At 39.6% G+C, this 53,598-nt stretch overlaps 1 protein-coding gene across 1 annotated transcript; it reads left to right on the forward strand.

Moving 5' to 3' along the window:
• Window positions 1-7,207: 7,207 nt before the first annotated feature.
• LOC121503912 (voltage-dependent calcium channel gamma-1 subunit-like) lies at window positions 7,208-38,068 on the forward strand. The gene is made up of 4 exons (XM_041778519.1): window positions 7,208-7,448; window positions 30,679-30,753; window positions 35,863-36,000; window positions 37,836-38,068. Exons 1-4 carry the CDS (start codon window positions 7,208-7,210, stop codon window positions 38,066-38,068), a joined length of 687 nt encoding a protein of 228 aa, XP_041634453.1.
• Window positions 38,069-53,598: the final 15,530 nt, after the last annotated feature.

The raw sequence follows: 53,598 nt of genomic DNA on the forward strand, positions 1-53,598 counted from the left end.
TATGAAGTGATAAAGAGTGTGCAGTTTTAGGTTTGTTGGATTGCAGAGAGCTGTGTTATTAATCTAAGTCAAATTTCAATCATGAAAACATCTCTGAATATCTGAAATTAAGCTTCACTATCACGAAAAATGAGGGGGAAAAAGGACAACTATAGGATCATGTGATCCACAATGACTGCCGAGGACAGGAAGTGGGGAACAGCCAATAGGAATGAATTGAAATAATAGCTCTATGCTGCAATTATCATTAGAAAATAAGAATATACATTGAATACGACCCCACTTTACAAAAACAGTTATATTTACCACAGTTTAAATGTTTTACCTGGCGTGGAGGTGATCAATAAATCACTTAGTCATGCAGACCTCCTCGTGTCTAGGAGTCTTGTACTGGGCTAAGAGGCTAGCTGAGCCCCATTAACATATAAGAAATCCTCATTTTGTCACACAAAAAAAATGTCACGTCCTCAGACCTTGCGCACTGAGGACGATGTGTTTTTATTTGCCTTTACAAATTGTTTCGTAATGGGAACCTGTAGCACCGTCGCTCCTTTAAAATCCTGGGGGATCCATCCTGACAGAGAGCTTCATACAGCACCCGCTCATGCATCACAGTGCTGCTCCAAGTTAGAGAGATGGAGAGCAACAGGTGCTCATCTGAATCCTCCATCACCCATCTATCTGATATATTTCCAGAGCTGATATCCACATAATAAATGACCAAATTTTGGTGTTTAAAGTGAGGTTTCAGTGTGAGAGAGAGAAAGAGAGGAGGGGTTGGGCTGGGCTGAGCAAGCGAGGAGAAAGCAGCAGGCACTGTTTTTGAATCATTAGTCCCCCACTTAAATGACTTGGACTTAAGCGAAATTTCACGTAAAATTAAACCTGTTTCGGAAAAAATACGACAGACAAATATTTCGGCACCAGTGTGAAAACATGGTTAGAACAACATGAGCTGGATTTTTGATTTCAATTTTTGTTTGGAGATTTTGGATTTGGATCCCTTTTTCTGGCTTTTCATTACAGGAGGTTGGTGAGACACAAGCTGAGGAAATACAGGTAAGATCAGAGTTTAATGTGATAACCAATGACAAAACTAACCTTGCAAAGCTCTCGTCAGAACCGTTTGGGCCCGGTTAGAAGGTGACAGGACCAATCAGTGACAAGGGGCAGTACTTTCGGGCGCGGCGGAGTCATGATGTAAGCAAGCAGCATCAAGAGGCCGATGCAATTATGGTGGAAGACATTAGCGTGGATGCTGCTAAAGCGCCAGTTTTATCAGAACTTGATGACCTTTCTTCATTAAAAGAAGAACAAAGAACAGCAGTGAGTTGTTTTCTTTTCAGAAACGACTAAAGTCATGTACTGACATGTCTACAGTCGCCATGGTTTGCGTTATTCCTCGGTAGCTGCGCATGCACACCTCGGTCACCGCTATGTCATGTTTTGTTGCTCTGATTTGCTCGTAAAGATGTGACGTTCATCCGTTCACACTCCGAGTTTTTTTAAAATCCTCTGCCCTTTCTCAAACACTTAGTATTGAAGGTTTTTTCAGATGGATATGTGAAACACATCCATTTTGGCGTGTCAGGTTATGACAAAACTGGACTGAACCAAACCAGACCTCTTTGTGAAAAGAGACAGTACAAGAGCTACACCCATCCAGTGTTTTTTTTTTTTCCTGAATAATTCACTACTTTCAGGACAAAAATGTAGCTTAAGGATAAAGGATGTTTCTATCTTTACACTTTAAATGGTAATCATAGTCATAAATTGCTCAAACATGTTTTTTTTTTTTTTTTTTTTAGTTGCATTTTTCTATGCAGAAATCACTTCTTGTCCCCCAAGACGAATTCTCCACTGCCGTATGACGTAATCTGCAAAGAACCTACTCTAAAATTCAGTCACACATCACTCTTGGTCTTTTCACGTTTCCAACAACTATTTTCAGACATATCCAGAATGTTTAGAGACAAATTTCAATTTTCGCCTGTAACCCATGTACATCCTTTAAATAAGTGCAACACCTGTGTCCCTAAGGGTAAAAAACCTCCCTTTAAAGAATGCCAGGGAAGAAATTGTTTCAATGTATCATTTTAATTTTATTTACGAATAATATAAGTAACTTCATATCTCACCATACATAGCAAATATTAATTCTGTTTGAAATTTTAACCCCCTAAATTCCCTTTTTTGTGGTTAGAGCTTTATTTGTATTTTTTGGATTATCCTATTAAATGTTCTGGTATGTCTTGAAGTTCTCTGGCTTTGTTAGCTGTAAAAGATGCTTCAAAATATTTGCCTTCTCGCTCTGATTGCTTTTAGCTAAATGAGGAAGAGCTTCATATTGCTTTTTGCCTCCAAATGACTAAAACAGTGTCTCTCTAAGGCTCTAGAAAGCATCAGAGTAGAAGCAAAAGGCTTTATAAAGCCAATGGACTGACTCAGTGATACAACTTTGGCTGTGTTGATGATTATTCTTCATAAATTCAGCAGAAGTGGTTCATTCTGTGCTTGCTGTCCTGCACTGAGGTCCTGTCAGAGATGTGTCAGGTATTTCTGAAGACCGTCCAGTGAGCAGCCCTCACAGGTGAGTCACAGATGCCTTCTTGTCACATGTCACTTCACTCTTCCTCCCTCTCGTCTCCTCCTGTTATGACACGCTCACATCTTAGATGACATGTTTCCACAGTCGTCCTCCTCGCCGCCTGTTGCTTGGAGACTCTGCGAGATGTTTCGGTCTCCGTGCAGTCACCGGGGGAGTGGAAGGAAATGAAGCAGGTCAGAGGGTCACTCAGCGAGACGGGCTGTGCAAAAAAAGACACTGTTATTACACACTCAGAGCCAAGCTCTCCCTCTCCACGCTGCTCCTTGGGGAGAACAGGCAGTTTTTCCGTGGATGCGTCCAGGTGGAACGTGATAATGAACACGGCTGTCTCTCGTCTCCAAACCCCCACTGTGGGGGCTGGAGTTTTTTAAAGCTAGTGAGTGGGATGGTTTATCTTTAATGATCAATTTCCTGGTTGGGTTAGCGACTGATGGTGTTTACAGAAAGCACTCTAAGGTCCTCACATTTCATGTCAGGTATCAGACTGGACGTGGCATTCTAGTCCGTTCTTCTCGTCCTGTACACAAACATTTAGATGGCTGGAGTACACACACAGTCTAGACCCCCTCTTCCTGTTTAAGTTGCATTTAGCGTGTTAAAAGCTCAGCGCCATGTGAGCGTTGTCTGAAAATGGGCCAGAGTGCCGTTTAAAGTGGGGCACAGAGGTTTATAAAAAGCATGCCCATTTACTGAAGGATTTCATTGGGAAAAGGTTGATTGTGCCTTTGAGATGTTTCAGCTTTTTACAGTTTTTTTCCATCCTCAGACTGAGTGCTGTCATTTTTGTGTAAAGCCATCAGAAGCTTTTGTGTTGAAAGGAAAAATTCAAGGTGTGCAATTACAGTTTGGCACAGCCCTGGAGAAGATTTCAGGGTTGTTCTGTTAAAAAAAAGAGGCCTTGGTTGCGTTTTTACTGCACATTTAGAAACAACAGTAGGGATTAGAATAAAAAAGGATGATTCTCACATTTTACTACAAAAGGGCCATGATACAAACTAAAGCTAATGTGTTAGCAACCCTTTGGCTGGGCTACGTCTTTTCAGTGTGTGGTGCTGAAACATTGACCTTAATTTCATCACTATAACAAGGTTTAAAGACGTGTTTTGGATATCTGCAAAGGCATCTGAAGATCCAAATTGTAATCCAAGAGTTTCTCTATTCAGTTTTCTTTACTGAAGTTGAATTACGAAAAAATCTGTCCTTTGATTCGACTCTTTAGACCAGTGGTTCTCACCGTGGGGGAGACACTGACAGGGGGTCGCTGGATGCCTTAAAAAAAACAACATATTTTTTAATATCATAACAAACTGTTCATCTTTCCCAAGCAGACAATTTTCATCATTTTTTGCACAATTTGGACCAATCTGTACATCTTTTTTTCACCCACTTTTGCCACTTTACAACAATGTTGCAACATTTCTTTCCTTTTTCAGCACATTTTTACATATTTTTGCCATTTGTCAATTTTCACACCTTTCCATCACCTTTTTTCTGCCTGTTTTTTCCATTTCTAGGCCAATTCTTGCCGCTTGTTGCCATGTTGACCCGTTATTGCCATGACTAACCCCTTTATATGCCCATTTTTACCACATTTTACTATTTATTATGCCCATTTTTCCCACTTTTACCTATTTTTTGGCTACTATTTGTTTATTTTTATCTAATTTTTGCCTCTTCAAACCCATTTCTTCTCATTTTTAAATCCCATATCACCATTTTCACCTTTTTTACCCACTGTGTTTTCAGGACAGGAGATTTACATTTTAAAGAAGGCTAGATGCAGAAATGAAAAGAAAATATATTTGTTGCTTTCATAAGAAGGGTTATTACTCAGGGCAAAAAATAAAATAAAATCTGGTTATCACAGCTTAACTTTACAATGGATTGTAATTTTCCTGACTGCATGGGCCCCTGTTTGGCTACGCCCCAGAAAGCGCTCTCCTTTATCCCCTCTGATGGGCGGCTTTGTCTGCACATGACTACCGAACATGCATGGGTGTTCAACCACCCTCAGGTAACAGCTGGGGTCCTCGATCTCTGGCACCTTCATTTTTGGGGGGCTGGAAAGATTGAGAATTCCTGCTTTAGACAACCAGACTGGCAATTCAACCCATTGACAATCACAAAGCACACCTACATCTGCTCAAAGGTCAGAGAAATCACTTAGACACCAACAATATGCCATGTTCTAGCGATGTTAAGGAGCTGTAACATCGCTCAGACTTACTAGCATAATTAGCCATTGCTAGTAATGTTAGCTTACAATAAAGCCTGTTTCAGACTGCCTGCAGCATGGTTTGATTTTCCTTTCATTTGCATGTAAACAAGTCAGAACTTTCAGACTGCCTGCGTGAGTGTCCCGCCTCACACATCTTCATATGCACGTCTCAATCACAGAGAATCCAGAGCATAGAGGGCTCGCCTATTTTTGAGTGCCATGTGAGGTTTTTAAATAGACAGGAATATGATAAATAGGGGAGCCATATTTACTTTGTAGTAGATATATTCATCCGCATTGTTAGAATATGTTTGCAGTCTGTTTCTTGACGACCCTGAAGAGGCTGAAATGTGCCTGTTTGAGTTAATCATGCAGACACTTCTATTGCCAAGGCTTTCTGTTTCCACATCAGTAGTATATGTCAAAGGAAAGATATTCACAGGACGAGTACACTTCCAGTTGGTGCTTTTCAAAGTAAAAGCTTAGTTTGGCATTTAAATGTGCTTAATAAAGTTTACTATAATTTGTTTGAAAAGTTCAGCTTAGATAAACTTCTTATCTCTCTGACCTGTTGACCCCGGGCTTTGTACAACCAATTATGATGCTTAGTCAACGTAGTAAAGTGAAACATGATCTGGCATTTGTCTGGCATCAACACGGAGTATCTTCTTTTTTTAAAAGATATATTTTTGGGGCTTTTTATGAAACTATCCGTAGAGGAGGACAGTGGAAACAGGGCTGAGAGAGTAGGGGAGAGACATGCGGGAAAGCAGTCACAGACTGGATGTGAACCCAGAGCGCCCACGCACATTGGGCGCAACTCAACCACCAGGCCATCTGCATCCCAACACGCAGTATTTTATTCTGGAATTTAATCGAATGTTGTGTTTTGTTTCTGGCGAAACTTCCTGCATTGCGCAATCCCCGTGCAAAACTGGTGCAAAGTGGTCCTGCAAAAAATGAAGTCCTGTGGAGGGCTGTGGACACACTTTCATTGACTAAAGTTGAAACCTGTCTGCTATGATGTAGTGGCGTCGGACTAGACACACATCTGGTGAAATTTAGAGGTTAGAGTTTGAAAGTCAAAGGTCAAGGTCAGTAGGCCTCACGTTCATCCCTTAGTTTTCAGGCGCTTTTGCAAAAACATCTTAAGAACATTTTGGCTAGAGGGGCTTCTTAAACCTTTGTAAATGTTCACCAAATTCAAGGATGAACTGCTGAAATTTTTGGACATCATAGATCAACAGTCATGGAGCTCGTCCGGCTCCTTTACTTGCTAACTTTTATCTTATTTTTTTTAAGGATTGTCTCCAAACTTGTCCTGGACGTTCACTCAAACTCAAGGATGAAACGTTTTATTTTGGAGGTAAAAGGACAAGGCAATAGGCCTCATAGTCTTCCCTTTCTTCAATCACACTACCATAGAAAACGCTCCAGCCCTTCTTCTTGATCCACTATCTTTCACTATCCAGTATTTGGAAACCTTGCAGACACTTAGACTGTTGGGCAGTGGTTCTGGTTTGTGGCTGGATTTGAAAGCAAATCATGAAATTTGTGAAGCATTTGCCTCTGATATTGAGGATACTCTGCCATTCTGATTCAAACTTCATAAACTGACATTCTAGAGGCCCTTAGTCGAAGCCCTTTCCCAGTCTTTCTAAATCTGGATCAGCTGCCAGTATCAGGTGGGACCCTAGTCTCTGAGCTGAACTGCTGATTGGCTGAATAAGTGGATCAGACGACAACTAATAAAGGAAATCTCCCCCCCCAGGAGTCCCCTGGCACGCAACGCCTGAGAGACAATCGAGCTGGAAACGGATCAAACCGAATAAAGAAATGAAAAAGAAGTGTCAGATAAATGAAAGAGTGAAAGCGCCAATATTTGGCATTCTGATTAAATTTTTAGAAGATCTGTCAAAAGTTGGAGGTTTTATTACATGGGTTTTGATGTTCTAGTCAGAAGTCAGCCAGTAGAAAGTGATGAAACTTTAAATAAAAGTCTGAATACAAATCAGATAGGCTAGTTTATCGGCGTAAAAGTTGAACATTTCCCCAGAATATCTGCAGCTTAAATGGCCTCAGCTCACCAAAGGCAACCAGGGAGGGAGAGGAGGAGAAGAGCAAGGAAGAAACTAGGGCACTGTTATCTGGCCCCTTTTTACCAACCACCAGGCACCAGGCAGAGAAAGAGAAAGAAAGAGCTGAGGACAGGAGAGACGAGAGGACATCTGAGGTGTAGTGAAGCTGCAGACGAGACAGGGGGAACCTCTGGAGTCAAAACTCCACGTCGAGGATCTGCAGAAAAAACAAGACAGAGACGACCTTGACTGTCTGACTCCGTAAAACAGCCCAAACACAGAGACCAACAACTTTGGAGCAACATGTTCGAGGAGCAGGCGACCAAGGTGAAGATCACCTCCGTGGTGATCGTGGTGGGGATGTCGGCGATGCTGGCGGCAGTGGTGACTGACCATTGGGCCGTGCTCAGCCCCAGGGTGGAGAAGCTTAATGCCACCTGTGAGGCGGCCCACTTTGGCCTCTGGAGGCTCTGCAAGAAGAGCATCTTCATCGTGGAGGAGGACCCTCAGGGCAAAGGCTGCGGCCCCATCAGCTTACCAGGAGGTACGGAGACGTTTAATCCTCCTGCTGTTGGATGATTTTTGTACTTTTAAGCTCAGTTAGGATGACTTTGGATTGAGAATAATTAAATCTAGGATTAAGACATAAGGTTTGAAATTTTAACCCTTTATTTGGACTTAAACCGTACCTCCTGGAGGCATTTCTTTTACCAGATTTAGGAAAAGTTTAAAAAATGTTATAGAAAAAGCCACAATTTAGTTCTGCTTTCTATATTAGAGTATCATAGGGGTCCCAGTAGACCAACACAGCAGAAAAATAGACAGAAGAGCTGCCAAATAGCATGCTTTTATATCATAATCACTATCAGAGCGAGATGAAGCCTTAACTTTGGCATATCTTGTTTTAAACTTTTGCTTTGCCAGTTCATCTTGGATGTGCATGACAAAAATCTAACTTTAGCACATGAAAAACACCAAAATATTGTTATTGGAGTATACAAAAAATACAGATTTTGACATATTTCATTCTAAAGCTTTGCTGTACAAGTTTATCTCGGATGTGCATGGAAAAAAGATCCTGTTCAGGCACATGAAAGACGTCAGTATTGTTTCTTTTAAGTCATTAAAGATACGGATTTTGACATATTGCATTTTTAAAAGTTTGCAGTCATTTTGGTAATTGCATGGAAAAAAACCCACTTAGGCTAAAACAAATTACAAAATTGTTGCTTTTCATATACAAAAATCAGCACAAAGACAGATGTTAATGTATTTTGGTTTTAAAGCTTTGAAGTACCAGTTAATCTTTGTGCATGAGAAAAATCCTGCTTTTGCACATATAAACACTTAAATTTTGATGTTTCACATCCAGAATTCATTATAAATGCAGGTGAAGTATACCAGAACAAAAGCAGGAAACAACTGTTTTAAGTCAGCTATAATTTCAAGATCTTCCTCTTTTGTTTTTCCTATTTGCACATTTTGCATGTTTAATCTTGCGCATTTTTGTCTTTTTTGAGGAATTTTGTCAGGCTGATTTTTCAGAGGTGCAACTTTATGCATGATGTAGATAGTAAAAGTAAATGAACTCTGATTTAAGGTTGTTTTTTTTTTTTTTTTAAATTAAACAACCTTTCCTGGAGATGCATGTTTGGCTGGATTTAGAAACACTTAAAAAAATGTTAAAGAAAATCCATAAATTATTTCCTCTTCATGTATCAGAGTATCATAGGTGTCACCGCAGACTAAAGCATCAGAAAAAATCGACATAAGAGCCATAAATAGCCATAGATAGCATGTTTTTGTATCCGTACTCATGTATCAAAGCAAAATGAAGACTTTTAAAGCTTTGCAGTGTCTTAGCTTGTTGTTAATCTTGTATTTGCATGAGAAAAATCTAATTTGGGCGCATTAAAAGACTTAAATAGTTTTGCTTTTACATCCAGCAATCATTGCAGTTACTCTGGTGTGTCTTGTTAAAACTGCAATACTGTAAACTGCTATTAATCTTGCATGTGCATGAGAAATTTGCACCTTTAGTACTAAAACCCCTTCAATATTGTTGCTTTAACATTCAAAAACATTGCAAATACAGATTTTAACATAATTTGTTTGCAAAACTTACAGTAACAGTTGCATGCATGAGAAAAATCCCAGTTTAGCAGGAATCATTACAAACACATGCAGGTGAAGTGTGTACCAGTACAAAAGCTTGTTTGCTATGTTTTAATTCAGCCATCATTTTAGGATACTCCTCTTTGTTTTTCATTTTTCCTGTTCAGTTTGCTCATTTTGCATGTTCAATCTTGTGAATTTTTTTTTTTTTTTTTTGAAGCAGTATGTCATGCTGATTTTAAAAAATGTGCTACTTTAAGCATGCTGTTTTTACAAAAATAAAAGAAAAAGAATCGGGTACATTTTTGGAAGAATTTCCTCCACATCCACTCTTTGCTTTGATCTGAATCTGCAGTTTAATTGAGCACAAACAAGTGCAAACACACGCACACATAATGCATACAGGGATGTATCTTTGGAGTGGTTGCGTAACACTTCTGAGGCCATTTTCTCACTGAACTATCATTATCTTCCTCGCAGAGTGACAATTATACCAATTAAGCACAGCAGAACAGCTGAAGTTAAGAGCTTAATGGATGAGAATCGCTGCTATACTTCACTGCTAACGTGACGGGAACAAAAATCTGTTCTCTCTGAGCCGATGGGCTGTCAGAGGAAGATGATTCAAATCTGTTTGACCTCACAGCCAAGACCACATTCATCTCAATTTCCTACAACATTTACAGAAAACACTCGCCTCTATTACACTAGAATATACAACTCTGATTCCAAATATGTTGGATCACTGTGTAAAATGTAAATAGAAAGAGAATGCAATCATTTACAAATCCCTTAAACCCATATTTTATTCACAATAGCATCCTATCTTTTCTGGGAAGTGAGGAGTGGAATGTTGTCCCATTCTTGTCTGATATGAGATTCTGGCAGCTTAACAGTCCTGGGTCTTTGCAGGATTTTTATGATGCTCAAAATGTTTTCTGTTGGTGAAAGGGTGGACTGCAGGCAGGCCAGTTCAGCACCTGGACTCTTTGATTGTGAAGCCATGCTGTTGTGATAGATGTGGTATGTGGTTTAGCACTGTCTCTGAAAGACCACGATGAAGATGTGTTGCTTCAAAACCTCTATCTACTTTCCAGATGTGCGAGCTGCCTACACTTTAATCACTAATGCAGCCCCACACTGTCCGAGATGAAGCTTTAGAACTGTGTCAGGGAACAAGCTGGATGGTCCCACTGCTTCTTAGTCTATACTTCACTGCATTTGTGGTTTCCAAAAGGAATTTCTAATTTTGATTCGTCTGACCACAGAACAGTTTTCCATTTTAAATGAGCTTTGGTCCAGAGAGGACAGTGGCATTTCTGGATCATGTTCACATAGGGTTTCATTTTTGCATGAAACAGCTTTAACCTGCATCTAAGCCAATTTTTACCACTTTCTGCTTATTCTTTAACTCTCAACCCATTTTTACCATCTTAAACTAATTTCTGATACTTTCAAAATCCCATTCCTCCACCCTTTCTGCCCATCTTTGCCACTTGTTACCCCTTTCCCACCATTTTTCTGCCAGGTTTTGCTAATTCAAACCCATTTTTACCTCCACCAAGAAGGTTATGTGGGCTGCAGGGTCTGTTAGTTTGTTAGTTGGTTTGTTAGTATCATAACTCAAAAACTTGTGGACGGATTTTAATGAAATTTTCAGGAAATGTCAGAAATGGCATAAGGAAGAACTGATTAGGTTTTGGGAGTGATCCAGATCACCATCTGGATCCAAGAATTTTTTGAAGGATTCTGTACTGTTGGGAGATAGGGCTAATGGCGGAGGTCTGCGCTCTCCGAGTGCTTTTCTAGCTTCCACTTGCTGCCTGTTTTTTTGCCTCCATTAACTCATTTTGGCCACTTTCAACACATTTTTGCTATTTTTTGACCAAATGCTACCATCTTTCTGTCTATTTCTGTCCATTTTTCTGCCAGTTCTTGCCACTTTAAACCCTTTTCACCACTTTATATGCCCATTTTTTTCCCTTTTTTTTTTTACAGTGATTCCCTGTTGCTACACCCATTTCTGCACATTTTAAACCCATTTTTGCTACCCGTGACCCTTCGTCCACAGTTTTTCTGCCAGTGTTTTCTACTTCAAACCCATTTTTTGCCACTTTCTGCATATTTTTGCCAATTCATTAACCAATTTTAGCCTCCTCAAACCCAAATTTGCTTCTTTTTATTCCAATTCAACCACCTTTTCCACCATTTCTGCACCTTTTCCACCACTTTTCTGCCAGTTCTTGCCACTTTTAACAGTAGTTCACTATTTGCTAAATCAATTTTTGCCATTTAAACCCATTTTTCCAATTATTACTCCTTTTCCATCAATTTCATGCCAGTTTTTGCCATATTAAACCCTGTCTTTGCAAAATTACGCCTATTTTTTGCCTCTGTTAATTTCCTTTTGCCTCTTTTAACTCATTTCTACTACTTTAAAAATCCCATGTAACCTCCCTTTCCACCCATTTATGCCACTTTTAAACCCATTTAATTGTTTTAAGTAAAGGGGTTTCCATATACTGGCATGAATACATAAAATGTGTTGCTTGGATAAGAGTGGGTATTATCCAAATAAAATATGTTTATCACAGCTTAACTTTACATTGGACCATGATTTTCCTGATGTCCATGGGCCCCAGTTAGGCTGGGTCCCAGAAAGCTCTTCCTTTTATCTGATTGGCTCGCTGACATTTATCTAACTTTTCGCTCCATGTTTACGATCATTGTTGTGGCTGTGTTTGTTGTGCGTCCTCCTTCAGTTAGCTTGCTCCTGAGTGGTTGTCCCTCCTGCTCACACTTGCTCAGCTGTCTTTGGTGTTCCCACCACACACCAGGCTTTCTGATTGTAAATATCAGGCATGTTCAATAAAGATTTCAAGTCTGAGTGGGTTCTGTCTTCTGAGCAGAACAGAGAGGGTAAAATTACCCTCACACCACAGAAAAATCTGTCACAATTATCCTCAGAGCCATCTGATAATTGGGCCTCTGCTGGGTTTAGTTGGAGGGAGGAATCAGGCTGGAAATCTGCATGCTTATATCCCAGTGTGTGCTAGGCTTTTGGGGGGTCAGCTGTAAAAATGTCACCAGAAAAATCTGTCAGTGGATACAGTGTATCTGGAAAATGCAGGGACAGTTTCAGGAGTTGATGTGTGAAAGGTTGACTCCTCAAAATAAGTAAAAAGCCTTTGGTTTGGTATTTAAAGTCAACTTCTTGAACATATCCCTGTAGCTTTAATTATGAGCCCCGTGTGAACAGAACCAGCGGTGGGATGAAGACGGTCTCTCTGGCCTCTGGCTGTGTGTGCGTGCCTTGCAGCCTAACAGACAGATTTCACTGTGACTCCATCATTGACTTAGCCTCCAGCTCCTACACCTCAGGATCAGTACCAGCCTTAATGAAGTGTGGCTCCCCGCTCCAGCGCGTGAGTTAGAGTACACCTGACGGAGACTCAGGGGGATGAAGGGAGATTGGGGAAGAAAAAGGGAGTGTGCTTGGATTGATGGTGGCAGGGATACCTCCGTTGGCGGGGGAGGGGGTTTCACAGAGACGGAAAGAGTTGTGACAGCTGCCTGTCATAAAAATGTGACAACATCGAGAACTTCCAGAGCACCTGTGTGGTGTGAATGGAGACAGGAATCCGTTAAGACCAGTAGTTTGAGATTTTATTCCCCTATGATGGGTAAGTCACCTGTGGAGTGAGTGAAAGCCATATTTTTGATGACAGACTCCAACAATTCAGTTAAAGCCACCACAGTCTGTCAGAAACAGCAAAGTGACGTCTTATCAGTGAGGAGTCCCAACAGCTTCAGGGATCTGAAACACTACCTGGAATTGAAGGATGGTCTGTTTTCACTCATCAGCCATCAAATACGGCTGCTTCATTGACTGTAGATAACCCCTACATCAAAACACTGACAGCTGTGGTACTTCTGGGCAGGTGAGGATGGTTGTTTACTCTGAAGGATTTTTGATAAGCAGAGGGCTGCAGCTGCACATTTACTGTCAAATCTGGAGTAGAAGACACGTTTTGATACCTTTTCTCTCATTTAGAGTAGGAGCCACCTAAAGTTGGCTGCATCCTATGTAGCGGTGCGGCCAACATGCTACATTAAACTGCTGAGACTGGAACTGCTACCACTGCAAATGTACCTGCAGCCACACGATGCAAAACTCAGGATGCTATTGAAAATGTCTCCCCATTCATTGTGTTTTATAAGTGGCTGGTTTTCAGTTAACAACAAACTGGGATACAAAGTGGCACAGTTTAGGCCAGCAGGCTTCAGTGCCATTATTTGAGAAGATTTCTCTGTCTTTATGGATGGATTGGTCTTATTCCATGTCTGCCATCAGGCAGATCCATCTTGCAAAGCTTCAAGCTGGTGCATTTGTTCCCAGCCAGAGAATTACTGGACCAATCAGTGTTCTTTGGGAAGAAAGTAGTGGAAGCTACGTCTGTGGGCTGGAGCATGTTGACCATGTCACACCTGACCTGCAAAACCGGATTACAGATCGTTTAATAAGCAATCTGCTTACAGGAAAGAAGCTCGTCCTGCATGAAAACATTCTAATGTAGCTCCGTTAGCTGCGTAAGCTACATAAATGATATAGCTACTTAAGCTACAAAGCCACTTTGTGAGCTTAGCTTTAGCTACATTAGCTGTGTTGCTACAACAGCTACATCAGCTATGTAGTTACATTAGCTATGTAGCTACATTTTCTGAAAGCTCAAGTACTTAAGCTAACTTAGCTACATTGGCTTATGTAGTAAAGCAACTTATGTTGCCAGCTTAGCTATGTTAATTTAACTAGAGCTACCCAGGCTAAATGGAGCCACCTTTCATGTAACTACTTCTAAAATGGGTCTATATACTGTATATTCTAATCAAGGATTAGACCTCTGGCCTTATTCTTGGTTTTATTAATTAAATGTTGATTTTCCCTCCATCATCCTTGTATTGCTCTCTGTCCCTGCTTTCTCCTCCTCTAACATCCTCATCTTGCTCTTTGTACCTGCTCTCTTTTCCTTCATCATCCTCCTCTTGCTTTCTGTCTCTGCTTTCTCCTCCTCTGTCATCCTCATCTTGCTATCTGTACCTGCTTCCTTCTCCTTCATCATTCTCATCTTGGTTGCTACCCCTCCTTTCTTCCTCTCTGTCATACTCAACTTGATGAAGTTGAGTTACCTTTCTCCTCTCCTCAGGCTCTGCCCCAACACCCAATAGTTATGTTTTAGTCTATTTGATACTGATTTCAGCATGTTGATCAATTCTTTTACTGGCTTTGATTCGATAAAGACAACAATTACTAAAAAAAACAGATAACAAAAATACAGTTTCTATTCCAGGCTCCTCAAGGGCCCTCACCTGCTGTGGGTAATCAGTCCCTTTTTCCCCCCTGTGTTAAGCCCATGGTAACCACCTCTTTCTCCTTAAATGACTGATTTGTCTGACCATTCTCTGGCTGTGTACAAACATTGATGCATTGCAAGTTGATCCACCTGATGATAGCTGTGGAATCTGACCAATCCATTGGCTTTGCAAGGTACACGTAAACTCTCCAAGGTGAAAGCATGCAGTATTAAAAGAGCTACACAGCTGCACAGAAACTGCATGTCGGGGATTTTGCTGAACATCATTTAACATCCTAAACTTGAACAATAGCTGCATCCAGATCTGTATATTATGAAGCTTAGGGACATGACTAAAGCTGCATCATCCCCTAAGCTGGACCTAGTAACAGGCTTTGGAGAGAATCCATCTGACAGACTCACATCATCGCTGACACACCTCTCTCTCCTCCAGCCGCTGAGGGAGTTCAGCTCAGTGATCCCTCTCTTTGTGTGCACCTGCTCTGTCAGGAACCCCATTGTTTCTATTTCAAACCCAGCATTGTTTCTTCTCTTGGATTAAAAGAGAAAATGAGTCATTCTCTCATATTACCTGAAAAGATCCAGGTGATTTGGCATATGAGGACACAGTTCTGCCATTTGCTCCCACGCCAAGCTCAATAGATACGAGCCTGTCTCTCTCTCTCTCTCATTTGTGGCCTTGGCGCTCGCCGGGGATGGGTCTGTGAGTTTGTTGGCACGTCTTTGTCCCCGTAATCCTCATTTGCTGGACTTGGGTTGGTTAGTTTCTTGTTCGACTTCACTTTGTGGTGCCAGTGATCATCATCCAGATCAGATTAAACTGCTCCCATGGCCAGGAAAAGCATGTATGAAGTCCTCGTTAGCGGGGATCCTCGTTAGCTGGGATCCAGCCGGTTGGACTGAGAGAGTGGTTCAGTTGGACAGCAGAGAGAACACAGCCACTTTTCTTTTCTTTCAGCTGAAGGACTGGCTGGATAAAACACCCGAAAGAAAAGTTACAATAGGACTGCAAGCCTTTAAGGCTTTTTAACCTGGTCACATGACATGAAACTAAATTGTGATTATTAAAGCAAATGCAATGGCCTAAACGGACCCAAACTATACCTCATAGCAATTTCCATCTTGGCTCGCTGTTGATGTTTGAACATATTTGAATTGCTAATTTACATGCATTTCAGGCAAATTGGCCTATTTCTATTCAAATAAGCCATGCTGCACAAAAACATCCAATTCACAAACATCTACATGCAGCAGCAGTCAAATATTTGGTGATAAAATGTTAAAGTGTGTATTTTACAAGGCTTTCCACTGACATGTTGAGTCATCAGTAGGAAAAAGCAGTTAGCTAGGAGGGCTAGGTATTTTTTAACCAACGCAAGTAATAAATCATTAAAGCATGATAATAAAAGAGAGATTAAACTGAATCGGTTCACTCAGACCAGGCCTATGTTACATTAACTTAAAGCTTTGCAAGTCGACAACATAACAAAGTTCTGAGAAACAAGCACGGTTTAAACATCAATATGAAAGCCAGAAACAAGTCACACGAGTTAAAGTGCAGTTTGCAGAATCATTAAAAACAAATCTGAGGTTTTACCACTCCATGTTTCTGGACCAAACAGCACCAAACTGGACCGTTTCATCCCCAGTGTAAAAGCTTTATTCTGAAAGGTTCGGATCTTTGTATCAATGACCGGAAATTCTGGCATCAAAACCAGAAAAAAGGAAATCCAACACCAAAAAGAAAATAAACCATTAGCCATTTACTGGAAGAGATGAATTAGTTTAAATATTGAACAACATTTAAATTTACCCAATTTAACAGTAAGGCCGGCCACAGACTAGATGATTTTTTAATCTGAAATGATTTTAAAACCTTGAGAGACCACAGACTTCAGGACAATTTCCCAAGATTTTTCATCTTTAATCCTCTGAACGCACACACTAGAGCAGTGGTTTTCAAAGTGTGAGGCGGGCCTCCCCTGGGGGGCGCCACAGAGCTTCAGGGGAGGCGCGGAACCATAAACCAGACAAAAGGTGATTTGCTTTGCTAAACTCTGCTGTGCATGGAGCAAAATGGATAAACTTATAGTTACTATAAGGACTACGCTATAGAGCAGTGTTACTCAACCAAAGAGCCAAATTATTGAAAATACCTTTGCAAGAGCCACAATCTAAGAGGTGAAAAGAGGCAAAAACAGCTTGAAGTAGCAATAAAGATAGGTTAAAGGTGACAAAAATGGTCAAAAAGCAGCAAAAAATGGGTGAAAATGGGGAGAAAAAGTTGAAAAAAATGGACAGAAGGTAGCAAAAATCTGTGAGAAGTGACAAAAAATGAGTGGAAAGTGACTTAAATGGGCAAAAAGCAGTCAAGAGTGGAAAAAAGTGGCAAAAAAAAAGAGGGAACAGGTGGTATGTAATGGCAAAGGGTAGTTTAAATGGGCAAAAAGTGGCAAAAAATTGTGAAAAAGGGCAAAAAATGGGATAAAAGTGGCATAAAGATGCCACAAAAATGAGCAAAAAAAATTTGAATAAAAGGGATAATAATGATGAAAGATAGCTTAAATAGGCAAAACAGTGAAAAAGGTCAAAATGGGATAAAAGTGGAAAAAATGGGGAAAAAGAAGCAAAAAGAAGTTGTAAATGGCCCAAAAAATATGAAAAAGGGGTATTTAATGGCATTATACCTGAATAAGAGGGAAAGGCAGATGTTTAAGGATATTTGCAAACTGAAATAACCAAAATATATTAATGTTAAAAATGTTTAAAGATTAGACATAAATGTTTGAAATGTTGTTGTTTATTCATTTTTTAATTTGAATCCTTTTTGTGGGTGGGGTCCACTGAATGGATCAGTTCTTCTTAGGGGAGCCTCACTCTCACACACTTTGAAATCCCCTGCACTAGACGACCCAGCCAGACTGTCAGATCACTGGAGGCCACACACCTGCCGACCTGCCTACGACCTCGCGTGATCACGTGACTTCAGAAAAACAAAACAAAACACGGATGTCTGTCGATATCGTCTAGCTGTCTCTCCACAACAGGCTGCCCTGGCGTGAGTTACAGGTGCAGCAAAAAATCATAAAACAAGGGAAAGACTCAGGATGAAATCATGAAATTAAGGTACAGTTGTGTTTATGGTTGTGAGCGGTGACATTAGTATGATCTGGCTGTGACGCTACCCCGTCTGCTCGCTCTCATTGGTTGTTGTGGGTACTCCGCCAGAGGCGCCACAACGCAATTTGGAGCAGTAAAACAATCGTGTTGACACCACACACGAGGATTTTTCAGACAAATAGTCATTAGCAACAAGGCTCCTCTTGGGATACGCCTCCATGATCGTTGGGGGAGGCAAATCTTGCCTCGAATCGGGCTTAGAACCCTGTAGTGTGTGGCCGGCCTAAAACAAGGTTAAATAAAAGGTATCGATGCATGTCCATAAAGGACTTCAGGACTTTTGCCACCATTTTTTTTCAGACACCTAGTCACGACCCACTGAAAACAGCTCCTTGAATAACATATTTGTTATTCAAGTGTTCAAATTACAGCAATTCCATTGACAATTTAAGAACAAACACGTGAAAATGTTTTGCAGCAAACCTGCAGGGTGAAATAAGCTCATCATGTCCTGTGGTATGTTGCAGGTTGCAGGATTCAGGAGTCTGTTTTCTGCAGCTTTGCCTGGTCTGCAGAAATAACCACTGAGTTTACAGCCTAATGGAGTGTTTAACAAAACCAGCGTTACTTCACGTGTTTCTCGGTTTAATGTGTGTCGCAGGTCGAGTGTTAGACAAAGCACGGTGGTGTAAAAACCCCCGAGTTGATGGAGAGTGCACTATAATAGATTACATCCTTGATGAACAGAATACCCAAGCAAGCAGCGGTGATTGGACTTAATAACACACATTTGCATTTTCCCAAACAGAGGAGTAGTTATTCGTCAGGAGGCCGTACACAAACTCGGTTTCATATACGGCACAATTACACTGCCTTTGTAAAGAGCTTGTATAACAACGGAAGCAGCGCGGTGAACCCTAATGACTTTTGAAATTAGCTTCCCACAAAATGACGCATGACAACTTGAGTGCTGTGAAAATCAAGCGAACCCTTAGTGGATCACACGGCACTGCTCGGCTGGGAAATAAAGCGCATGAATGATGCTTTAGAGTGCTCCAACATGTGATGGAGAGGATTCAATTATGAGACGTTTTGCAGGAAAAGAACCAAGTGGTCAAGCTTTTCTCATTCTAGAGAGGAAAGATATTTCCACCAGAGCAGCTGCACTTTCAAAACAAACCACCCTCCTCCTCGTCATCTCTCCATGACACCGGGCCTGGTTCATGCTCCCAAATTCATTCGCTCTAAAGCACCTCGAGCCACCATTTTCTGTTTCTAAATGCCCAAAATGTTTGTATCTCGTCTGCCAGGTTCCAGCTTCCTGAGCAGAGTCAAACTGTGGAGGAGTGTCGCTGATTTAGTATTCAGAAAACAAGTTCAAAATTTGAATGAATCACTCCACATTATGTAAATTTAGGAGGAATCACATATTTAGAGATAGCTAATGCCACCGCTGACAGATTAAGATGGAGAGTTTTAGTTTTATAGTTGCAGTCAGACTCATTATTGATTCAAAGGTGACATATCACACCACTTTCTCACCTTTAACACACCTTGGGTCTAAGTGAAACATCTATGCCAAGCTTTGGTTAAGATTTAACATAAATCCTGCACCAGGGGAAGTTTTAACATTTATTTATGGGGTTTGAGGGCAAAAAGAGTTTAGGACAGTGGCATTGACCACTGACAGCCTGGAGCTGCAGCACCAGACAGTTTGGATCCTTATACAGCATCTGAGACAGTATTTAAATCCCCAACCACTGAAACTAAGATTCAGTGATGTTTACATGGCAGTTTATGTGCCATAGAGGAGAACTGTTCTCCTTACAGAGTGAAGTCTAAAAAAATGTGGACAGTTTTAATAATTAACAATGTTTTTAGGTCAGTAATGCTGCTGTAATGAAGGTTAAGGGAAAGATCTTAAAGCATAGGTTTATTAGCTCATTTCTGATGGCAGCAGCACATCTCATAAAAATAGAGACGCTGCGACAAAAGGCTGAAAAAGTAAGTGGTTCCAATGAAAAAAGCTGGCGGAGCATTTTGCAACAGGTCAGTAATATGGCTGGGTATAAAAGGAGCATTTTAGAGAGGCAGAGTCTCACACAGAGGGTCACCAATCTGAATAAAGCTGTGTAAAAAATATGTGGAACAAGTTTAGAAAAAATGTCCCTAAACATAAAATTATAAAGAATTTGAATATTTACCATCTAAAAAATTCAGAAAATCTGGAGAAATCTCTGAACACAAGAGACAAGCCTGGAGGTCAGTATTGGATGCTGGTGATCTTTGGGTCCAAAGGTGGCATTGCATTAACCCTTAAGGGTCCGCGATCTCACCAGTGGGATTTTACCTTGTACTACTTTTTTTACACATGACAGCATGAAAGCAAAGCCACATTTTGCATTGCAATCACCTCGTGTGGAAAGCATGTTCTTAAAGCTTTCTTTCAGTTTTTGTTTGATGTTAATAGGCCAAGTAAAACAGGAAATATGAGGATTTTAATTTGATATAAAAATCAATGTGACACATAAGGGACATGCTGTACAGGACTGGCACTTTTCATGATTTCAGCATATTGTAATTTCTTTTTAAAAGTGACAATATATTGTTTTAAATAACAGTTTTTAAAAATACATTTTAATGGGGGGTTGTGTTTTTTGGAGGCTCTATATCTAATGCAGTAAATTAAACATAAAAATATATAGTTTTTATTTTATAAAGTTGGTGTTGTGCCGAAAAAGATTATACCAAACATGAGCATGGTATACATTTTCTGAGTGGTTTATTTTGTCAAAAGAAAATTAACAAATTGGCAAAATAGCCAGTGGACCTCTAAGGCTTAAAAGCAGGCATCCTTCTGTACTTGAAATCACTGCATGTGTGTAGGAACACTTCATTGTCTGTCAACACAGTTGGCTGTGCCAGACACAAATGCAAAGAAGCCATGCATGACTATGATGTAGAAACTCCTTTTGAACTTCCATTTGGAAACTACTTACGCTGTGTCCTGTGGTCTAAAGAGGAGAGCGACCATCCAGCTTCTTGTCAACACATAGTTCTAAAGCCTGAATCTCTGATGGTTTGGGGTTGCAGTAGTGCTTATGGCATGAGCAGCTTCTTTTTGGCAACCACCGATGCCTTGTCCTACTAACTTGTGTCTGTTATGTTGGAGTGAACACTGAAAAATGGATCCATCAGATGTTGCTGTCTTTAACAGAACCACACAGCTACTTTGATCCTGATCCATCTGTCCAACAGACTGAACAGTCCGTCTTTTGCTCAGCTGTGCTCTTGTAGTTGTCTGTCTTTGTGCCGGTAGGTGAGTTAAATAGTCAGCAATATTTCCTTGAAAAACTTGATTAAGTTGCGCCTTTTTTCAAATGTTTCTTCTTGGTTTTATGTTGCGACTCTGAGTTGAACTTTGGCCACATTGCTCAAAACCGCCCCTGCGGTGATAAAGCAGTGTTCGGTCCAAATCCATAAGCTTGGCCAAAACAAAAAAAATGAACCCAGAACATAACTGAGCCTTAAAGATGAGAGGGACCGTCCAGCTTGTCATTGGTGCTTAGTTAAAAGCAGCTTACACATCTAGAAAGGTACAATCAATACTGAAAAGTAGAGGGAAGTTTTAGAACAATGTCTCTTTCAGGGAGGGCCTTAACTATTTCAGCAAGACAGTGCTAAACCACATACCACATCCATCACAACAGCATGGCTTCACAGGAGAAGAGTCCAGATGCTGAACTGGCTGCCTGCAGTCCAGATCTTTCACCAATAGAAAACATTTGGAGCATCATAAAATGAAAATTCCCACAAAGAAGGCCTAGGACTGTTGAGCAGCTAGGATTCTACGAGCATGGGACAACATTCCTCTCCCAAAATCCCAGCAGCTGGTCTCCTCTCTCCCCAGATGTTACAGACTGTTGTTAAAGGTGGAGGGGAAGCTACACGATGGTAAACATGGCCTCATCCCTTCTTTTTGAGATGTGTTGCTGCCATTAAATTCAAAATGAGCTAATATTTATCATTAAATAGTAAAATGTCTCAGTTTCAACATCTGATGTTGTTTATGTTGTGAATAAAATATGGGTTCATGAGATTTGACATCAATGCAATCTGTTTTGGTTTACATTCTGCACAGCGCCCCAACTTTTTTGGAATTGAGGTTGTATGCTGAATCTCCCAGAGAGAACATTGAGAGTTTGCAGAGATAAGCAGTCCACAAACAAAGGAGTGGGTTGGCTCATTTCACCTCTCTGGACCCACATATTTGTGCAAAATTCAGACTTGTGTGTTTTTGATGATGTGTCTCCTTTAAATGTAAAGCTAAAGGTTCCTCCTTGCATGCACTCTCAGTACGGTGCAGTGATGACTCTCCTGTGCTCATGTGTCCCAGTTATCAGAGCTCCTGGTGGAATAGAAATTCAAATATCACCACCACCACCGTCACCACCCACCCTGTTCACATTGACCCAGAATTAGTCGGTCATTCAGCTAGAAAAAGAACGCCTCAAAAACCTGTTCTCTATTGCAAAGCTATTTTCAAGACTAAATGTTAAGTGTCTGCACTGCTTATCCATAAAACATTATAATTTGGTCTAAAGTTGGTAGAAGGCAGACAGACTGAGAGAACAAAAGTAAACTCTAGACGGGAGTAATGATCGGTGGGATGGAGAGGATGGAAAGGGTGAAGGAGAATCAAAGTGAGGAGGTGGCGCCGGAGTTTAATGGAAAGAGGCAAAACTAAAATGACAGGCGATACCTCGTCCTAATCACTCTCCCCCCGGAACTAAATCCAGCCATTAGCCAGACTGGAAGGTCGATTATACGCTCCCACATGTCCTCCTCCTCTGCTTCCTAAAGCCGGATCCAAACAGCTAAAACGTTGATAGATTTACTCGATAAATGTGCCATTAAAATCATCAAAATGGCTTCTCTCTGAAAGTTTCAGTTTTGTTTTTTGGACTGTGAAAAAGAAGCAGTGATAAATGGATTAAACTGGGTTGAATCACAGTTCTGTTTCAGCACCAAGATGAAGAACAAGCAGGGGAACAAAGAGATTTGTTTTTCAGAACAACCATTTTGGAGTAGTTAGGAGTCATTTGTACCATTTGGTGCAAAATTTGGCCAAAATTTAGCTTGTTTTTTACTCTTTTTTGGAGCTTAACAATAAAAATTATTTTCTGTTTGGACTGGCAAATGCAGACCCTTAAATGATAGAGAAATATGCCAATTTTCAAAATAAAATTACAACATATGCAGCAAAATAGTAAAGTTGTTTCCCAAATGATCAGCTTTAAGCTGTGCAACCTGATGCAAAATTTTGCCAAAGATTCACATATTGTGAGCTGACATCATCCGGATGTTTACATTAACTAAAGCTTGAATAGGTTGTCAATTTAAAGGTGTACAATGCAAGTTAAAGTCAACTAAAATGTGGCTTTCTAAAGCTAAGGTTGGAGTCTGCTGCAGGTGCAAAGCCCTAAAAACTTGTGTTACTTCTCTGTTAAACTGGGTGAGTTTATGTGAGAATGCAGCAGGAAATAATCACAAGATTTCACCCTGAGTGAGTGGGACAGGATGGTGACATTTATTCCCTGAGAGCAGTGTACAACCTTAGACTACAGGCAATGTGTCCCCATGTAGCTAATGAAACAGTTGCAATTGCAACTGCAGTGTAAGGCTGTGCAATTACATAATTGCATAAAAGGCTGCATATGTTTTTGTATTTCAGTCGGGAACATTGCAAAATGGATTTACAGTTTTACTTGGTGGAGAAGGCTCTGCTGTAAAGATGCTCCCTGGGTTAGTCAAGCAGCTGCTTTGACTCTCCAGGGAGAGCATGGCTAGAAACCCCCATATAGATGGATACATTAATGACAATATGTACTGAATACATTAAAATAGTTCAAAAGCAATTAATCCATAGTAGTATGACTCTGAATATGAGGGTGCAACAAGCTTTATGCTATAAAGGTGGAGGCTGGGGTGGAGGAGTTCAAGCTTTTCCTGCAGCAGCAGTGTGGTACATCAGCATTAATGCAAGCAGGGATTAGTGAGATGTACGTCATCTTTAAATACCCCACAGTGTTGCTAGAAAGAGCTGTCATTGGCTGTGTGAGCTGGGAGGCGATGATTAGGATCAGCTGGCTGTCAGTGTAAGACTTCTGTGTCCTGAATGAACAAACAATGAGTTTCATAAGGCAGAACTTGTGATGTTTATTAAGATGCCTGCAGAACAGTCACTAAGTATACAATGGTGAGACTATTGAAGTTTTCAGAGGTATCTTTATTTTTCAAAAAAGGAAAAACTTTTATATATGTTTTTTGGAAAAGTTATTTTGAAGCAGCACTGTCAAAAACATCAGGTTTTTCATTTTTTATGCCACTTAATATTTGTGTTTTTTGAGTTGAGAAATACACACTTTAAACAATCATTATTTTGTGCATTTTCAATGATTGCCAAGCAAGTACACTCAGGATACCACTCCAGTTGGTTTGTACTTGTTCAAAATCTGATATGGCAGCATATTATGTTTGCCACCAGGCTCTGACTACATTACTCCTCCCAGATTTATTTGGCATGCAGAACTGAAGAATGATGAGAAACAGCATAAGCAATAATGCGAGAGTGCAGTACTGATTCAAGGCAGAGCTGGCGATTGCAGACCTGAAACCTTGCTGACTTTGGAGGATGTGTGTCATTTGATTATGATGCATGTCAGGTGTGAATCGAATTGTAAGCCTGGACTAGCTTGCAGGCTGTGCTACATTTATCTACTATATATCATATTCGCAAATGCAAATTGCAACATTGTGCAGTGAAATTGTATTCGCTCATTATTACCAAACCATGCTGCATTATCTCACATTTAGAGAAGGGCTGAACGATTTGGGAAAATAATCTAATTGCGATTTTTTTACCCAATACTGCAATTGAGATTTAATATGCAATTATTTCTTAAATTTCTTAAGGTCTTCATCTCTTGTATTTTCCAACAAAAACAAGCAATGATTTATTCTATACTATAACCAACGCAATATTAGATCAAACTAGGGCTGGACACTTTTCAAAAAAAGATCTAATTGTGAAGATTTTGACTCATTTTGCAAATCAAATATGAACTGTTGTATTAAAGGGAATGATAATTGTAATATAATTGTGTACACAAATTGTGACACAAATTTCAGGTTAAAGAAATACTGCACCTTCTGCAATTTGAAAATTGCAGCAGGCCATATTGCGATTTAATCAAATTTGTGATTGATTGCCCAGCCCTGTTTGCAAAAAGCCCAAACTAAACATTAGCTGTTTGCAGGTAAAAGCCCTAACACACTGATGTGTGGACTAGCTGCACCATGGCACCTTACTCCAGTGTTCTAGTCCTGGTGCAGCCAGCCATGCATGACTGACGGAGTGTTTTCTTGTTGCACTTGCGACAATTTTTGCTACTTACAAGCAATGCAGGTCTTAATTTTTTTGCTTGCAATGTCTAGAAATAAGTTCTTTATCTGCACTTGTAGGGTGTTCATGGCTTATAATACATGCATTGAGACATTTATGAAAATTAACTAGAAATATAGCCTTGCTAAGATTCAAGTTTTGCACCTTAAAGTTTGAAAATAGGGATAAATTAAAAGTCTCAAGAATTAAGCTTCCTCCATGTTTTTCTGTGAGCTCCATGCTTACATAGACAGCTTTGCATTAACACTATTAGTAACAAGAAGAATAGATATCCTCTTTGGTTTCTCTGCCTGCTCTTTGCATGATCGTCCTCATTGCATCGATGCAGACCAGATAACTGGAGGCCTTTTTGAAGTTTCTTTCCTGAAAGGTCTTCCTGCCTCGTTTTTGTGTGGTGGGCAGATAATTGTCTTCATAGAGACTGAGAAACACACATTAGCTTTGATTAGCTTAGCCCCAGAGGACTAAACACCTAATGAGAGAAGACTAATGAAAATAATATATTTACAGATACGGGCTGCACACTGAGCCCGCCTCCTATCCAACCTTTCTCCCTCTGTCAATCCCCTCACACACTCACACATGCACAAACACACACTCCTGCATGCACCCTCTCCTCCTGATTTGCCTGTACATGGGTAAATAGATAGGACTAGCCAAGACCTGCAGCAGCCTGTTGCTAGGTTACCTCTTTAGTGATTCTTTCTCATCCCCGCTAACAAACAGCTCCTCTGTTGCCTGGTGCACACACACATCGTACAGCAGCACCCAAACATTGTCCGTCTTTGTGTGGACAGAAAAAGTCTGTTTTATGGGTTTAATCATGACGAGAAAGGTTGCTGAGAGGAAATAGGTAACCCTCCCTTGGCCTTTCCAGCCCTCCCTCTCTCCATCCGTTCACCCTTATAGACAGCAAACAGATTGATGGATGAGTGGACAATGACTGCAACCAGGAAATGCTTCTCTATACGAGGAGCTTTTGGAGATTGTGGTCAAAAGGGCAGAGTTCAGACAAGCACAGTGCAAAATGCATCATTGTTGTGCAGAAATTGGTGGGAACTGATTTCTGACAGCAAACAGAGAGGACAGAGGAGAACAAAACAGAGCAGAAAATAGCCATTTATACTGGTGCAGGTAAGAGCAGGCAGGTTTGAATGGTAACAGACAACCATAAGGGACATTAAAATTGGCCTAGAAATAAACACACTGCCTATAAAATGTCTTCACCTTCTATCAACCAAAAAAAAAAAAAAAAGTACAAAAATGGCACCTTTGGCTGCAATCACAGCTCTGAGTCTGTGTGGATAGGTCTCAAGAAGGCTTTCACATACGGACTCTACAACTCTACTCCTTTCTTCTTTGCAAACCTGCTCAAGCTCTGTCAGGCTGCACTGGGATGAGGCTTGAACAGCCCTTTTCATGTCCAGCCACTAGCTCTCTGTTGGACTGAGGTCTTGGCTAGTTCAGGGGGGCTGCATTAGAATGTCATTCCTGCTGTTGTCAGGTTGATTTAAGATGCTGTCTGACATTTTACAAAGGAAAAAATGCCCCAAAGTTGAGGATGGTTCTGTTCTCACTTAGGGAGTGTCTAGAGTTATACAACCAAAACATCTAACGTGTCAGAAATCTGTCCGACCAGTCGGGAGAAGTTGGTCGGGCCAAAGTCAGGTTATGGTGGGAACAGAAAACGATGCACAATCAGTATGAAACGTCCAAGAGAGGGGTGTAACCCAAATTCATGTCTGAACTGGATGAGATGCCCAGCTTAGCTTACAAACAAGATACGAAATGGGTAACTGACTGCTTGTTTTCATGGCAACAATAGGTAACTAATTGCTTGTTTCCATTGCCACAAATAGGTAACTAATTGCTTGTTTCCATGGCAATAAATAGGTAACTAATTGCTTGTTTCCATGGCAATAAATAGGTAACTAATTGTTTGTTTCCGTTGCAACAAATAGGAAACTAATTGCTTGTTTCCATGGCAACAAATAGGTAACTAATTGCTTGTTTCCATTGCCACAAATAGGTAACTAATTGCTTGTTTCCATGGCAATAAATAGGTAACTAATTGCTTGTTTCCATGGCAATAAATAGGTAACTAATTGCTTGTTTCCAAGACAACAAATGGCTAACTTTTAGCTTGTTTCCATGGCAACAAATAAGTAACTAATTGCTTTTTTCCCAGACAAGAAATGAGTAACTATCTACTTGTTGCCATAGCAACAAATTGGTAACTAATTGCTTGTTTACAGACTACAAATAAGAAACTACTTGTTAATTAGACAGCTATTACATAACTAATTGCTTCTTTATCATACAACAAATAGGTAACTATCTGCTTGTTTACCAGAGATCAGTTGGGTAACTAACTAGTTGTTAACCAGACCACAGATGAGTTAACAGCTCCTTCTTTACTAGACCACAAATGGGTAACTTGCTGCCAGAGCACCTTGTTAAAGTAGGGAATGAATTTACCCTTCACTGTTAGTTAAGTAGGGTATAAGTGTCAGATATTCACTGGTTAACTAGCAGTTAGTTACTCATTTGTTTCCTTATTAACTATGGGCAGTGACTTGCTCCTTATCCTGTAACTACGACCAGTTTTATTGTAAATTAACCAGCAGTTATTGACTCAATCATTCTCACTAACTAATGGTCCATTACTTGCTGGTAACTTTCTGAATTCTTGTACACATTATGTTGAAATGTTCCCATCTATAAAAGTCTGCTTTTATCCTTGGTTCATCTTTCTTAAATGTGAAAGAATGAGGGAATGATTTTTATTTTTTAATGTCAGGATGACAGCACGTCAAACAACTCTGCTTGGTTTTTCAGAGTGATTTATGATCGTACATCTGATCAAACAGCAGAACATTTGTGAAGCTGATTTATGATGAACTTAGACAGTAGAAAAGTATTGAGTTTTTCTTCTTAGACAGCACATAACCCACACTTTGTCCTTGAGTTTCTGGCATTGTGGATATAAAAAATGTCTTTCAATCAAGGAGCAGACGTGGGCAGAAAAACAGCTGATGTGTGAAATTTCAGGTATGTGCATCAGAGGTTTGATTATTCAGATGGCCTTAGATTAAGCTGTAATTTTCCCAAATAGTCTCATGTATTAGACGTATCTAACAGAGCATATCATGCACCGCTGAGGATGAAACAAAGAGAAGATGTATCAGTGAGAGATGAGGAATAAAAGCCATTACATTGTAATAACTTTGTATTCAAATCCATGTCCTTTAATATGAAGTTCGCCCCCTTTTGCAGCTATTACAGCCTCCACTCTTCTAGGAAGGCTTTCTACAAGATTTTGGAGTGTTTTTGTTGGAAATTGTGCCCATTCATTCTGTAGAGCATTTATGAGGTCAGGCTCTGAGAACTGTTCAGGTTCTTCCCAAAGGTGTTAGATCGGGTTAAGGTCAGGGCTCTGTGTGGGCCAGTCAAGTTCTTCCGCACCAAACTCATCAAAAATCAAAGAGAATTATTTCTAAATATCTTGAAGTTAAAAATGGAGTGCCTCGGGGCTCAGTCTTGGGACCGCTGTTATTTACCCTGTATAATGAAAGTTTCAGTAATAATGTTCCCAACACAAATGTTCATCTATATGCTGATGACAGTGTCATTTATGGATCTGCTCCTACACAGCAGCCGGCTCTCTGTTGCTTGCAAAGTTTCTACTTTGATTTTTTTGACCCTTTAAGCTTCATTTTGACCAACTTGTCAGGAAGCTAAAGTTGCAGCTGGGAGAGGTCTTTTATTCCTTTACTGCTCAGAAAAGGCTTGTTGCAGCCACTTTAATGCTGCTGATTGGCTATAGGGATGTTCTGTACATGCATGCATCTTATCAATGCCTTAAATCTTTGGATACTGTGTACCAAAGTCCTTAACTCATCATGGTATTCTGTATGATCCAGTTGGTTGGCCTTCTTTATCAAAGTACAGGCTAAATCATTGGCTTATCCTTATTTGTAAGGCCATACTCAACCTGCTTCCATCGTACTTGTGTGTTTTAATTCATGTGAAAAGTTCTAAAAGTTATAGTCTTCGCTCTGTGAGTTAGTCACAAGACTTATTTTTGCTCTCTGAGCACAAAGTCTGTCTTGAAATGGGTGAAAGGAGTTTCAGGTTTGCTGCTCCTGCAGCCTGGAATCAGAGACCTTATGTCTTGAGGAGCTAGTCTCTTTAAAGGTCACATATTTTACCCCTTTAAGACAAGTTTATATTGGTCTCAGAGGTCCCCAAAACATGCCTGTGAAGTTTGTTGCTGAGAAAACACCCAAGTGTTTGATTTTTGCATGTCTAAGAACCCCTCTGTTTGAGCCCTGCTCAGAACGAGCTGTTTCTGCGTCTGTGGCTTTAAATGTTGCTGAGCTGTCTGGCTCCGCCCTTGACTCCGCCCCTCTCAGGAAATGGATGTGGCTTGATGCATGTGGTTCTCCTGATCCCCCTGAGCAGGCAGCTGAGAGGAGGATCAGGAGAGGAGGGCAGAACTTGCTTTCAAGAAGGCAGGGGCGGGGTTAACTCCCCACATGACATCATGAGGGGGGTTTCTGAGAACGGCTTGTTTCAGCACACATTTTCTGAGAGCTGGCGGGGGGTTGATTCTTGGGGGATTGTGGACAGGCCAGGGGTACATAATTTTGTTAGAAAAGCCTGAAAAAGTTATTTTTGCTAATTATTTGACCTTTAAATCTTTTAAAAGTAGATTGGAGGCACATTTTGACCTATGATTGTTCTCTGTGAATCAGGATTTGTTGATCTGTGTTTATAACTGTTATATCTCATGTCTCTAACTCTGTTAACTGTGCTTCTGCCCTTCTTGGCCAGCGCACTCTGGTAAACAAGATTATTGATCTCAATGAGGTTTTCCTGGTTAAATAAATTTAGAATTTAAAAAAAGATAAATATAGAGTACGTAGACGAATCCTGGTAATGTCTGCATATTGGTGAATTAATTCTAGGAAAAACACGGTTTATCCACGATTGAAATCAACAGTTCTACATTACCCACAATCCTCCTCAGGTGTCAAACAATGCCTCTGATTGGTGGAGATGTGAATTACATCTGTGGGGTTACCTTGAAGTTAATTCCTGATTTGTTCCTTAGAAATTATGCCAATTTAAGCCCAGATTAACTGGCCGTTAAATATTTATCTGTTCTCTTGTCAACTGTCAGTCACTTACTACCCTGCAATATGTCAATCTCTGTGTACCTTATTTTAAAGTCTTACACTTTAGAATAAAATTATGATATCCATACTCCAAAGAAATAAATGCTATACCTGAAATCTATCCCATAAAATGTGGTTGGGGTGATCTTAATGCCTTAATCGTGTATTATTGTGAAAATCCACACATTTTGGACCAGTTTGAAGACTTTTTTTCATCTGTTTAAAAAGTGTAAATGGTCCAATTTTGCTGCTCTAAAAGGGTCTCAAGGGTCATAGACACAGCAAGAGAAATCCTAGCCAGAAAATAAAGTTCTAAATATTTATTTAGTTCTAAATCTCAGAGCCTCATTAATGTTGGTATATTTGTTTTTATTTAATGGCATACACTGTGAGATTAAAAGTTTTGCTGATGAGTAATTCAGTCTCTCAGGGCTCAGATTCCACCTGAGCCACCTGCTCTCTCCCCCTCATGTTTTCATCTCCCTCTCCCCTCTCCTCTCTCTTTCCCTGTCGTTCCTGCAGCGAAAAACTGCTCCTACTTCAAACACTTCACCTCGGGGGAAGAAGCTGAAGTTTTTGAAGTCAAGACCCAAAAAGGTGGGTGTAAAAAGAAAAAAAACACAAACACAACAACCAGGTTTCCCACACATTCCTGCCTTACATAACTCATTTGGAAAGAACAGAAACTACATTTTAATGCTAAATAGTTTATTTTTTTCCCAATTTAACAAGCAAATGTTTGAGCAGAGATTTAGCCTCCTGCACACTGCCTGGTGTATCAGCTCAAATCTGCTCCAATATCCTGGTGATTTCAGATCTTCTCATCTTCTCTGCTCTGAGAATGCTATTTTCAAAGTAAACGTGTTTCCAGGAAACAGCTCCTCTATTCTCGCTCACGGATCTTTCAGCTGCAACATAAAGAAGCGTGAGGGAGCGTGTGCAGATACTCATAAAGGTCAGCAATATCAGATCAGAGTCAACCATGTAGAAACATCACCAAGAAACAGCTGAAATACTTTAGACCAGTGTAACTCAACCCTGCTCAACCAAAGAGCCAAATTGTTGAAAAACACATTTGCAAGAGCAACAATCTAAGTGGTGACAAATGGAAAAATGGGTACAAGTGGCAATAAAATTAGGTTACAGGTGTGAAAAATGTTCAAAAAGTGGCCAAAAATGGGTGAGAAGTGACACAAAAATTGGCTAAAATGATCAAAAGCTGCAAAAATATGGCAAAAATGAGTGAAAAGTGACTTTAATGGGCAAAAAGCAGCAAATAAAGGTGGGAAAAATGGGCAGAAAGTGGCAAAAATGTGTGGGGGTGGGGCATTTGATGCAAAAAGGCAGCTTAAATGGGTGAAAAGTGGCCAAACTTTTGAAAAAAGTGGAAAAAAATGTGCAGAAACCATGACAAAACAGGCAAAAAACTGGGGGGAAAGGGCAAGAACAGGCAAAAAGAAGTGGCCAGAATGGGTTTAAAGCAGTAAAAATTGATTGCAGGTGGCAAACAATGGAAAAAGGGACAAAAAATTCAAATAAGGGCAATTGAAATATTCAGACAAAAATGATTGGTTGACAGTCAAAGCAAACTGTTTAATTGTGGGAAGCAAACTGATTAATGTGACTTGAAATTGTTCATTTTTGATCATTTTTGTTCATCCCTTTTTATGGTTTTCTGGGGAATAATATTTCAAATTAAGACTTAAAAGAGCCACAAATCATCACTCATTTAGTAAAAGCATGGCTATAGATTATGGAGTCCCTCAGGGGTCAATGCTCAACCCAGTTTCTTTAATGCTGCATAATTTGAGAAGAACAAAATGTTGCATGTCCTATTTTTAAAGATATACTCTTAGGCTTTTCATGGCTTTATTGATAGAGGACATGCAGGAAAGGAGCCACAGACTTGAACCTGGGCCACCCACCTACATGGGGCTCATCCTATGTAAGTAGAGTATTTTACTATTTTACTAGTATTTTATACTTGACAGTCTTATCTTGTGGATTTCCACATCAATTTTCCACACAAGCCTCTTTGAGGGCCACTGGAGATTTGTTCCTCCATGTGTTTTTGGCCAATCAAATCATAGCATATTAGTATCAAACTCAGTAGCAGACACTATGAGGACTCCAGAAATATGTAGCTAAAATATTACAGCTGCCCCCTTGTGGCTGGCTGTAGTATAGGTGATAAGAGCTGATCTGACAAGGCTAAAAAATTCCTTTGATTTTTGAAGGAAATACTATTTTTTACAGGCATTATTAATCAGACCAGAATATTATACAGTATACGGGAAGTTTCACAAGTGAAGGTAGAAAAATTCAAAACGTATTTAGAAAACCCAACTGTGTAAAAAGATAAATGTGCTGTAGCATAAATCAACATTATGGAGGCTGTAGTCCAAGTTAAGAATGGAGTTCCCCAGGGATCAGCATTAGGCCCAAAATAGTTTCTTCAAAACATAAGTGCACATGAGTGTTATAAAGATATCAAATTCTTCTTATCATTACTTTCACCAAGATCCAAAATACTCACCCAGGAAAGTGTCTGGATCCATTGACGGGACATAAAAGCCCAGAACACACTGGTGCTGCACCCTCAAATCATGTCATATGATGCTCCTGCCCAAAGAACACACCGACACCTAAGTAAAAAAAAAAAAATCATTGAGAGCAGTGGTATTTCACAGCATCCAAAGCCTTTAACGTATACAAAAACATTGGTGCGAATCTCTTCTTCTGTGCTCTTAAACAGAGCAGCTACTCAGCCGCCGAGATGTTCAGCATTTGTTGAAACTCTCCAAGAGGCTGCCAGCTGCACCAGGAATAGACTGGTGCCGTGGTGTAAAAGTGCTGTGGCGCAGCATATCTGTCCAAGTGTGTGGGTTTGTGTAGAAAATAATGGGGTGGCAGTCATTTGGCGGAGCGTTGGACAGCACCGGTATGTTTTGGGCTAAAGCCATTCAACCAGGATTTTGATTTTTCTTGTGTCCTGTGGGTACTTGATTTCCTGTTTGCACATAGTCATGCTTTTATTTTTGAAGAGGAACTTTGGTTTGATTGCATGAACTTAACCATGGAAAAAAGAACTTGTAATGGATGGAAATGTAAATAAGGGAACATTAAAAAGGTTTGATAACGCAACATGCAGATGACTTCTTACTCATCCACTGAGCTGTCTGTGAGTTTTTAAAGTGAAATGAGACATTAAGGAGCAGTGGTGAACTTATTTTACATCACTGTAGCTGCAGGGACACGCTGGTATGGCTTGACCAAAGTGTGCTGAAAGGGACAATAAAGGATGCAACTCATCATGATTGAATACAGTGAATGCACTAATCAGTGACTTTGATTTATGCTGACAGCCCTGACATATAAATATATTGGAAAAGCAGATGGTACAGCAGGTTGGAGAGTCTTCTATCAATGCGGCTGGTGGATGCACGTACAAGTATTGGTCAGAACAAGAAAATAGAGATTCTGATCTTTGATAAGGCCACTGATAATAGAAGACTGCTTATCATAGCTGCTATACTGACCCACCAGTTGAGAACCACTGCTGCAGGTTGCTCTGTCACCCCCTTTTTAATGATAGTAAGACAACTTCCATCATCACAATGTCATATAAACCGAGATGCAGATATGACCCTATTATTTTAGACTCATCCAGCCTTTTTTCTCTAGATTGAAATGCAGAACGAACACAGTAATCTAGTCTGAAAACTCTAATGGATTCATTTGTCATGCAGTCATGCATTCATCTACATGAGTCTTTTGTTGTTGCTTTTATAGGCAGAGTCCTATCAGCCACAAATTATAAAGTGTGCAAACAGAACAAAATACACAGCCAGGTTTGTCCCTAATGCACCAGCACGAACAGCTATTTAAATCATCTCACGAGTACCTGGATGTATCCAAGGACTTCCACTTCACACCGGAAGTCGTAAAATTGCCGCCATATCTCACGTTCTAATACTGGAAGTCGTTTGAACTGAATGTCGTCTTCGTTGTTTTCTCCGTTTGTTGCCGCCGTGTTAATAGAGGCAAGTCCACCAAGTAGTACAAGTAGTCGAAAAATACGCAAGTTTTTAGGTTACCAAGCACAGCGATGACGTTACATTTATTTTAATGAATCTATTTATAATCCAAATTCAAGCATCACTGAGCACAGACATGATATGCGACAGGAGACTGGCTGGCCAGACGTCTGCGTTGGCACCATGTTGCCAGAGGCAATTGGCTACATCATTCAATACAGTAGACAAGGATTGTGCAAGTTTTTTGGAATAAAATGCTCAAATGACAAGAATGCATGGATTTTAATGAATCATTTATAATAAATGATCCATATAAAAATAAAAAACTGACGGTGAAACATAAAAGCAGAATCTGCTTTCTTGTAATTTCTCAGGTAAATGATAAGATGTACTCCATGATTTAAAATAAAATTGTTTTATATATAATACAGTTTCATATATGTAAAGATATTTTTTTATTTTGAATCTATACATACGTATTTATCAGTCTCAACGTTTGACCTTTTTGTTCTGCTAACTTGCACAATGAGGCCTTTCCCATGGGTAAACGAAGTACTTCCAGCTCAGCATTTATTGTGATGGACCACTTCCACCAAAATGGAGCGTCTGCATGATAAACAATTTACGACTTCTTTATATATACTTATATTTCACTATCAGTTATTATTTTAATATGGATTATTTATTAAATGATTTATTAAAATCCATGTAATCTCGTCATTTGAGCTTTTTATTCCAGAAACATCCACAGTCTTTGTCCTGTATTGAATGATGTAGTGGACTTGCCTTTGGCAACATGGCGGCAACGTCAGCGTCCGGCCAGCCAAACTCCCGTCGAATATTATGTCTGTGCTCAGTAATACTTGTATTTGGATCATAAATCAATTTAGTAAAATTAATGTTATGTAATCGTTGTGCCTGTTAGTCTGAAAAGTCACATTTTTTTGTCTACTTGTATTTCCTTATATGACATACTTGCCTATATTAATGTGGCAGTGATACACGTAGAAAACAACAAAGAAGCCGCTCAGGTCAAGCGAATGCCGGTATTAGAAGATGAGATTTGGCGGTGCTCGTCCGACTTCAGGTGTGAAGTGGAGGTCCTCCGATGCATCCAGGTCCCTCTCAATCATCTGAAGAATGCAAATATTAGCAAGTCTTTAAAAACACTGACAACAGTTGCATAAAGATATTTGCACACATGCATCTTCACAAAGGTTTAAAACAGGCTCAGAAAAGTGTAAAGTTAATTTACACCTGGTGCTCTCCACAGTCAGGGTGCTAAAATGAAAAAAATGTGCTCAGAGGAAGATTTCTTTCACAGTTGGAATATTACAGAGGAAGAAAAGCGACGTTATCTTTATCTAACAAGCAGACGTGGGGCGGCTGTGGGAGGAAGGAGCTGGAGATGTTCTAATCATCTTGTTAGAAGCCTGCAGCATCTTATCTGTCATGCATGTGGCGTTATTGCCAGTTTGGATGAATGGAGATTGTTTTTAAAGTGAGGCTAATTTAAAGGTTAATTATCTGTGTCATAACTTGCCTGAGTGCAATATTGAGACAATTATTCTGCAGACAATACAACATCCCCTTCTGTTCCCACACTTCCTCTCATCTCATCATGCTCTCCCACTATTTCTTCTCTTTCTCATTCCCCGTCTCTCCTCAGAGTACAATATCTCTGCAGCCGCCATTGCCATCTTCTCGCTCTTCTTCATGATCCTGGGCACGCTCTGTGTCATCTTCTCTTTTGGGAAGGGGCGGGACTACCTGCTCCGACCTGCTGGGATGTTCTTCGCCTTTGCAGGTCAGGAAATGTCACACAATGTCAAACACAGGTCGGGTTTGTGTGGGACTGCAGTCTCTAACTGGAAAGGAGATTTGTCTGAGGGACTGTGCAGATGGATTCAACAGAACATTTCAATAGATCATTAGGTGTTCCATCATTACCAGATCTAAGCTGGTCATACCGACCGTTCTTTGCAATGTCATAGCTTTAAACGAACAGCCAGTTTCCTAAAAAGTTGGAACATTATGGAAAATGTAGATAAAAACAGTATGTGGTGATTTGCAAAACACTGTAAAAATAGCCCAAAGGTGGCATATGAAGTGTTGAAACTGAGAATTTTCATCCCTCATGAGAAAAAAAAATGCCCATTTCAAATTCAATACTAGCAACACCTCAAAATAAAGTTTGAACAGGGTCATGCTTACCACTCTGTTGCATCAGCTCTTCTTCAAATGACACTCTTTAAGTGTTCTGGGAATTGAGACCAGTTCTGCAGCAGTTCAGGGTCTCTTTTCGGATTTTATCTTTCATGATGGGCTTGACATTACAAGGTGGGACATCAGACATGGGCATTGCAGCACTAGGACTCTTTTCTGTGAGGCCAAGCTGTTGTAATGCATGCAGAATGAAGTTTGGCTGTGTCTAAGTGAAGCAAGCAATGCCTTAGTCTATCTGGTAGAAATCTGTCTTTGTGCCATTATCAAGTAAGTACAAACTCCGATTTTCTACTTTTGCAGTACATTGTTCTACATATGCAACATATTTTTTCTGTAAATCATTTTCCTACTTATGCAATACAGCTGTTTGCGTGTGATATATATTTTTCAACTTGTGCAATTACATTCTTTACCTTGTCAACATACTTTCAACTTGTTTTTTGCTTGTGCAATATATTTTTCAACATATGCAACATATTTTTTCCTGTGCATCATTTTGCTACTTTTGCTACTCTCCTCTTATTCAACACAGTTTTCTACTTGTGCAACTTGTTTTTTATAGTGCAATACATTTTCTACAAATTCAACATATTTTTCCTGTATTTTTTTAAGTAGCATTATTTTGCTATTTATGCAATACAGCTGTCTGCATGTGCAAGATATTTTCAACTTGTGCAATATCATTCTTGTGCAACATACTTTCTATTTGTGCAACTTCTTTTTTTGTTTGTGCAATATATTTGTCTACATGTGCAACATATTCTCTGACTTCTGAAACACATTTACTTTCTTGCACAAGATATTTTCTGCTTGTGCAGTCATTTTTTCTACTTCTGTAACACATTTTCAACCTGTGCAAAACATTTTTAACTTGTGTTCTACTTTCTATTCTACTTTTACAACAAATGTTTCTACTTGTGATGCTTTTTTGTACCTTCTGTACCTTTTTTCCTCCATGTTTTTCTGAAAGTTCAGTTATTATTATGATGCAATGCAATGCAATGTACATTCAGCACTGTTGTATTTTGCAAACCAGTGCACGTCCATTCTATTTAAGTGTATTTAATATTTTATAATCTAATGTAACCTAAGATTCAAAGAAAATACAGAGGATTTAATTCTCCAAGTATAGGGAATACAATACTTGTGTTGTCTTCTAATGTGATTTCCTATTCACTTTGAAAAAATCTAATTAAATAAATACTTTCTGGTTTGATTGCTATTGTGACAGCTATGGCAGATCTAGTGTCTCTAAGTCGATAGATGTATTTCAGGCTTCATGTTTCCCACCACAGACTCAAAGTTTTAAAAAAAGCTCTGACAGTGTTTGAGTATAAATATGATGAAACTGTTTTGACAGCACAATTATCACGACTGCGAGTGAAGCATCTGCTTTCTCTCTGTTTTGGCACGCAGGTCTTTGCATCATCATTTCAGTGGAGGTGATGCGCCAGTCTGTCAAACGTATGATTGACAGTGACGAGACCATCTGGATCGAATACTACTACTCCTGGTCTTTCACCTGCGCCTGCGCCTCCTTCACCCTCCTCATCCTCAGCGGGGCCGCCCTGCTCCTCATCTCCATGCCTCACATGCCTCGTAACCCCTGGGAGACCTGCATGGACGCCGAGCCCGACACCTTGGATTAGACTGTAGTGATGCAGGACAAAACATGTACATGTCCTTCAGCATCTCCTAGCCCTTTAACGACCTCTCCTGTCCTAAATATCTCTGCATTGCTGCAGGTTTTTCATATACTAGAGCTTCAGCTTGATTTCTTACCTGTCCAATGATTTTATTTGGTGTTAGAAAAGTTTAAATGAAAATTGAGGGATTTTGCTGCAACAAAAGGGGTTTATATTGTCTAGATAGGATAAAGCAGGACTTGTTCTGAAAGCTTGTTGCTGTATTTAAGAGTTTAGGGCTACCTTAACCTTACATCATCTGCCAAAAGCACCTTTTTTCAAGCAAGAATTTAATTAAATTCAAGCTTTTATTGTTTTATCAAATCTGTGTGGACTTTATATTATGTTGGGTGTTTGGTGCTGTTAGTTTGCTGGGGCTTGCCTTGTAGATTTTTTAATATCTCTGCAAAATCATGACTCTCATTGTAGTTTATATCTGTTAAAGCAGCACTTCAGAAACGGATCCAGTGGGTGAAGGTGCACACTGTTAGTATGAACAGACCTGCAGCATGCATGGAGTTAGAACACTGACTGAGAGTGAGGCCTGACACTGATCCTGATGGCACTGTTCGCTAATGTCAGCTTATGAGCAACCACCTGTGCTTAATGATGACATAGTTCCAATTCTTCACTGCCAAAATGGCAGCAATACTGAATGAGCCTCACTTAAATACATACGACCATTTGTACTTTTATAGATTTTTGTCCTGGAAGCGGTGTAAGGGGAATGATCTCCATTTCTGTAGATTTAACAAAAGGAAAGCATCACTGTTCTGCAGGGACTGATGCAGTTTTTTTCAGCGGTTTAAATTTAAACTCAGCCAGTGCAGTCCTCTTTTCCTGGAGGATTTCTACACTCGATATGACTCATTGATTGTCTAAAGAGAGACCATTATTACAGGTCAGTGTTCAAGACCCCAGCGACTTCAGGCCAGCAGCTACGATCTATAACACAGTCCACAGCAGGAGACGAGCCTCAGAGTTAGCCTTTAATTCCTGCAAATGTGTTCTGCTTAGAGGGGATGTGGTTAAAGTATATGTAAAGAGAAAGTTAGGAATCTAAGTCAGGAGAGAAAGAGAAACTAATGTCCGGTAATGGATGCAGGACTTCAGTAGGACAATAAAGATAAACATTTTCCCCACACATTAAGTGAAAAATCATATAAAGCTATTTTTATCACGTTTCTTATTCTGCAAAACAACAAGTAGAGTGAAGAATAGATTCAGCAGTGATTTTCTCCTAAAATAATGGTGAATGGTTCTGTCTTTCTCTTACCAGGAACAAGCGTCCGATGATAGACACTGGATCTGGCTGGTCCGTCTATGCAAGGTGAAGTGAAAGCATTATGTCCACCAAATCTCCTTTGGTCAGTTCTAACTTGCAAATATTCTTAAATTGTTAAACCTTAAGCCCAGTTCAGATGAAAGATTTGCAACGAGACCCTCTGAAAGTTGCAGCTGTTAACAGCCGGAAGCTCCGAGACGTTCTGAGAACCTCTCAGTCCACACCGCTGCAACTTTCATCACTTTTCCAACCCATTTTTGCTACTTTTGGACCATTTTTTGGCCACTTTTGCCCCTTTTTCAAAACCACTTGTCGCCAGTTTTTGCCTCCTCTGTGTGCCACTTTTAACCCATTTCGCTGCTTTTTGCCCTATTTAGCCATTTTTGCCATTTTTTGGCCACTTTCAATCCATTTTTGCCCCTTTTTGCCCAGTTTTAGCCACTTTTTGACAATTTAGACCAGGGGTATCTAACTAAATTATGATTTAGACACTTCTTTATGCAACTTTAACCAATTTTTTGACGTTTTTTTACTTTCACTCTTTTTTGGTCTCTTTTCACAATTATAAGATTATTTTCCACTTAAGCTGACTCACTTTTTTTCTTTAGCTCTTTTAGCTGCTCTTAACCCTATTTTACTACTTTTTGTTGCTTTTTTTTGTTTGTTTTTTGTACTTTTTGCTGCTCTTTGCCCATTTCTGCCGCTTTCTAAATATTTTTGCAGCTTTTTGCCCTATTTTGCCCATGGAACATTAGTAGATATTCTCATAAAGCCATTCTTGGAAAAATAAAGGATGATCTTTTCTGTCTTTTAATCCTGAAGGATGGACTGCACAGCCTGCTTTCTTTTGACTTTGTGTGATTGTTCTCCAAGTCCAACCTGAGTTATGAGAGAAGGCTTTTAGGGTTTCTGCACATTTTGCATGCAAGAATCTGCAGACTGAATTTGAAAAGCAAAACTTAGTGACTCTGAATGATCTCAAATCCCAGCGAAAACTTGAGTTTAAACTTTTTTAAGTGCAACAGTTTCAATTGATGTTTTATTTTGGTTTTTACTGTAGATTTAGTGTCGTTGTCATTCTTGGTCTGGACTATAGAATGAGAGATTTCTGATCTCAGTGAGACTAAGCTGGTTAGATAAAGAAAATGCATATTTTCAGTCTGAGCTGAGTTCACACAGATGCAACTGTCCCTGAAGGCATTTAAAATGTTATGTTGTGTATCTTTGGTCTGAACTGGGATTTACGTGTAAAAAAGTGAAACCTCCTCTATTCTACAGTAAAAATGAAGGTAGATAAACAAAACAAAAATAAAACCTTCTCTGCATGATCCTTGACTCTCTGCTCCTCAGATCAATATCTGCTAAACATGAAACATTAAGGAGACCTTCAGGAGGATGTGTTTGACCTCTCCTGCTTCTGAAATCAAATGTTTATTTTATATTTTAAAGAGTAAATATGATAACATCCTCAATCTACAGCTGAGAGCCTGTGCTGTTATACTCTCTGGAAACCAGTGTCTCCAACCTCACAGCCAAGGATGTTATTGTTGATGATTTCTCTGTAGGAGCTGAACTTCTTTTCAGCATTGTAAATGTGTTTAATGCATTTTATCTTTTTGCAAATTAAACCCTGTTCACACAGAATTCATATTAGTCATGGACATTGACCAGGCCGTCTGTTTTTAATCCCATGTGTCTGATATTTGTAAAGTAAAAAAATCCAAAGCAAATTAACAGCTTTACTTCAGCACAGAGATCCCCGGGTAAAACTATTCCCTTGCAAATTGGCATCGTTGTAAACTTTTTAGAAGTTTCTGTGACTTTTCCTGTATCTTTATTAAAGGGGACATATTTTACCCCTTTAAGACAAGTTTATACTGGTCTCAGACGCCCAAAAACACGCCTGTGAAGCTTGTTGCTGAAAAAAAACTCTCCAGTATTGGATTTTTACACGTCTAAAATCCCCTCTGTTTTGCACAGAACAAGCTGTTTCTGTGTCTGGGGTTTTAAATGTTACTGAGCTGTCTGACTCCGCCCCTGACCACACCCCTCTCAGAAAATGGATGGAGTTGCCTCTGCTGATCCTCCTCTCAGCTGCCAGCTGAGCAGGAGGATCAGCAGCGGAGGGTGGAACTTTCTTCCAAGAGGGGAGGGCCAACCGAACCTGGGGGTGGAGCTAACTCCCCACGTGACATCATGAGGGGAAAATCTGAGAACTGCTTGTTTTAGCACACATTTCTGAAAGATGGAGAAGGAGAGCGGAGAAGGGAATGGATTTTCCTGGTACTTGAGGGGATTGTGGACAGGCCAGGGGCACATATTTTTGTTAGAAAAACCTGAATAAGAGGTCTTGCATAATATGGCTAACCTTGCAAAGCAGATGGATACGCCTGTTTCCTTGTTTTTCACTGGCGAGTCCATCTTGCAAAGCTCCCGTCTGAACCGTTTGGACCCGGTTAGAAAGTGACAGAACCAATCAGCGACGAGGGGCAGTACTTTGAGAAGCAGCGGGGTCATGACGTAAGCAAGCAGCAACAAGAGGCCAGTCCAATTATGGCGGAAGAGCTGAGCGTTGATGCTGCTAAAGCGCCAGTTTTATCAGAACTTGACGACATTTCTTCGTTAAAAGAAGAACAAAGAACAGCAGTGAGTTGTTTTCTTTTCAACAACGACAAAAGTCGTGTACTGACATGTCTACAGTCGCCGTTGTTCACGTTGTACCTCAGTAGCTGCGCACGCGCACCTTAGTTGCGGCTAAGTCACGTGTTTCGTTGCTCCGATTGGCCCGTAAAGATGCGACAGACAGAACGTTCATCCAATCACACTCTGAGGTTTTTTTTCAAAGCCTCTGCTCTTTCCCAAACGCTTAGTGTTGAAGGTTTTCCAGATGAATGTGTGAAACAAATCCATCTGGCATGTCAGGTTACAAAATGTCCCCTGTAACAGTTGAAAAAGACAATGGCGGCTGCTAAGGGCTTTGCAAACAAAGTTTTGACACTTATAAGCTTTTATAGTTCTTTTCCTTTTGTTTATTTCAGTTTACATTCACAAATAATATTAATATGCTTTTAAACTCTACTATCCAGTTGCAAATGCATGCACCTCTTCTCTCTCAATGTCAGTATTATTTAGCGGTACATTTCATGCATGGCATGATTTACATTATTTACACAAGGGACTGTTCACTAGTTCATTCATGATGGATAGCGTGCCACAGATTATAAAAATGTTTAAAAATAAAAGTTCCACAAATAGGCTACACTTTGGAACATGCTGTCTATTATAAACTCTGGTTACCTGCATGTGTAGGATACATAAAGGCAGTCTCACCTGCAAAACATGATACATGCTGCCCCTTTTATTTGGATGAGATTTCAGAACAGGAATGAGTAGTCTGTTTTTCATTGCTCCTGTCACGCAGTGCCTCCATGTTTCCTGTCTGATACATCAGTCATTTCAAGTGCAGACTTTGCTTATCCTGTGTGAATGTGCAGCACCAAGCACTGGCATCAGGAGATAATGCACGATCGTGGGGGTCCCAAGGTAATACTTACCCTGTGCAAATAGTGCTTTACAGCAAAAATGTGCTTATCAACACCTGAGTACAGCAGTTTAAATCTGCAATGATAAACAGTGAAAACTGCAGGTATACATAGAAAAAAAGCTTAAAAGACATGATGACTATTACTCGTAAATGTCGTTGAACCTTCACCATAAATTTAAACATCCATAGATAATTTCTGTGTGATTTAGTAAAACAAATGTTTATGGAAATTTATTTTTGATTTGTATCATTTTTTAGATTTATATGTATAGTATGTTTTACTTCTTTTATTTCATAGCCATGTATGACTTAGGCTAAATATATATATATATATATATGTGTGTGTGTGTGTTTGCAGATGACACTTTTCTATTCCTCTTTTTTAAGCATTGTTTCTGACTGTATAAGACTGTATTAATGAACCTTCTTCAGGTGGGCAGATTTTGTTTTGTGGGGCTTATATGTCAAAATAATCCATGACCTTTTCTCTTCTCCTACAAACTCTTAAACGTCCGTTTTCAGCCGGCAGCAGTTATTTTTATTTGGCTCTTTCTGTGGTGTTGATTTTCACTCTGGGGTCGCATATTGTTGGAAAAACAGTCGTCTACATCTAACTTGTTATTTTCTGTGAGTCACAGCGGCCCTGGATTCATTCAGCTGCTGCTGCAGCGGCGAAATTAAGGCTCCATAAATGACGCCGTTTCACAGGAACACAGAGAGAAGAGATGAAATCTAGCCCTGAGGTCGTCTGAGAGGAACATCTTCTTCTCTCAGCTGCAGCCCTGACTTTGTCACTGTACAGGTTTATACTTAAGGAAATAAAGAAATACCTTTAATGTTGGTCATATTTTATAAAATATTCAACTTCACAAGGCTGGACAGGAACCAACTAATGACTTATAATTAATTAATTAATTCATAGATTAGATATGTGCAGCAAATTCTAGGTAGGAGTAGTTTCAGACACGATACATCACATTTTTACTCAGAAAAATCCTCCTGTGTTTATCATTCATGATAGAAAACAAACTTGATTTATATCTAATTTAGTTCTGTTCATTATTTGAATAAGTTTAAGTCTTTTTTTTGTCTTTTTTCAAGAGAAATATAATAAAATTACTCTCAAAAGGTCAGAAATGATGTCTGAAGTTTTTTGTCCAGATGTAAGAGGAAAGTTCAGCTTTAGTCCCCTCAGTCCACAGAATATTTTCCCAGAAGTCTTTGGGATCATCAGGACATTTTTGAACACTGAATCAGTCGAGGTCTGCAGGTCTTTGGAGTCATTTTGATAGACTAGCCACTCCTGGGATGGTGAACCACTGATCTAAGTTTTTCCCTATTTGTGGATAATGGCTCTCACCATGATTTGCTGGAGTCCTGAAGCCTTAGTTTGGCATGAGTTTGCCATCTGTCTTCATCTGTAATTGTAATCATATCTGTTTCCATTTCTACACTAAGGTTTACAGTCTGTCCTTATTTTCTCATCTTAAGTAAAGTAGATTCTTTGAAAGTAAATTTATTCAGTAAATAAAATGGCATTTAGAGTATTTTCTTTCATCAGCGTCCTTGTGTCACAGAGCCGATGCATTCAGGAACCTCTGGAGCAGAAAATGTGTTTGAGTTGAGACACAAACCTATTGGAAATGCTCCAGAGAGCTGCAGGTCAGGGCTCTGCAGGAGTGGATGTTATGGATGCATGAAGCAGACTGAATCATTCATGAGACCTTTACCTCAGAGCGACCAGGAAGGCAGACACAGCTGGATTTACTCTCAGCATTCAGCCGCTTTGATTCCTGGAAATTAGTCATCAAGGTGAGAGCTCAGAGACACGTGGGACTATTCTGTTTAAACGACGGCTTTAAAATACCATTAATATGGATGCTAGTGGGGTTTTTATTGTACAGTGTGCATATTTAAAAGCTGGCTCATTAAACCAGCTGCATGGCGACAAAGGTGTTAGCACCTTCACCTCACGATCAGACAAGTCAGACCAGGCCTGTCTGTGTGGAGTTTGCTTGTTCTCCCACTGCATTATGGGTTCTCTCCTGATTCACTGGAACCTCTCAGGGTGTCAAACTCCATCACTGCAGGGGCCGGAGTCTGAATTTAGATCTAACCTGAGAGCCTAACAGGGCCAACATTTAACCATAGACTGTCAATTTCATTTTCAACAGTGAGGAATTATGGGAAAAAACTTAGCACTGATGATGAATGCTTTTGAGATTAAAAACAGTCAAAATGAGAAAAAATGTAAAGGCTCAAAATCCGATACAAAAAGTCAAACTTATTCAAAAGATCAAAAAACAAAATTAAAAGTAAAAACAAAAAAAATCATTGTTTAAAAAAAAAAAAAATGTTTTTATAGAGAAATAGAAAGTTCAAATCGTGGGTGTTAAAGGTCAGAAGATGAGATTAAATTTAAAATCATGAGTTCAAAGAGTTAAACTATGAGATTAATTTCAAAATCAAGAGTTTTACAGGTCAAAATTTATTGAAAAAAAAAAGGTTGAAATAAAAAGATTTAAGGGTCAAAATATGAGATTAATTTTTAAAAAGTGAGTTTTTAAAGGTCAAAATATATGATAAACTTTGAAATCATGAGTTCAAACGGTCAAAAAATAGGAATAAACTCAAAATCATGAGTTTCAAAGGTCAAAATGTGAAATAAAAGTTGAAAAATAATACATTTTGAAGGTCAAAATCTGAGATAAATTTAAAATCATGAGTTTTAAAGGTCAAAATGAGAGTTAAAAGTTGAAATTGTTAGTTTTAAAGATCACAATATAAGATAAAATTCAAAATTCTGAGTTTTCAAATCACAAAATATGACATACACTTTGAAGGAATGATTTTTAAAGGTTAAAATATGACCAGAAATTTTAAATTGTGAGTTTAAAATGGCAAAATATGGAATTAAAAGTCAAAGTTAGAAGTTTAGAGGGTCGAAACGTGGGACAAACTTAACAATCAAGACTTCAAAAGGTCAAAATATGACATAAAATTATAAATTGTGAATCTAAAAGTTCCAAATATTAAATAAAAAGTCAAAGTCAAAAGTTTCAGTCATACTTGTGGGATGCAAAATAAAAAATATGAAACAAAAACAAAATAATGTATTTTCTCATATTCCTGACTTTTTCTAACCAAATTGTTTTTATTCTTTATCTTTTACTTTATCACTTTTTATGACTTAACAGGTATAATTTCAATCATCGAGGTGAAATTTACATTTCTGTACTATAGGAAATCTGCAGACCTCACACCGGTGGGCCAGTAATAATGAAAATATGATTTGATGTTGTCAGTAGGGAATAAGTGTACAACAGGGCAAGTTTGGCCCCAGGGCCTTGAGTTTGACACCCCTGCTCTAAATGATCTGTGTACTTATGTAAGATTGGTGACAGGTCCAGGTTTAATTACAGCTTTAATGTGCTTTGGTTTGACATATATGTGGTCCTATGTGGTAAAAAGGTGAAGAAGTAAATGTCCTGCTGTTATTCTGTATCATTTATGTGTGTTTCTATGACTCCACAGCTACAGAAGGAGCAGTCAGTGAAAAGCCTCCGGTTGGCCTCACCTTTGTGTCACTTTGTTGATGAGGCAGGCCGATGTTTGCAGGAGTCATTCGGTCCTTTGAGTCACTGAGACCAATGTAAGGCTGTCTTTCTCTTTCCTGACCTCTGACTGAGTGCTGTCAAAGCTGTTGCTATTCTCCGCACACAGCAGTACAGTACACGCATTTTCCATTCAGCTGTGCTACTCCGAGAGCGAGGGAGAGAGAGAGAGAGAGAGAAAGAGAGAGACAGAGAGAGAGAGAGAGAGAAAGAGAGAGAGAGAGAGAGAGAGAGAGGTTTAAAACCACCTGGTCAGAATCTGAAACTAGAGGACAGAAGAGGGAAAGGACATGAAATGAAACAGAAATGACAGACATGAGGCAGAAGTGATGACAGTAACAGAAAAACAAACAACACTCTGGAAATGTGCAGATGGACACGGCTTGGCGGTTTAACCACTCGATAGAACACGATCCTGAGAAGAGCCACTAAGCTCTGTCAGCACAAAGCTGGAGCACCAAGACCAGATCTGACAACCAGTTTAGACAAAGGGCTTCCAGAAAGAGAGGGCCGAGGTACTGCAGGTGGGCCACCAGAGGTCATGTCCAACCACTATTCCAAAAAAGTTGGGATGCTGTGTATAATGTAAATAAAACAGAATGCAATGATTCTCAAATCTCATGAACCGAAATTTTATTTACAATAAAAAACATATCAGATGTTGAAACTGAGACATTTTAACATTTCGTGAAAAATATGACCTTATTTTGAATTTGATGGCATCTCAAAAAAGTAGGGACAGGGCCATTTTTACCATTGGTAGCATCTCCTCTTCTTTTAAAAACAGTCTGTACAGATTTTGGAGGAGGAATGTTGTCCCATTCTCATCTGATGTAGCTACTCAACAGGTTCTTTTAGCTAGCTAGATTTTTCCTTGTTGTTGTTGTTGTTGCTAGATGTTTTCTGTTGGTGAAACATCTGGACTGCAGGTAGGCCAGTTCAGCACCTAGATCAACTGGTGGCCCGGGGGCCACATCAGGCCCCCCAAATCTTCCCATCCGAGCCCCCAGAACATGATCAAATTCAAAAAATTTGCAGAGGAAAAATACATTGATGTATTTTGGTATTGTTTTTTTCAGAAACCTACTTGTCAGCCATTATTTGCAAGTATAAAGCATGTTAAACACAAATTTCTCAGTCTATTCTTTCTTCATAAAATCTCAGTTTTCTGTAGAAACAGGTGTTTTGGGATTGCAATTTTCCTGCTTGGGTTTTTCACTTACTGCTATACAGCATATTAGCATCAAACCCAGTGACAGACAACATGGCAGCTGAAGAAAAATGCAGCTAAAATGTTTCAATCGCCCCCTTGTGGCCGGCTGCGATACAGGGACTGATCTCACTTAGAGCCTAAAAATTACATGTATTTGAAAGAAACTAAAAATATTTTAACAAAAATATATCAACTAGACCACTTTAAAAATGTTTTGGTTCATTTGAGTGTCCGGCCCTTAAGTGCCTGTTCAGGATAAAGCTGGCCCTTGTGCAAATGTAGTTGATGACCCCTGACCTAGACTCTTCTACTGTGCAACCATACTGTTGTGATGGATGTTTAGCATTGTCTTACTGAAATATTCAAGGTCCTCCCTGAAAGAGACAGCATACTGACAGTGCCTCTCCAGATGTGTAAGCTGTCCACGCCATAGGCACTAATGCAACCCCACACCAACAGAGAGACTTCTGGGAGACTGCCTCTCTTAAATGCTCCTTTTATACCCAGTCATGTCACTGACTTGTTGCCAGTTAACTCAATCAGCAAAATAGTCCTCAAGCTGTTTTTCATTACTACCACTTACTTTCCCAGCCTTTTGTTGCCTTGTCCCTACTTTTTTTTTTTAGATTTGTTGCAGCCGCCAATTTCAAAATGAGAAGAAAAATGTCTCAGTTGCAACATCTGGCATGTCTATTGTCACTAAAATATGGGTTTGTGGGATTTGCAAACCATTGCATTTTGATTTTCGTGTCCCAACTTTTTTGGAATTTGGGTTGTACATGAAGTCAAATCTAAAACAAAGATTAGAGTACTGAAATTGCAAAACAATTTTGAATAAATAAAACACGTGGGCTGGAAATGTATTAATCAGAAAAGTGGTGTTACTGTTCAAACAGTGACCGTGTTAATTGGTGACTATGCTGCTGAAAGTGTTGGTGGTTGCTAATGAGATGTTAATTTTATCGGGGAAAATGCTAAACAAAGTGACTCTTTAAGTCCTGGGTATCTGCTGTCAACCCGGACGCATATGTCATAGTCACTAGTTAACATGGTCACTAAATAAACCATAACACCACTCATGGACACAGGCATAGATCCTGCCATTGTTATTGTGATCCTGTGATCTCTTGTCTCCAGCAGGTGTGTGGTGTGGAGGTCTGGTCTGATAGTCTCGTGTGTTCATTCAGATTTTGAAGTTAAAATCTGTTAATCTTATCCTCAGGTCCGTGGTCTTCCATGTTTTAAAGATTGGTTCAGACTTGAAAACCACCTGGTGTGGCCGCTTACAGCTCATTCTTCAGTGGCTACAGTAGCCTATGTCCTTTTGTGCACCTTCTCTCCGATAGTGACTGTTAGTGTGGTTTTCTAAGAGTCCGACATCCATTCTTTGGTCGAGAAAGCGGCATTTGTAAAGACAGCTGATCTACTAAGCTCTTCACCTGAGGGAGACAACTACACCCACACTTAACTCAGACTCAAGCACTACTTTCACCACCTCTCTTTCTCTCTCTTTGTGCTCTCTGAATATGTATGCCTGTATTTTCCTCCACTCATACCTTCGCCTCGCTCACTCTCCCTGACACTCTGCCAGTTTCCATCCCTCCTCATCATCATCATCATCATGGACACTGTTTTATATCCCTCTGCTGCCCACATCTCCAAATCCTCATCTTTCTCTTCTTTTTGACCCTTTTTTGTTTTGTATTTCATCTTTTTGTCTTTTATTACCTGACAGCAGATTTAGCCCCCTACCTTGTTTTCTTCATTAATCCTCCCTTTTTCTTTGTTTCCCTTCCTCTGACTCCTCTCCTCTTCTTTGAAGCTTTCCTCCAGAGGAAGTGACAGCCAGCCACTGGTTCATCTCCACCTTCGTTTTATCAGCTTTTCCTCTCCGTCTCCCCCTTTCACCTTCCCTCCCTCTATCTCTCTGCTTCAGCGCTCTCTCAAGCAGCCACTCTGCTGCCTAATGACTCGGATCGGTGGTGACTGTTGAGAGGAGATAGACCTGTAATAAGGCAATCCAAACCAGTGCAGTGGTGTAACATGCGACCAGTTCTCAGTCTGTGGAGAACTCGACTCTGCTCTCCAGCCTGGAGGAGCTGATGGAGAGGGATGTGGAAATCATCTCCTGTAATGAATGCTTGACAAGAATCACAAACATTTACAGCTTTGATGGTAAAAGAGGGAGTGTGTGGTTTGATTTTAGCAACCGAGAGGGGACTCTTAGGGCTGTGAAAAGCTGTCTTTTAAAATCCCAATTAAAAACTGAATTTTGATATTTCAACATGATTACTTGCAGTTTTAATCAAATGTTTGAAATTCAGTCATTTGCAAATAAAACAAACAAGTTTTAATACATAATGACAATGGGAAGCAACTTTTACCAGTGAAAAACTGAACTCAAATGATGTCAAAGGGAAGTAGTCTGAAAACATGAGCAAAGGTAGGATACAGCTTCAGAAACATGCAGGAATGCATGTACAAAATGACTCACTGACACACTTCCTGTCCTTCTTTAGCTGTCCTTTCAAAATAAAAGCAAAAAGCCCCCAAATTTATAACTTCAAAAAAAAAAAAAAATTTTTAAATGCAAAGTTGAAGCAAAGGTAGGATACAGCTTCAGAAACATGCAGGAATGCATGTACAAAATGACTCACTGACACCCGACCCTCATGCCTAGCTTTGATTTTGGTAAATATGACCTCCTAAAGCTGCAAATTCAACCAATGACAATATTCAGTTCTTTACAACCAAAAAAATGTTTTGAAATTCTGTTTTGCATAATAATGTGGAACAGTGCATTTTGAGGTTTTCACTTGAAAAAAAAAACAGTTATCATTATGAAGTTTGTTCAAAAACATTTGAATTATGCTCCAACGGCTGATGACTTGAAAAATATCCTGACTGTCATCTGCATTAATATTTAGGACAATAAGAGAAAAATGTCATTTGCTTAATGATGTGGAAAGTGGTGTGAAGGGAGCTAATGAGTGACTGTGTGGTGGATAAAAAATGATTACTAAGCTTGAAAGTCTATCTCCAATGTAAAACACATTTAAAAGCGGTATTTTAAGTTTAAAAGGGCTTAAAACTGAGTTGAAGGGGGTTGAAATCACAGTATGTGTTAGAAATGTTCATACAGAAACGTTATTGTATTTTGTTAAATTTATTTTTCAGTTCATATCTGCTATCGATTACTTTTGTCTTGAGATTTGTTTGTTTTGTTGTACTTCTGGGTTTGACCACTAGGGGGAGCAGGTTGACTTCGCCTCATTCATTACACTGTTGAATGAGAGCCAGCGTCAGCGTGTCTGTGTTTCTTCTGTATCGGTCTGCTTTACAGGTAATAATGCACGGTTAAAAGTGAGTGAAACTATGTGTAAAAGTAAGGTAAATGTTAACAGTAAAATAAGTCAATGTTATATTGGTTAAGTACATTTATTAAGTGTTGGAAACTTAAAAGCGGCATCCCAGCAGAAGGTGTTTGCTAGCTTAACTCTACTCACAGCGTGGCAGATTCAGCACAGCCTTGCAAGAGTGTGTGTGTTTTTTCTGTATTTAGTATTACTTTGTTTGCTAAGAATAGTGCTACTAAGTATATTTTATAACATGCAGTGAAGTTTAAATCACAATTTTGAGTTTTCTCTCAGCAATATGTACAAATGTGAATTGTTATGTGCTTAGGAGGAATACATATATTTTCTGTATTCTTGGTCATAAAGAAAAATGTTCTGTTGAGTAGAGTTTTGGAACTTTGTGAACATGTACTGTATGTTTATTGATGTGAAATTCATTACACTGTTGAATGAGAGCCAGCAACAACGTGTCAGTCTTTCCTCTGCATCTCTCCTCTTTACAGGTTTGTAACAACTGCAGCAGGTAACTGTCAGGATCACACACAATGAATGAGTTGTTGGGTTTTTTAGGTTAGTCAAAGTTTTGTTGCTCTGCTTTCTTGCATTTGCATTTCGAAGCAGCCTGTTTCAGGATGGAAAGTCTCCCCAAGACTCTTTCTGCGAGCTCTACTACATGTCGCCACCTGCCTAAACTAACCTTCAAGTTGAAATCTCTCACTTTGTGACATGTTTGAAAGGAAAAGGCCAGATCATGAAAGGACCCAGGTGTTTTCAAATGGTCTGGAGCTCACAGTTGGAAATGGCCAAGGACAGCCATGGCTTGGAGCTATCCACCCTGGTATGAAAAATTGATTGGAAGGGTCACATGACTTGGAAATGGCACTTGATGCCCTGTTAGACGTGGGAGTTAATTTGAAGAAGGCATATAATGTCTGTCATCTTCAGGATGATGTCTGCGGAGCTGTGGGAGTTGGCTTAGAGAAAGACATTTCACATCTGTCACACTTTGGATGTTCACTTTGAACACGCTGGTAATAACAGAACAGAGCAAACAAAAACACACTTGTCAAAGAAAACAAATCTGTCTCTTCTGCTTCTGTTCATCTTTTGAATTCAGACTTTATCATCATCAACATCTTTGGATTTCTGTTGGATTATACATGATTCCAGATTAGGGAGGCTCTGACTTGATCAGAAGCGGTAAAACTATCATATTGAAAGGCCTCAAATGCTCCCTTAAATCCACTCTAAATTCTTTCTTTATTTTGGCCTTAGCTCAAAAACTAGATTCTGGTCTTCATGCACAAAAAATCCTGAAATGTCAGACTAATGCTTCCTGGACTGGAACAAACTGATAACTTCAGTCAAATCAAACTGTGAGCATGCTTAAACTGTGCAAAAGTAAATAATTGGAAGACTAATTATCCTCTGCTTCAGGTTCTGCTTGTTTTTCCTCCACATCCATCCTCCAGGAGCACTGTAAAGTTGGCTCTCCTGTCAGCTTGTTGATTTTGGAAAGACTCATCAGCTGTCAGATGGTGTGGAGGAGGGGGTTTGAGAAGCTGTTTGAGACATTGTCAATAACAAATCACACATTACAAGTGTTGTTATTTACCTGAACTGATGCTTATTGTGTCAGACGAGCTCACAATCAATAGTGATGTGATTGACGTCTCAGCGGAGCGGCACGGGGGGGAAAAAAAAGCTCTGGCATCTCACACCTACTGAGATAATCAGGAGAAGATGTTGATGAGGAATGTGACCTTAACCAGGTTCAATCAAATGATTAGTGTTCAGAGGAATACATTTTAAACAGGGGCAAACATCGAGACCGCCTCCATCCAAAGCTAACAAAGAGGGACCTCCAGGGCCTCTTGACCTTTAAAATTAACATCTTAATTTCTTACTTAATATTCTTGTTTAATCAGAGTGTTAAATGACAGTTAGCCAACTTTCTAGAGTGTTTTCTGGTTGCTACTCACAGCCAAGTCATTGTCTAACACTCCATTTACAGCAGACAGTTGTTTTTACACGCTGAGCCAGTTTCACTATTTTAGACAGAGCCAGGATGGCTGATTACCTTGGATTGATGATTCATGCTTAACTATGTTAACAAGCTATTGGCTCCATGTGCTTTTGATCCAAACACATGAGAATATTTCTAATTTTCTCATCTAGCAGCCATTTTTCAACACTCACGGTTGCCGATTTAGTTGTAAGCAGGGAAAATGAAGACTGACAGAGTTGGAACACATTTGCCATTAAACAGTCCCATGGATGCCGCATCTCCTGATGTCAATTCAGATTGATGTATTTGCATTAAAGTGCAGCTGGATGACGAGCCAGTGCATGCACAATAACCATTCCAGCATGTAAATGACACCTATTACACCTATATACAGTGTCTATTAAAAATATTCACCCCCTTGATTTTTTTTATAGCCTTTCTTTGAGTTTATAAATCAATCACGGTCAATATGAT

This window comes from Cheilinus undulatus, linkage group 21 (assembly GCF_018320785.1).
Source record: "Cheilinus undulatus linkage group 21, ASM1832078v1, whole genome shotgun sequence".
NCBI lineage: Eukaryota > Metazoa > Chordata > Actinopteri > Labriformes > Labridae > Cheilinus > Cheilinus undulatus.

Excerpts from the sequence above, each read along its gene's own strand:
- LOC121503912 (XM_041778519.1), top strand. The coding sequence starts at position 7,208 with ATGTTCGAGGAGCAGGCGACCAAGGTGAAGATCACCTCCGTGGTGATC. Across the intron at positions 30,754-35,862 it reads TGAAGTCAAGACCCAAAAAG|AGTACAATATCTCTGCAGCC; the intron begins GTGGGTGTAAAA and ends GTCTCTCCTCAG. Across the intron at positions 36,001-37,835 it reads GATGTTCTTCGCCTTTGCAG|GTCTTTGCATCATCATTTCA; the intron begins GTCAGGAAATGT and ends TTTGGCACGCAG.